This window comes from Cygnus olor, chromosome 10 (genome assembly GCF_009769625.2).
Source record: "Cygnus olor isolate bCygOlo1 chromosome 10, bCygOlo1.pri.v2, whole genome shotgun sequence".
Classification (NCBI taxonomy): domain Eukaryota; kingdom Metazoa; phylum Chordata; class Aves; order Anseriformes; family Anatidae; genus Cygnus; species Cygnus olor.
In genome coordinates this window covers 17,433,190-17,505,278 of record NC_049178.1, presented here as the reverse complement: position 1 = coordinate 17,505,278, position 72,089 = coordinate 17,433,190, and the positions used below count along the sequence as shown (strand labels likewise).

Genomic DNA, 72,089 nt, shown 5'->3' with positions numbered 1-72,089 from the left:
GTGTAATCAGGAGAGCAGACCTGAAAGCCTGAAAAGTCAGAGAATGCAAAGTTCTTCTGGAGGTTTTTCTTTCTTTCTTTTTTTTTTTTTTTTAATTTAACAAGTTCTAAAATAAATTTTCTATTTTTGGTTTCAAGTGTGGCTATGGTCTGAACAGTAACTGTGTAAAATGGCACCTTCCTACTCAAAAGATCTGCTCCCTGTGTGCATTCTGAGAAAAAAAAATCCTGCTTCAGAAAAACTCTGGACCAGATCTCCAGCTGGTTAATCAAGGTATGGGATTTCAACATCACTTCAAGACCTGTATTGTATTTTTCCTGCTTTGTGTTTTGTTAGGCCCAGACAAATAATACATATATAGACACATATGTTTTAATCTTTCTCTAAATTGTAATTTATTTTTTTCTTTATTTACAGGTTCCTGTTGTGAAGCTGTCAGCAACACATCCAGTAGTACAAGACACGATAGGACAAGTTTAACACAGGTCCACATCTCATTCATATGCCTGAAAATAGGCACTTGGGACGTTAAGGCACAGCCAAGTAAGCATACACCAGTAAGCTTACACCAGTAAGCATGGCACTGCTGGTTTATGGAGTAACTCTGGGTGCCTTCCAGTGCCCACCACACTCAGACTCATGCAGCTACAAGGATTCTACCTAAATTCGGATAATAAGACCCCAAGCAGAACATGCTTCTTGGCTGTGCCTTAACGTCCCAAGTGCCTGTTTTCAGTTCAGCCTCATTCATGGGAGAAAGCAGAAATTGCAATGAGTTTCTCTTTACCTTCAGATCTTGGTCCAAATACTAAAACAGAACCACCTAACCCCCTCTGCCCTTCCCTGCAGGAGCTTGCAACACCCTTCTGCCTTCCTTGTGCTGATAATATCATAGATGAAGAGAGATGATTCATCTGGGGTACTGCAGGTCCACAGAGGCCAATATACTTGCTTTAGCCTTAGTGCACAAAGCCACTTTTTTTTAGCTCAGCCCACAATGGTCTTATTTAGATACCAGGGGCCCTGTCTTAGCCTCCACATCCAGCAATACAATAAATGTATAGACTCACACTTACAAGATACCAGGTCCACATGCCTCCTCACTGCAAGCTTGCTAAGGAATGAGCAAGAGACAATGAGCACAGAAGCCCAAAAGACCTGTCCCCGTCGATTCCCAAACTACAGCCATCATTTGACTCTCGCACAGGTTTCACCCCCTCTTGCTCCTTGCTCCTGACTGATCACCTCCAAGTCATCGCTCTACCACCTGTGAAGCACAGTTGAAGGATGTTCAACCAGTGTTTGATATTGTACTCGTGTTCTGATACGTTTGGTGTTTTTCATGCTTTGACTCACTTTTATCCATAGTACTTTCATTCCCCATTAAATTATCCCAACACATTTCATTAAAATATCTCATCATCAGGCATATTATTCTCCACTTCCTACCTTTTACCTTGTGAGGATTGATTAAATCAGCATGATGGTGGCTGAGCAGTGTTTAGGACTCAGTGTGACCACATCTGATTTGTTCATAAAGGATTTTCCTTTCTCCAGATGCCAGAGGGGTGCAACTTGATGTTCAGTTATTAATGCCTTTTCTATTTAGCAAATCAACTACTGAAATTGTTCCAGATTAGTTTGTTTAATCAAAAGCATCAGATAAAATTAACACAACATTGACAGAAAGAAAACTTTAAACTGTGTAACTGTGCCAGTATTAGGTGCTCCAAGGTAATTCTTACAGTTTTGTTGCAACTTGTGGAAAAGTTACAATAATAATACCTTAATAATAATAATACCTTAAATTTATACAGCAGTTCTCCAGAACTATCTGAAGGCATTTTAAGAACTATATATAGTCATTACTTCACCTACCACCAAATTGCGGCTACCTAAGGCATGGAACAAAACACTCACTTTCAGCATTCTGCATCTTTTAAAATGCAGTGGGAAGAGAAAAGGAAATATCCACAGTTGTGTTTGAGCAGCTAAGTACATATAGGGCTGATCTCCAGGAGGATATTCACAGGAGAGCACAGCCACATCCTGGTCAGTCTCCGTATTTTGCTACATGTCCCAGGTGCCTGGGATTGTTGTTTTCTGTGTACAGAAAATACCAGTCAAGTCTCTTAGTGGAGATGTCTCAACCTGCAGCAAAACCACCATAATGCCCAGAGGGCTAAATTGCACCAGTAAACCCTTACAATGAGTACGTCTTTTCCATCATGTCAGTCCACAAATTTATGGCTTCCTGATTTTTGCAATTCCAAATTTTCTGTGTGTTCAGTTGCTTTCAGGATAATTTGCACCAGAATTTGAGCCTTTCACCATGTGCTTGTCACTAACTGCCTCTCTGATAGAAGTGGGAAGATTTCATCTTGTTTCTAAGTCCCCACTTGCAAAAATACCTCTTTTTTCTGCATGCAAACAGCAGAATTTGTTGAGTGAGAAGCCTTATTTCTACATGTGCTCTCTCTCCCGCCCGCCAGAGTCCTACATGGCTACTCAGTTTCTTGGCTACAGCAGCCACTAGCAAGTTAACAACATGTCCCCCTACATACTTGGCGAGGATCCACGACGTATCTGCTGGCCCATTCTCTTGCTCGAGAAATGCTAAATAGCATCACTGGCATTTACATGTCTCTCATCACTTGCAATGCCATCGGCCCAAACACTCCTCTCCTTTCCTTCCCATCAGACACCGAAGCAGCTGTAGCACCCGAGGAGGATTGCTGTGCCCCCAATTCACATGGTAATTCAAGCACCAGGTTTGAATGACCACCCTTGCTGGAAGCCCTTTTCTGGGGACAGAGATCTGTGAAGTAGAAGAGTGGCCTTGGGTGGAAAGAGACCACTGGAGACCCATGGCAAAAAGTTGGGCACGCTAACTAGCTAACAGCACTCCTAAGAGGTAATCTTCCACAAGGAACTGCCTCAGTCTCCAGAAATAAACACATAACACTAACTAAATTCTATTTCTTGGCACAGTGGAAGCATTAATCCTCTGGAGAGATGTGATGTGCTCTGGGACAAGGCAAGAAGCCCGGGATCAGATGACACAGGTATTTCTGCCAGGTACCCTGCTGGAAGGAACCCTGAGCAGGTCCTTGCAAAACCTCTGGCTCCTTTTGTCTCCCCACAACCAGGTCTTGCTGAGTTAACCGTAATCTATTTTGGACAACTGCAACCAATGCAGTTACAGCAAGGATGCGTTTAGCCTTTTATGGTTGGCCTTAACTAGAGAACTACACACTGAAGGCATCGTTCCCCACAATCAAGATATACGTGATTAGATGACTGCAACAATATTACAGCAGTGGGAAAGTGCTTGCTTCAGAGCTCTTGTACCTGTTGGAACAAAGGCCCTATGGCATTTTTATGAATGGTTTGCCAAAACAGAGCCCTAAGCATAGACATGGTGCCTTCTGGAGACGCTATTCCCACCAGTTAGGGAGATAGCTGCGTTTGTAACACACCATTGTCATGCTTTGTATTCTGCAGAGGATATGGGGTGGCACCAGACACCGGTGGCATTCAGTCCCATGGAGATGCTGAAAACATATCAGGGCACCTGACATTAGTGCTCTGTGAGCAGTGAGCTGTGAGTGTCATGGGAGGACCAACTCTTCCTCCTAACAGAGCCAGACCTATATGATTAACTCTTACAGGAAGGCTGCATTGTGCTGGAAGGTAATTTTACACTGGCATTGATTTGAGGTGCAATTTGAAATTCATGACAATCTATGTAAATGTGCTTGTGACACTGAAGAGACACGCAGCGCAGATTATGCGTGACATCTTAAGAGCACACAGATTTTTTCATAAATACTCATACAGCATCTGCCTTTTAGACATCCTGGACGTACTCTGCTCTCAGGTTACATCCATCACGTTTAAAGTAACTCCCATGATTATATCAATACAAAAGAATTTAGTTTGGCCTCTAATTCTATCTGCAGATTTAATAATCTTCTTTGTGTAAATGTAACAGAGGATAAGAAATTTAAGGGTCACAGGTACCGATCATCCATCTTTTAAATTGGGAAATAGAAGAGGAAATGGAAACAGTGAGGAGATGAAAGGAAAGGCTGGAGAAAGACAGGAGGAAGCAGCATCCTTCTTTTCACCACTGTTTTCCCTGTTCTTCCTTATGCATTGATAAGACTGCTTGACCACAAACAAGGCAGCAGTGGCATTCTGCTGTTTCTTCTTGAATTTACATTTATTCCTTAACACCATAAAGCCTTCCAAATGTCAAGAAAACATCCATGAAGAGTTAGGGAAAGACACTGACATCCTAAAGCAGACAGCAAGCTGACACTGTGGATAACCTTAAAGGGGTTAAATCCAAAGCGAGTTACGGAAAGAGGCTCTTTCACAGTGAGATAAATATGACTAATGTACTTTTACTAGAGACGGTTAAAAATAAAACCTTAAAAAGAAGAAAAACATGTATTCATTTTACACGACAGACACTATTATTTCTACGTATTTCAGATTCATTTGCAAGTTAAGAAAATTGTGATTGAAAAAAATGTTAGCAATCACATTTCCAAGCAGAAATCCTCCTGTGTTGAGTCATAAACTGCCCCCTTGCCTCAGCTATATTGCGCTTCAGACTTAAATCTATTCTTGAGCTTTTTTCCTCACCTCATTTAGCAGTGGGTATATCTTTTGGATTAATTAGAACAATCCTCTCATTCAATAATAGTCAATTGTTTTCTGTTCGACCATTATGCATAATTGTTTTCTTTGATCCATACAAATGCCGGCTATTTTTCATGCCTAATTAAGCCGCCGGCTCCCACCCGTGCGGGGCCGGATCCGGTGCCGGTGCCCAGCGCCTCTGCACCGTTCCGCGATTCCGGCAGAGGGCAGCCAAGCAAGAATAATCCCTGCCGCCCGCCGGGGAGCAGGGATGCCGGCTGCAGATATTTGCCACATCAAACAATTGTCCTCAAAAGCATTTTTTATTTATTTATTTATTTATTTCTCTCACCCCTCTTCTTTTCCCCTCCCTCCTCTCTGACAAGCGGATCCTTGGCAGGCCAGCTCAGTGCTTGCTTAACCAGCTCTCTCCACCTGAATAGGAGGCACTGCATTTCCGAGATAACTGGTGAGATGTTTAAGAGACACGGTTGCAGGAGAAGGGGAAAAAAAAAAAAAAGGAAAAAAACCACAGGAAAGGCCACAAACCGAGTGGCAACTAGTGTTTGCACAAGCTTCCAGTCTCGCCGCACAATCTAGTTCTAGTAAGTGACAGAAATAAAATCAGGCTTTTTATCTCCAAATTATAACAGCAAACAAAGGGGAATGCATTTTTGCAGCAGAGGAGCCGTTAGTTAAATCCTCACAGGAGGACTAAGAGCTAAGGCCCAATCCTGAAAGCACTTATCTGTGAGGACTGATGCTTACAGAACTAGCCTTAGGGTTACACACGTGTACGTTCCTATATATATTTATACACTCAAACCTATAAAAATATATGCACGCATACAAAGTGTCTTTATCCTACTCATTAAATAGAAATTTCTTATTCTTTAAAATGTGTGTTTATTTATATTTAAATATTTATATTACAAATATTTTTTAAAAAATCAGACTTCAGCTATCAGACACGAACGTCATATGCTCAACAGCAAAATAACATGAGAGCATCATCTTAAGGAAGAGTGTTCAGGGGAAAACAGGAAGTTAGAGAACAAACTGCAAGGTTCTCTAAACTATTGTGAACGTCAAGCAGAGTTAGGACAGAGTTAGGACAGACAGCAAACCTTCCAGATTTCATCCAGTTTTGGAGGGGGGTTCTGCTAACTTCAAGATTATTCTACAGGCCCATGATACCAGCACTACTTCCACCCCTCTACGCTGACTCAGAGAGGATGGTTGTTTTTTTTTCTTCCTTTTTACAGAAACCTCTAAGTAGCAGACAAAGCTACTGTCTAAAGAATGTTTTTACAGCAGTGGAAATAATCAGTGCAAGGCTAGTTTTTAAAACCTGCTCCTAAAGTGCTTGGAACATTAAACAATTATTTATGAACACTTGAAACATTAGCTGTTCCACTTGAAACCATTGGCAGGGCTTTAATAACAGCCCAAGCAATGCTCTGGAAGCAACACCATCACTAGTCACGAACCCTTTATTTCATTTTTAAAGCTGCTGTTGCTGTGCACCAAAATTAAAAGGTTTATCACTATGATTAAAACAAAACCTCATCACCAGCATGAGCATCTATTCCCTTCAGCGCTCCACTGAGACATTCCCCTCACATTTTGACTATTCGGCACGGCTTTGCTTTTTACTCTGCTTCGTTCTGAAATGAGTTGTTCCTGCAGAAATCTTGATGGGGCACAGCCTGCCCATTCTCCCAAGACTTGGGTGGATTTTCACATCAAGGAGGCCAATTGACACTAGGTTAAATAGATTTCCTAATCACGATTGCAAACTCTTTGATAAAGCAAGTACCCTAAACTTGTTTTATTTATTAAAAAGATTTTTTTTCTTATAAGGGAGGGAAAGGGGAATTCAATGACAGATTGCTCAGTGACAAAAAAGACCACGTTTACTCAAGTTTGTAGGCGTGCCTTTTCTTTCTCCTACAATCCACCTTTCCCAGGGATAACCAGAAGCGTGTTCATTTTTACTAACATGAAGACCTTCCAACCCAAAGCAGAACTCCATTTCACAGGGTGCAGCACGAGCATACAGTCCTGTCCCCGGGACAGTACATTTGAAGGGAATGGAAAAGAGGAGGCTTGCCCACTTACAATGCAGAAAATGTGGTACAGATAGGCTGAGAACTGGGTATGAAGATGGATGCCCATCGGTGGGGAGGGAAACCAGATCCTTCACCAAACCTGCTCTGATACTTCCAAGCAAAATGCAATCCAAAATCCAGTCATTTCATTATCCAGCAGCCTAAACCTGTCCTACACAAAGACCTGAGGAAGGAGACATTTCACAATCCCCTTGTAAATTTAACAAGTTTATAGTTAAACATTTTTTTTTTTTTTTTTTTTTAATCAAGGATATTGGAAAGCTCTTCCCCTACTCCTGGCTTGGCAGGACAGACACCCAAGCTGTGCAGCATTAGCCAGCTACCAAGCAGGGCACGTTTACTATTCTTCCTCTTGCAGTTATGACATTGCACATGATTAGGTTTCCTTTATTTCTTTTTTTTTTTTTTTTCCTCCACTTGGGGGTAGAGGAAGACAGAGAGCAGAAAGATGTTTCCCACCTTGACAGTAGGCAATGGTAGCCTGCAGTTAGGGAGCCAAGCAGTGGTCACTTGGCCACATACACTAAAAACAAGGCTAACAGAAAAGGTCACGTTCAGCTGCGTCTAAGGAAAAGCAGGCAACATGGTGTTAAGAAATAACTGAGGCAGAAAAAGCATAAAGAATCTGAAAGACATGAATGCCTGAGGAAATGCAGATTTTGGGGAATCTGTGAGTAAACAGGCATATGACTGACTGAGCCAAAATATATACAGGATTTCACAATATTGAAATCATGTATCTTTGTGTTCTTAAAAATAAATTAAAACTATACCAAGACTTACACATGGGGAGCTGACGCATACTGGATGCTACTAAACCTGCAGCCAACGGCCTCATCCTGCAGCCCCCACGGAGGCAGACCCAGGAGCCCACGCACAGCCCCTGGGAAGCTGAACCACAGCCTCCAGTGGGAACAGAGGTAAGCCAGCTGTGAGTTTTAAACTTCCACATGAAGAGCCCTAGCAGTGTTTGAGAATCACACAACAGAACGCGCATTATCTGTTGTGGACCCCGTGCCCTCTTTTTAAGATGGCTGTTAACTTGCTAGAGTCGCAGTGGCAAAGGAGTGTAAAAACGATTTGATCACATTCAGTGATATTGCTAAGAGCAACAAGGAAAGACACTTTTGAAAAAGTGGCTTGCAGTCATTTATATACCTCCTTCCACACGTTAACTGTTTTTACTTGCAATAACTATGCATCAGTGCTCTTGCTGCATTACCTTATAACTCCTTTTCTTCTTTATGGTCCTTTGTGGACACATTTTCACCTGCTTAAGTCTCTGCATATCTACTGAGAAAAAAATGTCACACACACACACACACACTTTCCTAAGTTATAAATATATTAGGGACATACAAGTATCACCACAACCCTTGAATGCAGCCTCACTGACTCCTGCTACAGAGAGACGTAGAAGAGCCAGAACCTGGGCAGGTTTCTAGGTCTGGTGCTCTTCTTTCATCCAGGTAATTTGTTACTCAGAGTGTGTTGATCTTATTAAAAGAGCAGTTTTTCCTTTATAACTGCTCGCTGCTATGCGAGTTTTCCCTGGAGAGATGTAAAGCCCACTTTGCTTCTATTGAGAAGGTGAGAGAGAGTAATTTTCTTGTTGCAACTCTGGAGTTGAAACCCTGGACTTACAAGGCTGCCAACAGCTGCGTAAAGCAAACCTGAAACTTTACCAGAATAAATAAGATTGGCAATTTAGATCCGGGGCAACATTCTTGTAAGCCCTGAATCAACAACCAAAAGACAAGCAGCTGTCTGTGGTTCCTCTCCCTTCCCAGTATGGGTTCATTCACACCTTCCCTCTGAACAATTCTGTTATCTCTTGGAGGTGTTGGTCCCAACTCATCTTGCTTTCCTGACATATTTATACAGATCACAGAAGTCACTGCAACACCTCTTAGGCTATGAGTCATCTGCCATTACTCTTGCTGACTTGGAAGAGATTTTGAACCCTACACAATATTCTCAGAAAGATCTCAGCCATCCTCTAAACACCTGCAATCATCACCTTCTCAAGAGACCTCTGCATCCAGAGAGGTATACTCTTTGGAAGTCTGGCCGTAACAGCCACAGCTAGAGATGTTGGCCTCAATGCTTGTGAAAATCCCTGCTCTAGGCACGGAAAAATAAAATCGATAAATCTGAAATAGGTTCAGACTGATAAGGCAGCTTACATCTCATGTAGTATTCTTCTCAGGTGCCTCTAAGCTCCCTGGTACACAGATCTTACACAAGGCACTTTTGAGTCTAAAGATGCTCCTTCAGGATGGCAAGCAGCATGCAGTGACATGCTCCTTTTTCATGGGGTCTCTCTGGGGGTGGTGTCAGTCCTATCTTCTAACACTGGGTAGAAACATTGCTCTGAATTTCATCAGGGATTTGGGGGAAACATGCTGCAACAAGAGGCTGGATTCTTATCTTTCCCTGTATCCTTTCTGATGCAGTTCTTGCAAACAGATGAAGCAGGGAGATCACTACACCTGTGAGAAGCATTGAGGACAGCCGAGATCCATGCAGATGTGTCTGAAAATGTTGGATAAAGCATCCACACAACAGCCAGAACTTCCTTCTGTCCACGTGCATTACATATCCTTAAGGACTGCCCACTGCAGGAGGTTTTCCTGACAGGTTGGACTGAAAATGTTTGACTGGCTGTGCAGCAAATAGTTTTATCAATGATTTCATTTCCAGTCCATAAATACCAAAAGGCTTTGTGATTCAGAATGTTAACACAGAAACAGTCTTAGGTCCAGAGAACTTATAACCTAGAACAGAAGGTATACAGAAAACAAAGGAAATGATGCAGATGCTTAGGGTGAAGGAGTACAGAATAAATTAAAATTAAGCTAACCTATTTTAGGACACAGATTTCTAGCTATGGTTCGACTCTTTCCCAGCTATTGAGTTGTAACTCACTGGTTCATTATGAAGAAGGCAAGACCATCATCTTACTATGTATGCTTGAGAAATCAAAATATCAGCAGCAGATGAAGTAGTTGGATTTCCAGTTATGAAACACACATTTGACTCTTTAGAATGCTGGAGGCTGAATAAAGGTTAAAAACTCAGAAATAATATTGTTCCTGCAACTTTTGCAAAATCTTTGAGAGATGAATTTAGCAATATGTGGCTTTTAATGGTGTTACATTAAACAGCAGGATTTCCATATGGCGTGAATCTGCTGAATTGTATCGAAGACGAGGATTTTGTTCCAAATTTCTATGGCATTCTGTGATTGTGTCATTAGATACCCGCAAGCCTTTGCTACAATGAAGAGTACAGAATGTGCCAAGTAAAACAATCTTGAGCGTGCCTTCCAAGGGAAAATACTGAGACTAAGGTTTAAAATTTCCTAGCCCAATTTTCTTTGAAAGGCAGTGAGTTCTTTTTGTTAGAAAAGGGTTAAATGGAAATGTGTCATTTTCATAATAATAATGTGTTTTATATTGAAATTTGTTCTTCACGTCTTTTCAGTATAAGTGTTGGTGTGTATGAGTGATATGAGGATAAGTTTGTGAGGGCAATTACCCATTATTGTTGAGTAGCTGAGTAGTCCCCTGAGCAAACTCATGCATAATTTGTTTGTTCATAAGATACTGTAGAGCTGAGGCTGCAGTATCTTCTACGCCCCAGCTTATGGGAAAATGGAAGCTTTTTCCCACTGCTCTGCATTTCTTACCCTATTGTTTGAACTCTGATCATCCTTCTTGCCCCTCTATTATGGGCACCTTCGCTGAATAGGAATTGCATATCAAGTGGGTGAAGGTCAGAAATACATCATATAAAAGGGGAAACAGCGAATTCCTTTTACAAGATTCATTATGATAATCATGTCCAAATACATTATTAGCAGCATTAAAGAATCCTTTTCTAATTTATTTTTGTGCCTCTTCCTATCTGCATATCCTTGTTATCTAAGAGAAACAGTGTGGTCTGCAAAGTTGAGGTTACAAACGTGCAGTGGTCTTGGGAAAGACAGGGCTGGCTTGAGATACAACTTCAATGTTAAATAATTTTCCACTTTTTAAAAAAAGTCTAATCTTTCCTTACATGTTTTTCTCCCCTTACAGCTCTCTCTTCTCTTATCTGTAAGAGGACTTGCCCTTTTCCTCAGGTAGCAGCATCCCTATTACCTCTTTCCCTTATACACACACAAGAACAGTGATTTCTTGCTTTACTGATCAGCTCTTCTACAGCTTCACCCTGGAGATGCCCCACAATTTAAATGTTGCTGTCTGCAGCCCTTCTCCTCCAAAGAGCTGCATGTTTAACATTGTGCTAGACGGGTAATGTATTTTGTTCTTAAAAGTACTGTAATGGGAATGTGAGCTGTTCAACGTGATCCACTAGCACTAAGAACTATATGCCTGGATTTTTAAGGGTTTCTCCCCCACATCTCTTATTTTGAAGCCAAAACCGTTTTAAGCTATACCACAAGGAGAGAGGCAGGATGATAAATAAGATAACTATCAGGAGATACAGCTATCCGCATCAAGAAGTCAGTTTGTTACATGAATTAATATTATTGTTACCCAGAAAACGTTTATTTTTTGAATGAGGGGTCACACATTTTTCCTCTGTAGGAAATCAGAAGTTGGAGGTACCACCAGAAATGGTAACAACGACATATCAGTGTACCCATTTGATATGTTTAGCATGCCACATTTTGGAAAAATTTGTTTTCGGATTCAGGCACTTAAAGTGTTTCTATCAATACTGCTGAGAGATTACATACAAGAAATACACCTATAATTCTCTGAGTACAGAACAAGACCATTTCTGTAACGGATTTTAGGTAAGATTTTCACAAGAGGCTAGTTTTACAATACCTAAAGAGGTGTTACCAGCAGTTTTATCCTTCCACAGGAGCAGTAGTAGGCCAACACAGAACATTAGGTAATCCCAGCATTACTTTTTTGTATTTAGACAACGCATTATCACCTGGAATAAATTATATGAATTCTACTTGCATTCTACCTGTATCTAGCACATTTTTATCATGACAAATGTCTTTTTCAAAGAAATGGTACAAACAGGAGGATAAAACATGGATATCCAAATGTCAAAAATAGGCATAAAAGAGGGAAAAACTTTTTTTTTAATGGATGATCACTCTTTTTTAAACGTTTTCAGGGTATTCTCTCTTGCTGGTGAAGCAGACAAGAATTAAAGTATGACCATAGGATAGCTCTAACACAATTTGCAACAAGTTTAAATGCTTCAGTCTGAAGAAATGCTATATCAATACATGCATCCGTTCCTACATCATTGTTCTTGGGGTACGCCAGCATAAAGCATTTGTCACAGCAACCCTTAAACTCCCTCACACCTGAACAGTATGAGCTGAAGCAATGATTCAACAACATACTTCCACATGAAGGCAAGCAAGCAAGTTCCTGAACTAATTAATCAGCCTTTACTTGCAGGTTCTGGAAATATGCTAAATATCTTCGTTCTCCATAGAAATCAATTCTCTAAGAAATTCCAGCACAGCACTCTCAGACCATCTCTTGCCTGATGAAGTTTCAGAATAAATAAATTAGTGTTCCAGGCTGATTTAAATGACAAAACCAGTTATTAATTTTGGTACAATCTTTGGATGAGCCCTCCAAGACTTTATGACACCTTCCTTCACACGTGGAACTCTGCCACCAGTGCTTTTATCTCCTCTTTCACTCTGGCTGACGTTATTAGTATCAGAAATGCTGTTTGGATGGAAAGAGGAAATGGAGATGTAGCTAATTTCTTAAGAGGTGGGACCATTAATCCTGTCAGAGGAATATTTGGATCCTAAGGAAGAAGATATTCTCAGGCTGGTAGCTGTCTGTTATAGATGAGTATGAACACTGTCTCCAAAGACAATGCCACCACTGTAATGCACTCAGGTGCAAGGTGAAGACACCATCTTACAGAAAAGGAGAAACCCACCCTGGGAATAAATGGCACACCTGTGCCGGTTTAAGAGCAATTCTTCAGCCTATGTTGGAGAAGAGACTTTCAAACACCATAAATGGGAAGGGAACTTGTTATGAAGGGAATATCAGTTTTTAGAACGTGATATATTTGAATTGAAGGAAGAGGTGAGAGTGGCAGTGTGATTTCTTAGTCCTTGTGCTAAGAGACACAAGGTGTGTGGTTAAAGCAGTACACAAAGTCAACACAGCAAGTGTACTGGAGCACTCCAGGTTTGGGATAGCTTTGATGTCTGAGGCTCAAGAGGAACTGGGCTGCTCATGAAGGACTGGCTCTCTTCTCTTTGAGAAGAGATCGACTGAGATCACAAGAAAGCAGAGAGGTGGTGGGACAAACAGGCCAAACTGGTAGAAAATGAACATCAAATGGATAATGAGATACTGAGAAGATGGACAATTTTGCCCAGCATCCTCTCTGGTGACCCTAAACACTGTTCTGGGAAGGAATGATGTATTCCTTCAAGAGGGAAGAAGCCTTTACATTTCCATGTGCCTATGCCTCTCTAGGACTTTGTATTACATGCAACAGCCAAAATTTAGTGGCAGTAAGAACAAAACCTGAGATGTGAGACACCCTCCTCATTTTTCTCTGTTCACTCTGTTCTTGTCTTCTCTTTTCACGCTCTCACAGCATTAATTTAAACAAATGTCCAACAGCCTGTAAACATATATGGTGTTAGCAATAGTAGTCCTAGAGTCTGTATAGATTTTTTCCTAGCTAGTTCAAAATATATGACCAGTCTTTTTTTTTTTTTTCAGATGGGAAAAATACAGGGATTTACCCTGATCACTCACCATGCAAATAGCAGAAGAGGGAGGAAATAATCCTGTATTTTCAGAGTCCTTAGCTGGCAATTGGTACTTGCAATACCATGTCATAGCTCTAAATCTTTATTAGTTATTATAATTTTTACTGTATTTTAGTGTGTTAGTGTATTTTTATTACAGCAAATCCCAAAGAGTGAGAGGAAGAATGCTCCAATGTGCCAGAAAGACTTGGTAATGAGAAAAATAAAAATATTTCCATCGTGTAATAAACAGTCATCTCTAAAGACCAGAAATTTCTGTGCTACAGCTATGTGGGATAAACAGCAACATCCTGGTGTCTAAGATACCATACCTGAAAATTTAAAAGTAGTTCTTGATGTCCCATATAGTTCTGTTCCTCAGGAAAGAACTCATAAGAGCAGAGAGAACACCAGGGAATCACTTGGAAAATATGACTTGCAGTTAAGCCCTTGATCAATCAGAGTAGTGAAAGGAGCAGTATCACTCTTCGGAAGTTAATTAGACACTAAGAGTAATACTCTAGAAAGCTTTGAGAGCAGATTGTGTAAAGACAGCTCCCCATATAAATCATTACTGTACCTCAACTCTGAATTTCCATTAATTATTAAAGCTTTCTAGGCAAGCTAAGCAGATACTCTAAGATGCATATTTCAGAAATTTCCACATGTTAAAAATTAAGTACTGTCAAACAAGCTGGGCCAGGCAATGAGAGGCATCCTTTGGAGGCCCTCATCACAATGTACTCCTGTCACTCATCATTTCCAGTGGCTGTGTCAGGCTGTCCTGCTGATGCACCGTGCAGGCCCAGGCCCCGACAAGCTGCCTCTGGGCACGTCACTGCCCTGTCCAACCAAGGTGTTTTGGATTCTTTTCCACAGATTTGGGAGACACAGGTGCACCTAAGTGTGTTCAGAAGCTCTCCCAGGTTCTTCAGTGTACTTGGTGTCAAAGCTCTCGATCATGACACAAACTAAAAGAACTGGGAATATGAAATGAGTGAACACGTTGAGGCTACGGAGAGCAGTTTGTGTGAGGAATCAAGGCCCAGATGGATGACAGGAATGAGGCTCTTCCACTCACTCCTCAAGTTTGCCTATGTTTTTTCTTGGTTTGGTGATCAGACACAGAAAGAAATAGACCTAGACCAAAGACATAATTTGAAAGACCCCTCCTGGCATTCTCTGAAGTCAAGAGAAGTCACATTTCACTGACCCTTGGCTTTGTTTTGGAGTTTAATTAGAAACAGAAGTCAACTAAAACGGTCTCACTTGGGATGACTGCATTAAGCCCCCTCTAAGTCCAACCTCACAATAAAGTATTGGGGGCAGAGGTTCTGTTGCTGTTTTTAATTAGATTAATTGTTTTCAGTATTTTAAGCTAATACTAAGAAAATCACAGCAAGAGAGATTTGCATCAAATGCTAAAGATAGATACTTCTCTTATTTCTGCAGTAAAACAAAAGGAAAAAAAAATCAAAGGATCTTATTTAGACAATGCAAAAGCACAGGAAGATAGTCCACTCCATCTATTTTGTGGGTCCTTTTTTTTTCTTTCTATATTAAATACAGGAGTTGTTAACTTTATTTGTAAATAATACATAGGCTTGTCCTTCTGTTGGAACAGACATGAGAAAAAAGATCAGCAAGGAAGATGTTCAAAATAATAGGAGAGAATTGCAGGCTTTAGATTTGCATGCAAAGCTTTCTATGTGTGAAATGTACCCAAATAAAGTGTCTCAATTTTTGATTATTCAAATCAGGATATTGCAATATTTTTGGACATTCAAGACTTTGAGCTGTTTATTTATTCATTTTCTTTCTTTACTGCTTTTGTCCCCTGAGAAACCTAACATCTGAAATACAGCAACAGTGCAGAATATTTATTGGAGAAAACAAGCACTTAACGGGATTGCAAAATTCCAGGTTCTCAAGAAGAAAAAACAATAGGCATTTAGACAAAAGCTGCTGATAGTGTACTACTTTCCGATGGTACTGATAAAAGATATTTTGCTTTTAAGAAGAAACCTAAGCATGTCAAGTAACCGCATTAGACTTTGTTTTTCCAAACTACAAAGGTCTCCTTGTAGTGCAAAAGTACATGAGAAGGATGGATGATGCTTTGCAACTAAACCAAGGTAAAGATTGAGAAATGGCCACTCTCCAGAAGGGTTGGGGGTGATAAGCTGGTCTGAAAGCCAGCTGGCTTAAAAACCTGGTGTTTCCAAATGTGAAGCAGGAAGAAAGGATAGTCAATGATTGCTAATCAAGGGTGGTGAAGAAGAACTGGGATGGCAAAATAGAGAAGTCTGAGTAGAGAATTTAAGTGGGACTGGTGCAGAAAAGGAGAAGAGTCCATAGTGGTAGAGAGCTGTCTTGTCAGAGAGACACTGCCCAAGGTGAAAACAAGATCAAAAAACACAGGTACGTGAGGTCATGAGTATAGAGACTGGGATGCTAAGAGGCCAGAGAGTCTCCATGCTGGGGCCTCACAGAGAAGTGGTTTTCAATGGATTTTTAACTGTTATTTGACAAATTTTTCAGGACAGCCACATCCTTCCTGCTCCTTGCATTTTCAGCAAAACATGCACAGTGCTTGCAAAATACTACAAAACCCTGTCCCCAGGCTTTTCAAAACAGGAGAAATTGTCTTGCACAAATCCTTGTCTAAACCCAAGATATGGTCTGAACTAAAAATTTAGTAGCTTCAATTATACAGTCACCTAGCATGTTAATGAATGAGGGACTAGAAATAAGGTTGCCTGAGCAACCTCATTTCTGGCATTGCTTAACATCAGAGTACTTTACTAAGCAATGGGAATAATTCTCTTTTAACACCAAGTGGGTTTCTTGGACAGATCTGGAGAGCACACTTCCTTGTTATGCTTTTAGAAGTAAGAAGAATACTTTTTTTTTTTCCAGAAGTATTTACAAGCATACCTATCTCATTTCTACTACTCCGTGAGCAAATTTGGAAAGAATAACCCCAGTGCAGGGTCTGAAGTTGCCATGATGCGAAGCAGCACATCCAAAGTGTTGCCTGAGCTTGCACCAGGATGAGTCATCCCACAGAATAGCCCCAAAGCACATTTCCACTCTGCTCTGGCTCTTCCCTGGCTTGTCTCACCAACAGAACCTCACAGAGCATTGGAGCAGGCCTGGTCTATGGGAGATGAGCTGACACTCCAGGACAGGTTTCAGTCGCTTTTGTCTCACTTGCATACGTTAGGATTGATGGCAGTTTATTTTCTGATGTTCAGGTCTAGGGTTGATTGCAGATATAATTTTCCTCTATTCTCAGCTGCATGCTTTCTATATATAGCACTTTTTTTTTTTTTTCTTCCAGCAACTTTGACTTTTTTCCCCCCAAGTTCAGGACGGAAAGAAATGCAGTCTTCAAAACAAAACAGGAAGTGATCCCGTTTCAAATAAAAATATGAACTTGATATTTTCACCTGTGATACACTTTCCCCACCCTCTTCCAGCCTCCAGCTTGTTATATATTTGAAAGAATTTGGTACTTAAAAATACAGTGAATATGTACAAATAACTTTAATCCCTATGACTGTTTTTGAACTATCAAGCTACATCGAATCAGACAATTCTTCTCTTTCATCTACACTCCAGAGAACTGTGCTTTTTTCCCTGAAATTCTATAGCATTTGAAAAGAAACGGTCCTAGTTTAGAGTGATAGCGCTCCAAACACTTCTTGTGTTTTCCATTAATTTTCAGTTGTATTGGTATTCTGTTCCAATTAGTCTCTGTTAATGCTTCAAAGCTTTATCTTATCTGTAGATAACATCAAAGATGAGAGCTTCCAGTTTTAAATTTGGTTTGTAGTTATTTTAAAGATACAAAGGCATCATTTGTGAATAGCTGATCAAATAGAATAAATACTTTCTTGTTTGGGCTCCAAAAGGGCCAGAAAACTACTTTTTATTTTGAAGTTCAGTTTCATTTAGACTTCAGGCCTGATTTTCAGGGTGCTGAACTCTCAGAGCTCGTGTTGACTTCAGTTACGATTGTATGTATGCAGACAGGAAGCAGATTTCCTCTTCCACAAGACTTTGAGACTCACAGTTTTTCTCATTCACAGTTCAAATCACAGATATTTCAAAGCATCTTACAGAGGCATTAGCAAGAAAGATCCAACTCCCATAATGACCAAGCTATCGCTTCCTATAGGACAAGGAGTTCTTAATCTCTCCTGTTGGAGCTGTTTCACTCCAGCTAGAAATGAACATAATCATTCAGAAGGAGTTTGAACTGAGGTTTCTTGTACTCCAGGGAGATCCTAAGAGTTCAGAAAGTTGCTGTTTTCTCTCTACTGCTACCTTCTCTCTAGCCTAAGTAGTATTTAAACAAACAAACAAATTTAGCAAGAGAACAGAAGAAACTCATTTCACCAGTGGTTAGCTTAGAAATAGCAGGGCGGAGTGCAAGGCACCTAGAATTTCCCTTGACATTTTCCTGAAATAACCCAGCTGTTTAATCTTTCTGATAAGAGTTACGTAGACAAAAAAAAGTCTTCCTCAGCTGTACTCAGCACCTCCGAGATGACGACCACATTTCAACCACTGTTGGGAAGTGGCTTACTTAAAAGCATGAGAGAAAACTGTCTGAAATGTTTTCCCTTCTGTTTGAGAAGCGCAGTGTCTCCTCTGGGATAGTACTGTTTAGGGAGGTGCTGACAAGCTTTGCCAGTCAGCAAAGGAATCTGTAAGTGCTTCATTACAAATACTTGCCACTGGCCTTTTACGTGTGATGGAACACGTACCAAACCACTGTTGTGCCTACCTGGCTTGTAAACAACGTTAAAGGTGGTGTGCACTCACCGTCAGCAATCCCAGTTTGCACCCTGCAATTACTGAGAGTATGAGGGACTTTCCTCCATGTCCCTGCATGCCTGCTTATATACTCAGAGGTGTCATCTTGGCATTCAAGGAGCAGTCCCTCTTGTTTATCAAACCATGAAGAGACAGAGTTTGAAGGTACTCATGGATTCTGCTAAGAAAGCAAACCATGGAGGCATATATACCATCCATGAAAGTGTGATTTGGAAAATATAATGCTTCATATTTCTGACCTACTCCAAGTGTCTATGTAGCAGCAATTTCCACAGGAGCTCTGCAAACATCCACCAACATAACCACAATACATTGGGGCTAGAAGCACTTTAGAGGGCAGGGTGAGAATTCAAAATGATCTTCACAAACTGGGGAAATAATACGGAGAAGATTGGGATGGAGTTCAGGAAGCACAACTGCACAATGTTATGCTTAGGTGTGGATAATCGGTTGCGTAAACACAAGACAAAACAACTGGTTATGTTGCTATGCTGAAGAAACTAATCTGGGGAAGAGGATGTATTATAAACTACACACAAACAGTTTCATGCTGTCATGGAAATGACATATACAGGGACGTACAAAGAGGAACAGAGACTGTAAAACGTGCAAGTAACCTCACTGCTTAATCCCATATTGGCAAAGTCCTAGGAGGAATGCGTGACCACTTTTGGATACCACATTACAAAGAAAGAGAAGCTCCAACAAAGATGACAAGATCCATCATACACTAATGAAAGTGATATACATGCAAGTGTTGGAAAAACAACAACTACAACAACTCAGGGAATATGTGATCACGCTCCTTTATCTGCTGAAAGAGGACTGTTGCAAAGGGATAGGAAGCTCAGCTTTGCACAAGCAGAACAGAAAAGACAAGAAGGGCAGCAATAAACCGTCGCAATGAAGATACGACCCTCATTTTTCACATCTGTTACACAAACTTCCCTTCACTCCCATGGAAGTCCTGTAGATGCGTGTGACCAACAATAGCTACCAGAGGATACATCCCATTCTTGAATACCACATTCCTGTCTCCTTTACACAAGCATACATTCAGACGAGGCAACAGTTAGACCACAAAGCTTATTTTCCATGAAATCTTATACAGGTTTTTCCTAATTTTTACTGTAATGGCCCAAAGGCTTTCAAACATCAGCCTGAAAAGATCTCCTGCAGCAGGTCTCCTTTGGCCTAGAGGGGTCCACCCAAGAGACCTGTACTTCCACCTGCCTTACTAAATGCACAAAAACGGAGCCTTTTAAGAGGGCAAACTGTCCCCTAACACTTTTTTTTTTTTGAAAAAGCTACTGTGTTTAAGCTACTCTCCACTACTCTCCACTCAAATACAGCCACCTACATGCCCACCAGTGCAGAGCCATGCAAAAAGACAGTGTACACATAGGTAACAGAGAACTTGGTCCACAACAGACAAAACAACATGGAAGCACAGGAGGATTTTCTGCTTGAAGCCAGGGTACACAAAGCTTCACATACCTCACATGTTACTATAAAAACATTATGAAACCTGGGCCTTCATTTTGACTCCAAGAGTTTACAGTGGGTAGGAGGGATACTGGCCAAAGAATATTTGCGCATCCATAGCCCCTTCCCCAACTTGGACGAGGTTAGAGGCTGGGTCTTTCCTAGGCCTTCCCTACTCTAGCATCTCACTATCATTTGTTCAACTTGATTTCACACCTGCCCTCCATCCCATTCTGATATTGTCCCCTTCATCACTTTTTAGCTCAGTCCCTCCTTGCCCTCTTGAAGGATGAAACCTGTAAGCTATCTGCTGTCTTCAGACACTTTGCTTTGCTGGGGAGTGAAGTGGTTTTGCTGACATGTAACATCTCTTTTTCTTTCCTGTTAAGTATGGAGTATTTCTAATCTCACTGGTTTGTAACATTTCCTCTGCATTATTACTGACCTCTGTGCTCAACAGCCTTTGCAACACTTTTCAAGATTTTATTCCTTTCCCCAGTCTAAGCATATTCCCAGGCATTCGCCAATCTAGAGTGGCAAGGAGTGGCAAAGTGAAATAAAGCCTCATGTCTCCCCTTACAGGACACAGTCACTGAAAAATTATCTGGAGTGTCCATGAGGCAGAGTGATGGGGAATAAAATCTGACTGTCTTTGTACTGCTCAGAGCCTCTGCAGCATATAGATCATTTGTCAGTGCCAGTTTGAGGTAGTCTCTATAAACAGGCTGTTTTGCATTTGAAGCACTCACAGGACATGATGGTTCGGCTAAAAAACCATGCATTTTACATGTAATCACCAGGATAATTTGGCTGTATATCGTGTTCCCACAACTTAATATTCTACCTACAGATGCATGATCAAGAAGAGATTCCTTAACTTTGACAGGGCACATCACATTATACTCACTTTATTATTGGAAATGATCACCTCAGGGTGCAAAAGGGAGCAAAGGCAGAGTTTCATCGTGGTGTTTTTTTTTTTTCCCCTCCTTACACATTTACTGCAGTGTGGGGTATTCCAAAGCTACAGAGCGCCACTTGCCAGTGGACAAGTGGCTATGTTTTACCTGCGCTATGCAGAATAGAAATAACTGCTTAATCCAATGTTGTGCTGTGGAAATTGTGTCATTCTACTTCCTGGAAAAGAAGCTTTGAGGCACACAGTTCATCTCCTCAAGTAAAAAGTCACTTCAGGTAGTGAAATATAACTCTGTAAATGCTGTACCCATGGATGTAACCAAAAACCCTCTTGGCTACAGCTTCGCGTCCCTCCCTTAGTGCAGCACATGATTCTGGACTCTTGACCTAACATTAAGCACACAAGGAAATCTTAAGTTTTGTTGCTTGCTAGGACCAACAATGACATTTTTCCTCTGCTTTGATGGTTATTACAGTCTATTAAAGTTTCCTGTTCTCCAACTCTACAAAGACTTGAATGCACTCCTAGTTGAGCAGACCAGAAAAATATACTCTCAAATTTCAACAAGCACTTGACACAGTACATTTATCTGGCAGCTGATTGACATCATATCTATTTTGGCATTATGATTTTTTTTTATTTTTTTTATCCTCCATATAAACGCCCTATTTCACAATCTGGAAGGATAAGAAACAAGTGATGGCCCATAGCTATTTAATAGCTATAAAGTAAAACCTATAAAATAGAAGTGAAATGAATTATCAAACCATAAACTAAAGTTCGGCGTTTAAAATGGGCCATGGCTTTAAAAATTCAATTACAGCTTTAATAGAAACAAGTTTACTCAATATTTTAATGACCTTCTTGCATAATGTTTTTTTTTTTTTTTCTCCTCCTTTTCAAAGTCTGGCAATACTGAGGATGCATGGTAAGCCTGCCTTTCCTCTAACTGCTTTAAGATTGATTAGGAAACAGAAGTATTGATGCATTTATCTGAAATAATTAAATGAGGGGAAAAAATAGCACACAAATATGCCTCAGTAGAAAACTAGAGCTGATCAAGATTAAGAAAGGCTATATTTCGTGTTTCTGGATTGAAAACATTAGACCATTAATTGAACATCAGCAATGGAGAACACTCCAAATAGAAAACTCATTTAATATTTTGTTAACTAGCTGGTGAGATCTTTCCCAAGGTTCAGATTCGGTAACTTCTGAGGGTTTGCATCTCACCAACAGGCAGAGGAATCGTACAACGCATCTTGTCTGAGAGTAGCAGACGAACAGGTTATCTCAGAACAGGAACCTATGTTATTCTTGCTGAACCACAGATTTAAAGCCAGGTTTTTATTTGGTTGATTTGCACAAATCAGTATTGTCATGGCTTGGAGGAGATATTTAGTGATGAGCCATCAGCAGCTGCAAGTGGTACTGGTTTCTTGCACTCTTGGAGGCTGTCTGGACTGAGTTCTAGCTCCTGCTGGTTTCAAGAAGAGCTTAAGTTGGGAAAAAAACAAAAACAAAAATCTAAGGAACAGCAACTTCAGGAGCTGTTCTTTCAAGGAAGAGCATCTTTCAGGGCTGTAGTTTTGGATGGGCTTTTCTTGGTTGCTTTATTGTGGGAGACATGAGTGTTGAGTGAATGTATAGAAAGAATTTTCTCTCTAGTTTCCTTTGGAAATAAGCCATTTCTTCATTTTAAGCAGTGCTTCTGAAATGCTGATTAACATCAGATCCAAGCTGCAATACTATAGGTCTAGGCTTACCCATACAGAGCCCAGGTGATTTTATTAGGACTCACCAGGAGCTCACTCTACAGCCTGTCCTGGCAAGTACAGCTGAAGAATCAGCACCACTGATAAATTTAAAACATTACAGGTGCAACAATATGGAAAAAATAGGAAAGTGTTTCTGGGAGAAACAGGGGAATTGAAAATACATGACTCTCAAAGCTGCATCCAAGGGGAATGGAACAAAGATCTTAAAATATTACCCCTAGACGTTTCCCCCCTGCGGTTGCAATTATTCCCAAAGTACCCTGCTTAAAATAGGTTTTCAAACCATGCAAGACTAATCATTGCAATTTGGAGATGTAAGTAGGCACTTACCATGCAATTCACAATTAGCTAAAGATGGTAGAAGAATCTCAGGCATGTTGGCACAGGAGAAGTAGGATTAGAAAAAAAGAAAACATTTTTTCTTGCAAGAATGACATGTGATGGGAGAGTAGAGGAAGATAATTGTCATAACAAAGGGAATATGTTATTATTTATTGGCCACACTTAAACACTGGGATCTTGGATTATAGTATCTGGTGACAAATGCTGCTTGAAATTTTGTAAATATTGCTTAAAAGGTAAGATAACTGAGTAATTCTGAATGTACTCTGCAACTAATACTTTCAAAACTCAGTTTGGGAAAGCAGAGTGGCATTTGCTTTTTTTGTCCTATAGAAGAAGTAGGACAACATTTGAGTACCCTAAAGTTTTTTTCTCTTTGGTCTTGACCCTGCTCTCACCAACATTAGAGCAGCATTGCTGGTAACTATAGCAAGTGAATTTTAACAGCCAACTAGTAGCTTTCAATTATTTAATTTTTGGTGTCCAATAGTCACCTTGACATCAGCTTTGTTGACCATCAAGCCCACCAGCACAAGCACTGTCCCCACTTGAGACCTCTCGTCCCTGTCCAATGCTTGTCTGTGCCCACCTGCCCTCCTGGGTGAGGACGGATTTCTGCCTCCTGAGCTCAGGGCATTCATAGCACTCAGCTCCCCACAGGATTAGATCTTATTCTTTGCCCAAGTGGCAACTGTAAGTAGACACTCAGGGTCTGATTCGTACACCCTTCATTATTTTAACTTGCATTTAGCCAAAACATGGACACATTTATCTGATTTGTCACTACTACTTTCCTGGTTCCCTTTTTACTTTCTTTCTCCCCTTGCAGATCCACTGGTTTATGAACTGCAGTAATAGCCTTTCCAAACCAATTTTTCTTTCACAAAGCTGTTGATTTTCTACCACTCCACTAGTGCTGGGATGCTGATTACCCCCTCCTTCCCTACCCTACCCAGCTCTAGAGGTGCATGCAAACAAAAAGGGAAAGAAAAAAAAAGAAGAAAACCTCAGCAATAAGTTGGCTGATTTTGGCAGCAAGACAAATCTAGCACCACACAGCAGGCAGGAAGAGAGTGCACTGCTCATCCTTTCGGTTTTGTCAGTGTATGGGAATGCTGGACATCAACACACAGCAAGGGATTCGGCCGAAAGCACTCCTCCCCAGCATCTGAACCCTGCTGCTTTCATCCCCGTTCGGAAGATACAGGTAAAAATAGAGAAATGCTTTAGCTAACTGGATTCAGTGAAAATATAAAGCAGTTAGAAGAAGCCCGGACAGCCTAATCTTATTCCTTGCAGGCAATGGAAGTAAACCTCAGTGTATGGGCTGATAGCTACTGTATACATAATACCCTCAGGTACTGTAACTTGCATGTGATTCTTCTCGTTACAGCAAATAAATTGTCGCAAGTGGCAGTAAAGGTTTTTTTTGGATACGCTTGGTTCGAGTTGCCTTTATAAATATTTATCATTATTTACATAATTATACCTCTCCGACAGCAGACTTTACAGCAACTTTGAACCACAATAAACAGGCAGGCTGGACGCCTCCTCTGTAGCCAGACCCTATCTGTTCTGTGTTGTATGTACATCTCTCACCAGCATGCTACGACTGTATCACTCACTCCTTTCATAACGTAATTTATAGTAACCTTACAAAACAATCCATCTACAAACAGCAACCATGTAATATTGATAAAGCATTTAGGTACAGAACATAAATTTAATGAATGAGATATTATACAGTATAAATAATCTGCAGGAAAAGAAGTGTGTCTGTGTAAGTAAACAATCTATTACAGCTGGAACCTAAACAGAGAACACAGTTGTCAGAAACTTTCTTTAAAAGAAATCCTGACATCCCAAAATTCTTTTCTACCCCACAGATGTCAGAAGCAGAGACAGACAAGGTAAAAATCAAACCAGCAGAAAGTTTTGAAAATGACAAGCAGAATATTTCTTGGCTGAAGAAAGGTAAGCTGCATTGCTGAGTTGTTAATTACTGGTTTGTGTTTGGAAAGATACACAAGAAATTTTGCAGCCTTAAATATGGCGAGGAATTTCTACCATATTAATTCCACAGCTTGACACCTATGAAACATACATGTACATTTGCTTTTGGTGCAGAATGGCCTAAATTACCAAAATCTAGAGTACACTGAAAGCTCATTTTTCCAATATGCTTGCATGCCCTTGGAAGCTTTATTTAAGATCACTTACAACACTAAGATGTACAGATCATCCTCTTATTCCTAATGAAAAGTTTTTGTTAGATCAAACCATTACTGCATTGGACTCACGTTTGTTGGGTCTCCTCAAATTATTGGGGGTAAATATCAACCCCAAATCTTTGGATTTGGCAGCGTGCTAACTTAGAATAAGTAGCATCAGTTGTCATCAGTTCATGAAATATAGACTCCCAGCAGTAGAAATGTTATAGAAGATGTTATAGGGGGAATTTCCAATTTTAAAGGCTGAAAATTGACAGGTATTAAGTAGCTTGTTTAGCTTGTTTGCTACAAATAACTGTCAAAGAAAGGTATTTCAAACACTACGTTCTACTTGTTAAACTATTTTAGAAGACAGACATGCGATTGTAAAGGTTTTTATGCATATAGTGATATGCAATAAGAAAAGGGAAGGTCGGAATATTTTTTTTTGCTGGAAAAATTTAGTTGTAAGTTAACACATTACTTATTACGAGACCCTCTATGTATGTTTGTTGGTCATAGCAGAATCACTTCATTGTATTTCACACACATGCACAGAAGAGAAGTATATGAATGCAGAGACTTTCAAGAATACAAATTACATATCTACAGTTAGGTGCAAATTTGGGTTTTAAAATGAAAACAGTTGTATTCTAATCCTAACAAATGTGTATTGGAAAGACTCAACAAGTGACCTCATTTTGAAAACATTAACTAGGAAGGTATTGAGGAAAAGGCCATTTATAGCAACTATTATGTCATCTGTAAAATGCGCATCACTATTTTAAACTCATGTTCTTAATTATATCTTTTAAGCTACGATAGGGGCTGCATTAAAATAGACCTAAATTAATGTCTCTACCTTGCATTTTTCATTGTTTATGCAGCACTTCTGCAGAATGAAAATTGCATGCCTAAGTAGAGCTCACCGGCCAACATGCAGGCCTTGTTTGGCTGGACAACCAAAACCCTCCACTTGCAAGGTGTCAGCTACACCAGTAGAAACTCTGCAAGATTTGCAATTTGAGCATCACAAAGAACGATATAGCCGATTGAGATCTGGGTCTGATCCTACAAAACAGCTTTGTACTTTAGTTTGTAAACAGCAAGCACATAACTGAAATGAAGATTTATTCCATCAGAATATGGTACAGCACAAGAGATTGTGACTTTACAAAAGGGGTATAGAGGGTTTTAACTGGTCCATAGTAAGAAAAGAGTCTCTGAGCAGGGTAGGTATGAGCCCTCAGAGCCCCATATAGTTATTTATCCTCTGGACTAGATCTACTCTGGTAGCCAGTTACATCTCTCACACCTGTATGTTCCTGAGTTCATCTAGCTTGGGTAATGCTCATGCTCCATGTTTTATTACTACTCCCCTTCCTACAGAGACCTACAGTTCTGCATTTCTAGGTCATTAGCAATATATAAATTTTTTTTTTTTTTTCTTGGAGACAGTAATCTCCTTCAGAAAGCAAGCCAAGCGCTGTCTATTTGCACCCCTTCTCTAAAATGCAACAGAGAAATGGGCCTTGAATGCCTTGGACAGCAGCTGAGTCGGGAGGTAGCTGAAGTCTCAGAAGAGAAAGAATTTTTCCTGGAGATAGGAATATGGACATTATTTTATATTATATTGAAATTTGGTTATTTAAAATGCGTTATTGTTTCTTTGCTTTACGCACTTCTGTGGTACATATCAGGTTCTTAGAAAAAGGTAAACCATACTGTCTGGAGCAGAAGCTTAACTTTTATGTTTAAGTGTTTTAAAAATACATTGCATATAGATTTCAGGCATTCCAATAAACAATGAATTGTGGAGAACAGACTTGTACTGTTTCCGTCAAGCACAGTAAGAAGACTATATGTTCTTTTAGCATCCAGTTTTAAAGAAAAGTTATTTTTGTTCATGGTTTTGTATTGATTATTTGTTCCTTCTAAAAGAAACAATCATGAACCACATAGTATCAGAAATAAACATAAAATACAGACTAGGCTGTGGCTTGAGTATCTTTTGTAGACTTCTGTTTCTTCCCAATGCTTTGCAAAGTAGTAGTTCATGGACTAGTAGTGCAGTGGGTCACAGTATGTTACCTGTTGGCTTTCAACATTAGAAGCTGTTCAACCAAGGCAGGGGGAAGGGATTTTAATTTGGCTGCCAGTTATTTATCTTCCAAGTTTTTTGGAAGAGGATTTTCTTTTTCTGTCTTCCAGCCCCTACAAATTGAAATCCATGCCTCATTTTGAAGGAATACTTTCACAAAGCAAAACAGACTCCAAACCAGCCACGTAAAAAGTATTACAGAGAAACATTAAGCTATGCTTGTAGGAACTTCTTTGGGCAAGACGACCCCCAAAAAATCCTACTCATGCTTCTACCTCCGAGAAATTTGCACCCACTGCTGCACTCATTTCTCTCTCCACAAGCGCAGTGGAAGACTCATGGGAGTTAATGATGAGGGGGCATGGGGGGAACAAATAATGCTGCATAAGCCAGAACAGTCTTGGAGAGAAACATCTACATAATCATGGCCCTAGACTATATTTTTAAAATGAACAACGATATTTACCCTCTCCTTTCATTTCTTGCTTATAAAAGCCTTTTAGTTGGAGGGCCTGAGGTCCTTCACAACATCTAGGAGAATGCGGAACTACAGTGAAATAATAATAAAACTGCACGCATGGAATCAGACTGACAGATACGTGGTTTGGTTTTGCTAGGCTATCCAAAACTCCTAAAACATACCTGTAACCTCCTAAGTCACCTATCACTCAAGTCTGGATCTGAACAACACCATGAGACACACCCTGGTTTGACGGCCTGAATGAAGACAGAGAAGGGGTCACAGTCCTATCCCGAGAGCTAGCAGAGCAAAGAATTTATACCAGCAGTCTTTTCTGATAGTATCAATCTTTTCTGAGCCTGTTCCTCAGTGCTGTTATTTTTGAAGATCACACAAGAGAAAGCCTGTTTGGAGAGCATGCATCAGATCATCGGACGCAAAACAATGAGAAAAAGGCAGTTATTGGCCTTCTTTTGATTTGTCTGACCTTAGCACTGGTGAGAACCAACTCAAGGAAAGCCGAGACGTATGAGTAAAGCCAAACAACTTATTTTCTGCAGCAGCTGAGGCAGTTATCTCTGCTTGCTTCTTCATATGGGGAAGAGCTCTTCACTGGAGAAAGGAAGCAGGTTTAGATGGAGGTACAGATCTCCCCATGCAAATGTCTACGCAACTTCAGGTCAGAGTGAAACACGGGCTGATTTGCAAAGAAGCACTGGCAAAGTTATCTGCATTTCTACGCTGAAAAACTAAAGCAGGAATCCTCAGTGCATGCATTATTACTGCTTATACTTGTTTTGCCCTGCCATACAGAAATTATGTAAATGACAAAGCGTAAAAAATAATTATGCATATATGTAAAGAACATTCAGTGCAACGTGAAGGAAATGTTAAGAAATGTCCTCTGCATGGACATGAGCCCCCATCTGCATCACACACCCAGAAGATGGGCAACAAGCAAACCATCACACCCCAGGCAAGAAACATCTCTGAAGGCTCCTAATCCAGCAGAGCTCTTAGAGGAAGTCCTATGAAATCTGGAAGCCACACAAGACACGCCCTTAGAAACGCAGTGCCCAAGGATGAGTAACACTCCCAGGGGCTGACCAAGGGATCCTCCCAGCTCATGCAACTCACTCACAGCCAGGGATGTCTCCTCCACGTGGACCAGGGCTCTTTCTACCACCGTGGTGATAGTGCCAGAAAAGCAGTCATCTGGTGGGAAGGGAGGTCAAAGCAGAGCTAAATTCACACCAGCTTCAGCATGTGGCTTTTGGAGTTCCTTACAAACATTTAATCTCTCAGCATTGCTTGATGATTACAGCCATATGGATACATGGATACAGGCATGAGCTTATCTGACTGATGTTAGGCGGTAAAAGGTAGCACTGATTCTGCACAGGGGCCAGCAGTGGTTTCTTCACTATTTTTTGCATCCATTGCTAAGGACTGAACGCAAGGTAAAAAGTGCGAGGGCCTAATACTGCCCTCCTACGGTTACATCCAAAACTGTCCCTGGCAGCCCAGGAACGCAGATCCAAGTTGCACAGAAATGAAATTTCATTTCAGGATATTCTCACACAAAGCCCTCCTGTTTTATGCTGCCCAGCTGTATACACAAATGCCCTCCATATATAACTTCCAGTGAAAAGTTAATGAAATGGCTTCCTTGCTCTCCTGCCAAAAATATAACTGAAATGCTAATTTCAAGACTTTCTCCAAAATAGCCCCTTTCTGCACTAAAATTCTCATAAATCAGAAACATTTTGTCAAAAATAAGCCTGTTTTCATTGTCTTGCAAAGAGTAAGGAGTCTAACCCTGATTTCTTTAATCGGCTGCTCTAGCCAGCAGATTTTCGCTGTAGGCTAAAATTCAGCCCTGTATTGAGGGTCAGTGCAAGGTCAGCACTTAAACCATAAACTAAGGCTTAAGTGGTAAATAGAGCCTCTGTTCAGATTATATTTCACCCCTCCAAGGAGCACAGTTCATATGAAAAGGGAGATTTACTCATATCATAGGCCTGGCTGTAGTGACATTATTCACATTATTCAAATGATCCCTTACTCCAGAAGTAATCCCATTGGGTGAGATTGTGCCACACTTCTGAGCAGTACATCCCAGAAATCTGATGTGGGAGTAGGCAACTCCTAACTATACTCCCCCCCCCCATAACACCCCACAGCCTTGCCCTGGGATATATTCCTGGAGGAACAGCAAAAACCTCATCTTTTGCAGCACTCAAACACCTTTTCCCCAGCATACCCTTCTCCCTGGATACCTAGGGGTTTTAAGAGCCTTTTCGAAAAAGTAATGAAGCAGGAAAGATACCCTGCCATGAGACTGGTTTTGCACAGGGGGAATTACCCCAGAGAGATTTGGAGGCTCATTTCTTTCAAAACCTTCCAGCTTTCCCCTGATTTGCAGGGGCTGGAGTAGCCAGCATGAGGTTTGTGCTTTGGGTTCAGAGATTATTCTCAAAGTGTTCCAATCCAACTTGCATCACTGCATTTAGGTAGCTAAATGTCATTTCTATAATTTATTTCTAAACTCAGAAGTCAATGAATGTAATTCTACATCCACACTTGGACATTTGTTTCCTGCATTTTGCTGACTTGGGTCCAGAAGCTTTTTCTCTTTTCTTCAAGCCTGAATTAAGACATCGGATTGAAAAGCTTTATAGAACACCAATAGCAAAAAAAAAAGAAAATACCTCTCAGTTTCATGCAGCAGAAAACACCAAATTCTTATAAGATGAATGCTGTAATCCAAGCAAACTGTTTCCAGATAAGAACCACACACACAAAAAAATACACTTTTAAAAACTGATGACAAGGATCCCAGGGGGCTCAAATTCCTGGAAGATGCCTTGTCAGCTTCAGGGCTATGACCAAATGAATTAATTGAGACAACCCTTCCTTTAAGTTGTAAAACAGCAGATTTAAAGACTCTCTTCCAACGGAGAGGGAGTATATGAAACCTGCAATGGTCCCAGCTCACCACTCCTAATTATAGTTTTATAAACTGAGTGGTCCTTGATCTTTGAACTGGAGAGTCCTCAGAGATGTAAGGCTTCAAGTACTGCCACATAGGTGGTATGAATGTACAGTAAGGAGTGGCATTGCTTTAGATGATAAGGTTATCTTAAAGTCACTCTCCTAAGCTGGACACTGGTTGTAAAAATGTAGATGCAAGGTTTATCTAGTTTTTTTTTTTTTTTATTATTATTTAGGTTTGTCTAAGTTCTTGTGAATTTCCACAGATGAATGAAAAAGATTTTTTTGTTTGTTTAACTGCCAATGTTTGGAAAGATCTGAAGATGTGGTGTGGGTTTCTGTTTTGGTTTTTATTCTATCATTCACCGCACAGAAGTCTTCCAGAAGATTCCTATTCTTCATTGTACTGGGGCAAATTTTTCAAGATTTTCCCATTGGTTGCATGAGTGCAGCCAAAAAAAAACCCAACTCCACATAACAACGCAGGTAGTCAGTTGTTAATTTACTTTTTAGTAGTACGTGTATTACAGCAGAACCCCTATTTCTAAGGGCCTCTTATAGCCTATATTCAGTAGGAAGTGCTAAGTAGAAAAGTGATCAGTAATTCCACTAAAGTAACAGAGTCATGTTGGCTTGCAAAAGATTTAATTGGACCAAGCATGTCTGAAACAGATACTTGTGATCATCTTAGGGTATAAATTAGGTAGGAGGAATAAAACAACATTCACAAGATGTCCTATTTTTACTGCTTCAATTCAAAGAGGGAAAGGTCAAATGCAAAACTCGTCTTCTCATTCTAAGGCGATACAAACCAGAAAGCTGCCAGTAGGAAACAGAGTAAGTAACTTGGTTGGTAAAGAAAATTCATTACAAGTAAAAGTGATATGTAATTCAGAATCTCTATCATTCTTGATGCTCTTGACTATACCTGCTCCCTATTAGGGGTGTTGTTGGCATTGGGCTCCAGTACATGCACCACTGTCACAAAGAGGTTTCTCTCTCTTCAGTGACAGAAGTGGAGCCCAATGTCAGTTTCTTCAATCAGCTTTAGCCTGCACTTCTGAAAGCAGAAAAAAAATAGTAGCAGTTGTATTCCTTCTAATGTGGTAATGAAGATGTCATTGGGGTTATTCTCCGTTTCTTCTGGAGGGAGACAGAGACCTTGGAATCTAAATGTTTATTAGTTTATGAAGTTTTTAATTCTTTAAGAATTACAAAAGAGGTTTTTTTTTTTTTTTCCTACTGAGCTCAAAGGCAGGTAGTAATGGATCTAAACAGCTGAGTGCCAATTTCCACGTGTTTTATAAACCTGCAAGATTATAAACTGGTACGTAGAGCCAGACTGACTGTCACATAGAGGTATAGCAAAATCCTCACTACTAGTGTGTGTTCAATCAGCTATTTAAACTCTGGTGTTATATCTATTGTTTATGAAAGATGTTACATTACAAATTTAGACAAAGACCAAAAGTGGAATTACTTAAAATATTCATTATGTTCGCTGAGGTTCAAAGGAATTATTTTTCCATTTTTAAAAAATTTAGAACTAAATCCAAATGGAAAGATACTTAGACACTAAGATTGACTGCTCTAAGTGTCCAATAATAAAATATTGGACATAATAAAATCCTTATCAGAACAGCTTAGTGGTAAGGAATTCTTCTGGGACACTTCTTGTCTGTGCTGAGAGCACACAACAGTATGAGAGGACTTGAATTCACATCTTCCAGAAGAAAACTCTAGTCACCTGCTATCATACTCTCCTTAATACCACAGCTTAGAGACTTTTACATATGTACTTTAAGTACATATGTTTGGACTACTTAAAGCTCATTGCTCCAGAGAGAGCAGGAAGAACACTACAGCCCAGCAGAAAAGACACCTGCTGGAATGGCAACAGATTGGCTCTAGTCCCTGTGCGGGTGAGCATCCAGTTATCCAGTAAGATGTGGAAAGCTATTAATAGGTTGTCTCGGTACATTGCTGAGAGCAGGTAGAGAGGAGTTTGAACCCAGGCTGTGCCCAGTCAACAATCTGCTCTGATCTCACCCATGTAGAGGACAAGGGACTAGAGCATCTCCTCCTGCTCTATCAGGAACAAGGGCTGGTAGAGGTGCCCAGTGGAAGTGGAGCATTCAGGTTGTCCTTCTCCCCAGCACCTCCCAGTAGTTTTCCTACTCGGACTCATCTTGTTCCCACACCTCTCCCCTCAGCTTATTGCTGCTCCCTGTTACTTCATCCTCTGTGTTGAACCTGAGAGCCTGGTGCCTGCCGGGCAGAAAAGCATATGCAAAAATTAGGTGCTGAAACCCTCGGTGTCAGCCAGGTTTCTTTATGACTCTTACTACAACTGAAATTCATCTCTGAAGAGAATTGCACAAGGCTTCTTTACCACCTAAGAGATACTTAAGTGGCACAGAGATCTTCGCTATCCCCCTAAACTAGATTAATTTTTATTTTATAGGAGTGAAACAGTCTCTTAGGGTCTCCTGATTATATATAGTCTCATTCTAATTTCAGTCTTTAATCTGAATAAACATGTTAGAAAAACAGACACAATTAACTTAATCATAAATTCAGATGGATTGTTTATTATCTGTCTACTTAATGTGCTTATGATTGCAGCAGTTAAACATGATAATGTTTTCTCTCACACATAAATGAATATACACAGTGTAGAAATATGTGCAGGAAGAAAAACTTCTGCCTGAATATGTCAGTAGGCTTCAGAGATAAAGTAGATGCAGTGCTCACTGTTATGCTCTGCGGAAAAACACAAACATTGCCTTGATAGTGTTGAGACATCTGAGAACTGATTACTGACAAATTATGTTTCTTCATGTCTTTGCTGAAATATGCCTAAATACAGTTTCAAAAGAGAAAATGGTATTGCAGCATCAAAGATGCAGGTAGCAACGCCATTCTGCTATACTACAGCACCTCTATTTAAAAAGAGGACATGTAGATTTGGGTAAATAAAGTTACTTCAGTTCTTCAGAGTAAAATACAGGTTAAATCTCTATCTGCCCACTGAAGCAAGCATCAAACATCAGATTTACAGAGGAGAGTTCTCTGTTATGCAATCTTCATAAACATAGTCGTCAAAAAAGGTCAAACCCTTTTAACACCATTGTCTGTTTTGGTTACAAGTCCATGGCAACTAATGTGTGGCAAAATACGATCACATCCGCAAATACTTAATGTCAAAATTATAGTTAGAATACGATTCTTCTTCCTGTTCCCACAGGATACTGAAAGTAAATAATTTCAAGCATGTGTTCAGTTAAATCAGTGATTATTATTCAAATAGACTTTTCTCTGTCAGGGTAATTTTTTTTAATGGCCTCATAGTATAACACAGTGAAGTTACACTTGGCTTTGAAATATTCACGTTTCAGCTAAATTTAAAACACTACATTTTTCCCGCCCAACAAGAAACATTTATTTTTGTTGTCTCACTCTTGATTTTCAGATAAAGCTGCACTAACCCCACATTCTTACTATATACCACTAGGCCAAATTCAGCCTGGTATTTCCTACCTCTAGCCTTCCTAGGGTTTCTGACCTGTGTGGTGACAGTCAGAAAAAAGAAGTTCACTTCCAGGTTAACTCTCACCATGCTTTGTGCTGGCTGTTTGCATGATTCTCGCTAAATACATGGAGCTTAGAAATAAGTTGAGAGGAGTCTTTGAAAAATAGAGCCCATCCTCAGACACCGGCAACTTTCATAGGACTGCTTCTTCTAACATTTTTATCAGGTGCTCCTCTTTCAGCTTTCCACCCTGGGAGCTACACTCATGTTGAACTCATTGAATACCAAGGTAGCCAAAAATCACACTAATTGTAACTTCTCTTTAGATGGTTAACAGGAGCCCAGTACACCAGGAAATCCATACTACTACATGTATAACAACTCTGAATTTGACTCAAAGTTTAAATTTAATGCCTTATAAGGCTGTCATATAGACATATCTATGCTGACTGCAGGTCCTAAACTTACATCATGGTTGATAAATCAGTCAGTACTCCTGACTGAAGAGAGGCCACTTTGATAATGCATCGACAACGGAGAAGAAAGGGGAGGATAAAAGAATTGAAATTTGGAAGTAAATGTAAGCCCCTTCAATTTCCCTTCATTTCTTCTCAAGGACTGCTGTCACATTAGTACTACAAAAATATATAAAATTTTATAAATTTTCCCCCCACTGATTAAATGAAACAGTCATATTACTAGAATCTTAAATCTTTGAAATTCACGCGTATACTCTGGGGATAATACAATAGAAGACATGCTAATAGACAGAAGAAAAAGTCAAAAGAACCACAGGGAAAAAAAACTATGGCACCTGGTGGTCATTCTGGTTAGACCAAGTTGTGACTGAATGTATCGACTTCAAATATTTTAGATGTTTAATATTTTAAAATACTACTGCAAAACAAGACAAAAGTCAAATGTGAATTCCATTTCAGTTTCCAGCTAAGTAATGATTTTTTTTTGTTTATTTATCATTTAAAAGGAAAATGACCTATGAGCTTCAGATAGTCACTTTGGGGGGAAAAGAAGTTTAAATATCTTATCTCCAAGAGAACAGCCAGGGCTGTAATGACTTGGGGTTTTACTTATTGTCATTTCTGGCTGGAAGCATCATCCCAAGGTGTCTACCAGAGACAGGGACATTGCACAGGACCCCAGAGGCTGTCTCTGCAGACACCCTGCTGAACCCACTCAGATTTGGGTCAGGTTTAGGCTGTACCAAGAACAGACACACCAACAAAGCATGCACAAGCAAGTAAGAGGCAAAGGAAGCAGAGAGGCAGATGCTGTGAATAATAGTCTTATTACAAAGATAAGCATAATTAAAAAACCTGATGTTATATAAATACACTGAGCCTGCTTTACCTAAGGTTCTCTGAAAGCTCCTTCTGCAGACGGACACCCTGAATTCAGGATGATTTTCCTCGACTCACTCTTTGTGTCTAACTTTATGATCAGACATGTCCCAGCAGAGATGGCAATCATTATGCAAAGAAAATCACTATGCAAAGAAACAGCAGTGGAAGCTTCCCCAGCTCTCACTTGGAGGGAATCACCAACAGCTGTAGAAGGATAGCACAGTCTCCAAGCTCTAAAAAAAATTTCATGAAAAATAAATAAAATAAAACTAAGCAGCGGTTTTTACAGTATGACACAGCAGTATTACTTGCATTAGGCCAATTTACCACTTATGATAGCAGTAATAGCACTAAAAGCCAATAAAAGCGGTCTGTTCGTTCAGAGATTGGCTTTTATGGCTTATTCTAAATATTATCAAGTGAATCAAAAGCTGTCATTATAGTGTCTAAAAAGCCTTCGTACCTTGTAAGCAAACAGTGTGACTTTGACAAATAATCATTAATATGCCTGTGTGAGACCAGGGCTAAAAGAGAACGAAAAAGGAAAACCCAATATTTCACTTTACATAAGTCATTAAGATCATTTCAGTTAAATTTCATACAAAATAAAACAGTTTTATATGTAAAACACCATTGTTTTCCCAAGTGTTTTTTTTTAGTATGTGAATATACTTTCACAAAACAAAAACTTGTCAGATAACTGAGCAATGAGTGGCTGAACTATAGTGATAGTCTCAACAACCTTGGGAAAACAAATAATGCAAATAACGAAAGGTAGCACCTTTTGGGTCAGCCAAGCAGGTGGCATCACCCTCTCACCCTGCCTGCCAGAGGCCCTGACAAGCGCAGCATCCTTCTCCCTCTTCTTGCTTTGTAAGACATATATTCCTGTACCCCCTGGAAATGTGTAATTTATGCCCTGTCTGATATGTGGCCGGTTGCTCTTCCAAGAAGCTCAGAGGAGTAAAACCACAGCTCTGGCAGCTCTCAGCTGCTCTCCACCCACCTGGGTGTCAACAGGAACTGGGCTCTGCAAAACATAGGCAGGGCAGACATAGGATGTAGAGGATTTCCTTGTCCATAGTGACCAGAGCAAATCCTTCTCAGAGGAGGATTTGCACGGCTCAAGTCAATACCAAATGTCATTTCTAGTCTTCGAACCTCTCAAACAGTATCCCCAATGTGCAGTCACCAGCAACAGTGAGGAAGATTTGGGCTTACCACAGGCTGCCTAAAACATTTGTCACTGCCAGTATTCAGTGATTCAAATGCAACTTTCTGAGGTGGTTGAGTTTGAGAAAGGATGAAAGTAAAGAGACAGGAGAACAACCTTATTACCGCCCTTGTATTGCCACACCACAACACCTGACATTGCTTCATTACATACTAAGATGGGCAAGGTGGAAATAGAGGAGGAGATTCAGGACATCGCATGGGATGGGACATCATCTGGTACTGGGATGACAGCAGGAAAGCTGAGCACACTGCCACATAAACGGGGTACGTACTGGAAAGGTTTAGAGCGGACCGTACAGCAGACCTGACTGTAACCATGCCCTTTCACACAAGTTTTTTTGGTGTAACATCAGTAAGAGGATTTGAAAGCCCCAGTTCCTCTCAGCACCCTACTGGGACTGCATACTGCAGTGCTTCCTCAGCCCCCAGGAAAGTCACGGTGACTTCTTAGCCACGCTTGCAGACATCCAGGCTCTGAACTCAAGACCAGGGCTTGCAACTGGGACAAACTAAATGCCTTGGGTGAGACACAGCCACCTGTCAGGTCTCACACACTGAGTACAGGCCCTGGGCAGTTGGCTAAGTGTCCATCGTCTTGCAGCTCAAGTGCTGCACCACGGTTTTCTCGCCTATTGCAGTTCTTGGGGCCTCACTGGAATGGCAAGGTAGCATGCTTGCCATTGATGGCGTTATGTGATATGCTGTGCAGCTGCACCAAGCACACAGGCTAGCAGAAACATGTGGTGCTGCACTGCCAGGGGAATTATTCCACCTAATGCAGCCCTTTAAGGGCCACGTGTGCTTTGCAGACAATTTATGTGAGCAGAAAACCAACAGACCTCCCCTTCCAAGCTTCCAATTTCTTTGGCTCTTTTTTTTTCCTCCCTGCAGATTAGAGATCTCTCCAGAAACACTACAGGTAGAAACTGCTGCACAGGATTTTGCCTGAGGTATACTAGAGGACAGTAGGAAACCATACGGATCCTCCGCATGCTTGCATTTATCCAAGGAAAAGTGAGCACAACTCTGTAAGTCTATAACAAGTAGGGCTTCTTCCCTTAAAAGAAAACTAATTATGGATTTATTTCAATGAAAAGAGCAGGTAAAAGCTGTTTGTTCAGATATTCACAAGAATTAGATTTTGGTCTCTTTAGACCTTCTCTTTCAGGCAGAGTGTCTAGCAGCTATTGAGCTCCCTTCCAGACCCATTACACAAACTGAGCATCTGCTTTTCAGTGCCCAGGCATAATCTGGTTCAACAGAGGATCAATTATTGACGCTTGAAGAGCAGAAGCTGTACATTGAAGTGAATAATACCAATGTTACTCTTCTGCTGCCACCAATAGCATTTTGCAGTACTGATTTCAGTCTCGAGCATTCCTATAAAATGGTAAGAAAAGATTTTACACACACAGAGGTTTGAGTGCTTTGGTCTGTTTGCTTTTCAAGTCATGGGTCTGCAATGCGTGTATTCATCACGCACAGTTCTTCTATATTATTTTTCCCCAGGGTTTAATCCCCCCATATTTTAGCTCCACCTTCATCTCTCTGTCACACACAAGTCCTTTATTACTGCTGAGAAAAATCAGAGCAGAGGACTCTATGGGTTACTGTGCAACCTGAAACAATCTGTGCAACACTGACACAAACCAAGGCAAACATTGGATATGAGTCTTTCAACCAGGATTTCAAGAGAAAAGTCACCAAAATTACTCATATGCTCGAAGTTATGCTTGTGCTTCGGCATTTTGCTCAATCTGCTTCTTATAGAAGAGGAAGATGAAGAATGCCTTGGCCTAGATTAGAGGCCACATCTTGGGTGTGTTGTTGCCCTGTTTCTAATTGCTAGCATAGCCAAGAAACTGTATCCTTTCTTCCACTTTAGAGACCACCTGCAGAAATACATTTTTCCCCTCAAACTCTGCACAAGAGCCCAAAACTTGGCTTTAATACAACACATATTTTCCATTTTTCTCCCTCTAATGAGACACATTGATATTTTTACCTGCATGTACTGTGTTTTGTTAATGGGAAATTTTTCAAACACTACGTGGTAATGGACTGTGGGATATGGGATTATATATTTATTATTCTCAAGAGCACTGTACACCGTACCAGTAAGTTACAAGCAGGCTGGCAGAACAGGGTTTGAATTTTGGCAGAAGACCTCTCCTGAGCTTACTGCGATTTGCTGGTTAGGCTGTGTTTGGCTCTGCTTTTAAAACCCTGTGATGATTAAGTTACGGTTGCTTTGGTCAACTGAGCTACAAACAGGCTGCACTGAGCACTTTGTTCTGGACTGGTCATGTCAAAACTAGGGTGAGGTAGTGGCCAAGGGCTGGAAAAGGAGGAGGACTGCAAGAAGCTGACTGTTCTGGGTTGTTGTGTGATACAAAAAGTGATGTTGATGCTAAATCCAGAGATAACAAAATTTGTCATAAGATTCAATTGACAGGAAAAAAAATCTGCTCCTTTAGGTTGTATTTATACACAGTAGTGTCTAAGTCTGCATTTACACAAGCATTCGACAGTCAAAATACACCTTCTCCCTGCCATAACAGGTCAGCCTAGGTTTTTCTATGTGCTGCCTTTTACAGAAGTGAAAGGCTTTTTTTTTTTTTGCACAACTGAAAGACTCATTTTAAGATAAAAAGCCTGCTTTTCCCCCCCAAGGGAAAGTTGGAGAAAAACTTTCATGGATTTGCCCTTTGTAATATTCTGGTTTGTCTGGAGCAAGGGGAGGAAATAAAAACCTAATGGAAAGAGACATTTTTTTCTTGGATCAGAAACTGAATACTTGGAAGAATGTGCTCTCAGACTACGCTCATAAATGCTTAGTAGAAGAAAATTGTTAGGTCAAATGATTCACAAGGTCCAGCTTCACTAGAGCACTTGATATTTACCTTTTCTAATGAGACTAACGTGAAAAAAACATTTACTTTTCATCTGAGATACTTAAATCCTATTCAGTCATTAACCATTTAAATAGCCTACTCACTTCCTGAAGGTGATTAATAGAAGTTGGGGTGAATCAGTTATTTAGAAATGTGAAAACTCTGGGCTAGATTTGTACATTAGGTTCAACACTTAGTCTACACCAAACCAAGTGAAAGCTCAGCCCAAAGCCTTTTTAAACTCAGAACAGATCATATCCCAGCTTTGCAGGCTCATTTCATCTCCTCCCCCCCGCCATGTCACCAATTACCTCAAGGCATTCTATAGGCTGAGAAGTAAAAACTTTTGTACCAATGCTAAAGTAGGTTTGCTATATGCATATAATACTTACATATTATAAATATCCAGCATTCCAGGTAGCTGAACATCACCAACTGATCACCCTTGTTTGTGGTTGCCAGTGCACAGTACTTAAAGATGTGCTTTGCATGTTTTTAAGAAAAAAACTGTAGCACCCAAAATTTAGTAACTATAGGTGATGTAAAGATCAGAAAACCCAAAACTTCTACTGACCTTAATGACAGAACTGTCGAGCCCTTAATAAAAAAACAGTATTGAATTATTAGAATATGGCTTTCCCTGATTCAGTCTTATTGAGTATCTGCTTTATTACTTATCCAACTCTCCTCCAGAAAAACAAGTAGCAGCACCTTCTTTTTGGCCTGTGATAACCTAGTTTGTGCAATGCCAGCCCATTCAAAATCCTCCATTTAATTTTATGAACTTTGCACTGGGGCCCCGGGATTGTTGTTTTATTTAAAAAAAAAAAGTTTCACTCCAGAAAATAAAGCCCTCTTAAACCAGCAGATGTTAATAGCCTTGTACAGAAATTTTAAGAGGTCTCCAGGACCTGCCACACTGATCTTCTCCTATCAGCACCCAGCCCATGGGAACACAGCTGCATGAGAATCAAAAAAATTAGAACCAGATCTTTTGAGAACCTCCAAATGCCTTTAACTTCCAGAAAAGGTGCAGTAGTTGTCAGCCATGTACAACACTGTAGTTATTGATGTGTAACTGGCCTTGCAAGGTAAGTAAACGTACCCTACTAAAGTTACCTAACTAGTTCTGAAGTACTTATGAGGTACATTATGGACAATATACATAGCCTGTATCTGTCCTATGGTGAAGGCTACCTAAACTACAGCTGGACATGAGGTGTATTTTCTTGGTCTAAACAGCACAAGCTATGCCATATCCCATGACCATTGGTAATATTAGTGTGATCTTTTTATCTTCTAATACATATTAATTTGTAATATACAAAACTATTCAAATAAATAATTGTGCAGACTGAATAAAAAAGCAATTTAAACTTTTTTTCCTTAACTGGAGACACTTTTTACAAATAGTTCTTTTAAGTAGTCTTAATAGTATCTCTTTAATATTGCCATTAAAATTCACCAGAGTTCAAGAGCAGAGCAAATTTACATCTGTTAAAATAATGGAATTGACACTGGTATTACATCATTGCTATTTTAAATAATCATTCTTCATAATTTTAACCTACTTGCTTTAAGTTGCAAATACAGGGCTTGTTCCTACTTTGATGAAAGTCAATGGCAAAACTGCCTTTGGCTTTCAGGGAGCAGCACGTATCTTTAAATGTGGGGGTCTCTGGTTATACGTGGTGGGGTTTGACTGTGTTCACTTATACAGGGAAGAACAATTCACTCTGAAGGAAAAATTACTGAGGACAGTTCTATGAACTCTATCAAGCCCTGGTCAAATGGGATAATTGTACTGGACTAGCTCGCACCCCCCAAAATCATGAAACTATACTCTGAATTTCAAGGGAGGTACAGTTCTGTTTAGTTTCACAGGAAAAAAAGGTTATACATAGGTGTACTATTTTGTGGGGTTTGTTCCTTAATATTTTGGGATAGCTTGTTTTTAAGAGAAGCATAATGGGAACCCTCACAAATTCACCTTCTCTTGGGAGAACATTAGCAGTTTCACTGAAATTAGGTAAATATTTTTCTTTGAAGGTTTCAAATTGAACCTAAGGAATTAAAAAGATACACCATACACAGATGGAAAGCCACCTAGAAAATGAATCCACATTGCCCTCTCCCTGATTACAGGGGAAAGTGATGCAAGGCCTTTTTAAAGAAACGGAAGATGAAGATTATAACCAATTTGAAGAATATTTAAAACTGGAGAAAATATGGATTTTGCTGTCTATCTAACACCCTAAAGAAAGCTTACCCATGTGATCATCAGGAAAAAAAGGGTCAGTAACCACACCGCAGCTCATCATCTGCAAAATCACCATGACTCCATTGTCTACATAGACTTCCATAGTTTTCAGGGACAGGAACTTTTCAACTGTATCTGCACTAAGCACCTAGTTTGACAGATTTTGGCCATGGCAGAAATCACCAGTCACTACAGTTAACTTTCGACTATCATGCTACTAAGATGTGTCTTCACGGTTTACTGGACAATAACCATCAGCTGAGTCTTAACCATAAGATTTCACTGCAGTATAGGGCCTGTTAGTTGTTATCTGGGAGCCAGAGAACTTTATTAGCACTATCATAAAAACTAAAACAAGGTCAATCCCTTGTTTTATTTATAATAGGCAGTGCCAGGGATAATAAAACATCTATCAAATATCTATCAAACCTCAGCAAATTAAGAGTTGAAATAACAATTGCCTTGGCATTTTTAATAGTTACACATTAAAAAAAGACATTACAACAAAATGCAACCCTTTGCTCTGAAAGCATAAACAAGCAACACCACCAAGGACAGGGAAAAAAGATCAAGTTATTCCAGAAAAATCAAGTTTTGGAGACCCTGCTGTGCTGACTGCCTTATTCCACTTGGAATTATTTACCCAGTTACGTTTCTTTCCACTTCCACAGCAGGACACATTTGTGAGCAGAAAAAATTTAGTTTGGATGGAAGGCAAATGTCTTCCGAGAAAGGATGATTAGGCAATACTCTGCCTCAGGAAGAGTTTCAGGCACTGTCACTTAGTGGTGTCTAGGAAGAAATGAGAAAACACCTAAGGGGTTAGCCTGCAGAGACTTTCACGCCATGCAGGCTGGGACTAGCTGAGCTAGGAGGTCTCTTCCAGGCCCACCGTCTGTGATTCTTTTTGGCATCATTTTTTGCCTTATAGTATCATGTCTTCCCCCCAGCTGTGGCAGTAACACAACATGATGCATGCTGCAACCCAGCCTTAAGGATAGCCTAGAATCACACAGGAAGCCAGTGCTGCAACCATTAAATAAGTTACAAATATGGCTTTTGTAAGCAATTTACTTTTTTGTAGCTTCCCAGCCACAGCACTGAATGCTAATAAGGGGAGAGGTGTATACCTGATGTGGAGAACAGGTTGTTGGCAGAACACTCATCACGGAGGAAAGCAGGAATATACAGATATGTCATTCTAACCCTATCTACTCAAGTGTATATATAATATGGAGACTTTTTATATTATAGTCTAGGTTCTTCATTCCAAAACTATTATTTCCTTCCACTAAAACCTGTTAATGTGAAGATTTTACCTAGCTGCATAAATCTTCATGGAAAGAAATATGTTTCTGTCATCTATTTTTGACTTTCCATGCTGTGACAGTGAAGGTTGGCCTGGTGTTGCTAAATATGCACACTGCTCAGGTAGCAGAATAGCTACTGCAGATTGCCTGGCACCTGCTCGAGGATGAGGTGAACAGAAAGTATTTTTGTTCTATTGAGAACATCTTGGCCAAACGATATTTGTAACAGACAAAAAAAACAAGGAAACTAAACTGAGTGGGAATGGAATCTTAATATTTTGGGATCGTGAAAGGGTGAAATCAGAGTTCTGAACCTGAACAGGTTTAGATGCAGTGGAAAAAAATGGCAGGTGTTAGGGAAAAATATCTTCCTTGGAAGTAGGATTTTCAAAACCTGGTACTTAGATTTTGTTAGTTCTAATCTGTTTTTAATGAAAAAACTTCTGAAAAGGAGATAAAAAGCATGGAGCATGAATGCCAACAGAAACATATTGTAAGTATGATACATTATCAACAGTTCTACCGCTACTGGGTTAAGAAAAAAATAATGCACTTAAAAGCACCCCCTTTTGCTTTTTAATATATCTTTAGAAACATCTGTGTTTTATTTATTTATTGTTTTTAAGTATAGCAGCTAAGAGAGAAATTAATTACGATTTCATTTTTAAGGACCTGGATTTCCTCTTGCATGTATCAGTCTAACTCAGGAGTAAGCCCATTGAAGCAAATGAAATGAGGTTGGTGTGAACGAATTTAAAAGCGATCTGAAGCAGGCCCTCAGATATTTATGGACGGAGTGAGTCATTCTTGTTCTGGTTGGTTGATTACATCAGTGGAGATCTAGTATCCATCACGCAAGGCCTGACTCTCCTTTCTCTTATATCACCATGCTTCAGAACCATTGTGTGGAGCGCAATGATATTTTACTCCTAAAACCAACAAGTTGAAAGAACTGAGCCCCCAGCCCACTAAATTTGAAGTGCGTTGACTGCAAAAAGCCACCCCCAATTAAATCAACGGATCATATGGTCTCCATAGTCTGTTTACCAACTAAAGCTTCCATGCAAATTGTTTTAAGACATTTTACTCATTTAAAATTTTAAGTAACTGCTGTCATAAAACACACATTCTTGCCTGGCACCACACTCAAGAAGTAACTCTTCTTCCAGCTGTTTCCAGTGACAAAACTACACAGATATTAAGGAGAAACTGAATCGATACCATGAACTTGACTAGTCCAATTCCCTCCACAACAAAAACAGTTCTGTAAAAAACCCTTGAGCAGTCCAAGCCCCTGAGCATTTTCTGATTATTTGTGTGTCAATTTTTCCTTTTAGGCACACACCAGGTTTGGTGGTGCTGGAACCTGTGGCCTTCCCATATTGTGTCTCAGAATAGGCAATACCAGCTATTCAAGAAACAACCCTGGGAAACCTTTTTGTGGGTTGCTGTTAATACCTGAGCTAGATTATAGACGAAAAAAAGGGTGGAAAACCTTCAGCCATCATCGGGCTCCCTGAGAAGGTTTTCCCTCTTGGCAATGACTTTATGGCTAATCAGAGGCAGAAAACCAAAGTGGCAGGCTATGAACTCCCCAGACACCAGGTTTTTAACCAGGAAATCCCTTCCCCAGCCTCACCCCATCTCCGTTTCTCTACGGTTTCCCTGGGCCTCTACCCCCATCAGAAGCAAGGCAGCCTGCCTTCCCAGTATGTCCACGTACTTCTCACTTCTGGGAAATGAGGACTAAAACCACCTTCAGAGTGGAAAAACCTGAGAGCAGATACTTCTTGGATCCAGCTCAGCCAGTCCAGAAACTGTCTTAGAAGCAGGACAATATTTTATACCAGCTTATTCATAGGGAAGCTATATGACCATAGAGCATCCTAGTTCACTGCTATCCTGTTCCTGGCCACGCAGTAGTCCAGCAAGGACACTGAGCTAAAGAAACCTGACTTAAGACACTTCTAGTACAGACATTTTACTTCCTACCATTACACCTTCTCAAGATATTTAAGCACCAAGCACTGTAGGTATCATGGTTTCATATTCATGTTACACTTAGCTAATACTATCTAGAATTTCTCTTCATTAAATGGTGTATTTTATCTTGTCCAACAAGTAAGACTTCTGCACCATAATGTATCCTACAGGCAATTCTTTTCATATCTAAATCCCAAGGATGTTTGGGGAAAAAAAGGAGATTATATTTATTCAGAAATTAAATGAGATTAATAATTTTAAAAGTAATTTACAAATAGCAATCAGCCTCTGCAATGAAGGTCAAAAGAAAAAGGACACATTAGCAATTGAATATCTTCCGTCCCTTTAAAGTTTTAATACCTCATACCTGTTAATAATAGGAAATATTCTTCTTCAAGAGTAGCATTTTCAAAAATTGGTAGGATCCTTTTGCTAATTCTAATCTTCTTTTAATAAAATAATTTGCTAAAAAGGATTATAAAAAAGCATGAAAATGGAATGCCAATAGAAATGTACTGCCTATACAATAAATAGTTAATGTATTTTCTAAATGAATGATTTAGAATAGCTATTAAAGTAAAGAGAATGAGCTTATGTTTCTAGTAATGACTTCCCTGCCTCAGAATGAAATCTGTAAATCCCCGATTGCAATTTCACGTCCCAAAAGAACAAGCAGTCCTGGGACCAATGCTTATTGCCTTTATCATTAATACTAGCATACCACATATGTGATTTTTATATCACTGGTTTGAATATTTAGATTTATACTTATGTGTGCTTTTTATTTTAAATCTCATACAGTTATTCTGTCACAAAAATAAAGCTCTCTTTCAACGAGGCTTTTTTGCATGTACATGCATACATGTATACACAGACATTCAGTATAAGTACAATTTTATTCATAAGAGTGCATAATGATTCAGGCTGTGATTGTTAATAAAAATGCATTTCTAACCATCAAATTTGAGTCTATTATTCTAAGTTAATTGCATTTGCCCTAAAGAGACTTGCGACTGGCTGTCAGCCTATTTGTGTCAGTTCCATTTTATTCATCAGTCAATCTTGTCTCCTTTTTTTTCACATCCCATATATTGATCAAATAGATTTGTTAGCATGCCTCTGCAGCCTTAAAAAAAAGTTTGTTATTTGTCAGGTTTATTTGATTACTATATTAGTTTGTGTGTTATCTTAATTGTTATTTCAATAGAAAATAAATGGCCTTTGATAGCCCCACAAGATTCCCATTAAATATAATCCATATAACAAGTTAGTGGATGGAGTGAATGTGGTAAGAAAATAAACACATTAAACCTATTTTAGAAGGTGGTATTAATCTGCAGCTGTACTGTACTTGATCCAAAAGACAGGAATAGAAATAACTACAGTGTGAAACAATTTTGATAAACATCAGTGCCGTATCATTGCATATTATGCTATGTATAAAATACTTTAGGAAAAAGAAGTGTGATATAAAATAAACTGAGGTCATATCTGGAAGAGTGGGTTTAGTGGTTAAGTGTGAATTGGAACAATATTATATATGGCTTTAAACACTAGAAATTAGGCTAGAGAGGCTGTAAGCAAATGCAGGTGGAAATGCGTTACATGGGACAAATTGTTGATCAGGACAGGAAAAACAGCTTTACAGGAAAGTATTTACTGGAGAAAAAAATAAGCATTAAGCAAGATACATTGTGTAACGAAACAAGAGTTTAGCCAGATTTAAAAGATAAAAATCAAAAGAGCATCTTGTGCACAGCAGTCAATCAGTATTGGTAGTGACTTTACAAACACTTTTACTTCGACCTTCTCAAAGCAGAAGATGATGCAACCATTTTTCCCCCCTGTATGATAGTCTCAGAAACCTGCCTCTGATACTTTCTCTATCAGCAAAAACTACATAACCTCTGGCTCCCTGCTTAACTTTGAATCTGATCTCCCCAGGTGGTACCTGAGATTACATACTTTCCAAAATAAACACCACATTAAAGTCAGCAAGAACACGTGCTTACCATTTCATTTTAAAAATGATTCAAGAGTCCATGTGTATTAAGATAGTTGTTCAAGACACAGAAGTGCTGCTCATAAAAGGCATTAGGAAACAATCTTCTGTTTTACTTAAAGGCTCAAGGAACACTGATGAAGCCCCAGCTTTTCAAAATTGAAATGTGAGATTAACAGAACTTTCCAATCTTCTTATGAAAATTGGAAGAAGTTATTTCATCTCTTGGTCAGGATTAGTCTTTTTGTTATCTAACTTTAGTCACTTATAAGTTTAGTTTCTGGTATGGGCTAATTCATTATTATTATTTTGGTAGCCAACTGCTAGGTGGTTTCACGATGGGGAAGAGGGACAAGATATTTCTTCATAAGAGCAACTTATTCCCAGCTTAATTTTTTTCTGTCAAGAGGCAAGGCATTGCTAGGAAGACAGGCTTGTCTCTTCCTTTGATTATTGTAGGAGTTTAGGCCAGGCTACAGCTACTATGATGAACACCACCCTGAGAGGGACGTATCCCATTATAGCAGAAGCATTTTAAACGCCTGTATCTAGCTGCAGACGCTTGAAAAGCCCAACTCCTAGGTTATTATTTTTCATCTGGAACCTCTTTAACTGTATTTCATACAAACAACCACACTAAGGCTTCAGATGACCTAAAATAATGCTCGAATTTGCAACTGTCATAGAGCAGTTAGCAATACCCCTGCGATTCAGAAGCACACAGCATGATGATAGCTTCAAGCCAAACTGTTATGACCAGCTAGTATAGAATATAAACAGGAACAGATGAGAAGAATACAGCCTCAACATTTGAGACAACAAAGAAAGAGTGAAATGATTGCTACATAAAAGACATTTCAAAGACCTCCCTGAAAAGCAGGCATAAAAATCCCCAATAAAAAGGCTCAGCAAGAAAACTGTCACACCCCCTAATCCTCAGCAGACTTTAACAAGATGTTTGCATGAGCCAGAGATTGTCTCCTTCCCCAGAAGACAAAAGGCACAGAAAACAATACTGTCTAGCACAGGATTAGGAGGCAAGAGATAGATAAAAAGGATTCCTTAACCTTACAATTAGAAGCCCCAACTCTCCAGCCAAAGGGATAATCAGAAACAGACGGCAAACCTGTGTCACAATAATTGCCACATCTTTTTTTACTCTTTGAAAACTGATATATTTTCTGATTTTTTTTTTTTAAATTTACTACCACCCCAAGAAGGGTTTTGATGGCCACTTAACTACAAGACAACTGCTGCTACCAAACCACAATTCAGCACACATGGCAATAACCTTTTATTTCCCGTTCTTTATATTTCCATCACCTCCAACCAGGCAAAAATTAGATTACCAATGCTCATACCAGCTTTCCAGTAAATGTACAGCTAAAAGCAAAATTACATGTAATACACTTGTCTTCTATCAAATGATTGGCGTACTGTGCCCTAAACCAGACACATGCACAGAGGTTCTTCATGCAAACCTGGCATAAGCACTTGCTCTGGTTAAAAAGGAAACAACTTAGTTGTTATAACGAGCATCTCTAGCTTTATTTGGTATTATTAATGCCTTTAAACAGAAGGCAGGGTACTGGCAAGAGTAGAAAACAGACTTGGAGGAGGAGAAATCCTGCAGGCTGGAAAGAAACTAGAGTCTGCAAAATTTGACCCTCCTGCTGTAGTTAACTAGTGACCATAAACTGTAATAGCCATGGAAGTTAACTGCATAAAAGTTTAAGACTTTTTCTGAAGCTGAAAAAGGCAACCACAAGACATTGACAACTGCATTTACAGGGCAAATATTAACTTAGTCATGACTTCAGTGCCAAAACAATCGTATATGATTAGGAAGTATACGCGTCCCCACTTTCTAGAGGATAATTTGAGGCACACAGGATTTGAATGGTTTGTCCAAGCACTTGTGAGGGACAGTCAGAATTTAAGCAGTCACCAGCTCCAGTGGGCAGATTGATATTGCTAGCCTTTCCCAGTTTTTGGGTGCCATCAGGAAAGGAAAGGCCAAGCAATTTATGTTTTTTCTTCAGGTGCAGCACACTTGCAAACTATTTGTCTGTGCTCTTGTGATTCCATCTGTCTGTTTGGCACCTTAAATTTCCTGCCTTAAGTTCAGTGGCCTTGTTCCACGCAAGCTAGACACTACCTTAGAGCTGCCTCATATTCTGGGGGAGATGAAAAAATCCCCCTTTAAGTAAACTACTTAAAACCACTTAGAAAGAGGTTGTCAGAGATGCCACCTTAACCATTTCTGGACCTTGGTGCAGGCAAAAGCAAGTAACTAATATATCCCCGAGACACAAAGACAGGCAGAGCAATACAGGATGTCAATCAGTGTAGGGTAGGAGCAGAGGGTAGCATGGTTTGTATGGTGGCAAAAGCAAATTAATCTCTTCAGCAACACCAGGGACTTCAGGTCTTGCTTGTGGTGTGGTGTTAGTGACCCACAAGCACTCTTGTTCCCATGCCATCAGGATCTTTGCTGCTGTCCTGCTGAAAGACCAGCTATGCTTGAATCAGGAACCTGGAAACAGGGCTGTGGCACCCTGTCTATTGCCTCAAATTATTTCCAGATCAAGTTTTCCTCATTTTACACATAGGCTTCTGGTTGTCACTATTACAAGCATGACCTGAGATTTACAAGTTGGGCTAGTGTTTTTTTTTTTTTTTTTTCCCCAGTTCACACATACAGACCCAGATTTACTAAATAATGGTCTGGTCTGAATTTTTTTTTTTTATGAGTGACACCTGTGCAGCACAAATTCCCATACCCTATGGCACAGCAATGCCACCCAAGTACACAGTCCCCCACTCAGGTTGTTACTTATGTTTTCCCCTCCAAGCAGAGGAGAAAGTGTCGCAGACACTTAAATTTTCTGCTTTGCCATCATTATTCATTTTATCAGAAACCCAGATACTATGATGATGAAAGACAGTGCAAAACCCTAACACAGCTAGAAATCTAGGAAAATTCAGTCATGATGAAACAGAAAAATAAGAGAGGCGATCTAAATTTGAACCCCCAGTATATCACACAGCCTTGGCTCAGAAAACAAAACGGTATGTATTAGAGCTGTTTGATAACTTATTCTGCTTGATTCAAAAACCTGAAGTCCAGCATCTTCATATTTACCATTGGTAGGAACAGGGTTGTGATGAAGCACACAATAATGAGGTCTACGTTCAGGTTCATTAGCAGTGTTTTCCTTGGTTGTAATTATTTTAATGAAGACTTTGCTTAATTAAGATTTTCATGACTTGGCATAGGAAGCAGATACAACACCTGATAACAGTATGCCCTGAAGTTAAACATCTCTATCAGCTTTAACGGGCATTAGACTGGTCCCTAACAGAGTAAGGCAGAGCCTTTTCACCAAACAGGTGAAGACAACACGGACATGAGCCAGCAAAAAGACACAGCCAAAAGCATAAGCTTTACTCACTCAAATTCAGGGATGAACACCGCACCAGTGAGTCAGGATCCTCAGAGAGTTGCTGCTCCTCTGGTTAAGATGAGTTGTGTTGGCCATACAAATGTTGGTGTGTCCCCTGGGGAAAAAAAATAAACCTCAGTGAGGGGTCACAGGACGCTGGATCTTTAGGGGGAAGAGGTACCTCTCAGCTTCTATTAAGAACTGTTTTTCCTTACTTGTGAAGTCAATTAGGGAAAAAGTCTCCAGCCCCACTAGCTTCACTTCTCACTTTTCTCTGATGACAATACAGCATTGAGAAGTTTAGGAAACACTGCTGCCTATGTGGGACAGCAAACCCACCTCACCAGCTGAGGAGCTTCTCCTGCTTAGTGAAGCCTTCCTTTCCTGCTCTTGTTTTCCAGAACTGGACAAGCCCATCCTACAGCCTCTTGGAGATTCAGGTAAGACCCCCTGCCTCCTCAGCTCCTTCTGCCCATGATATATGGTACCACATAAAAGTAACTACTGAAGTGGCCCTTTTCTTGTAAGAAAATGAGCTCGGTTATTCTAACTCCACGGGGAACATGAATGAAGTATTTTTTGCCTCAATATTAGCACATTGCATTTCAGATTTAAGCTCATTTTTAGAGCAAGAATATTATTTCTATTAATGTGAGGTAAAGAAATATTTCAAGATTTACCACAAAACAGCAGAACAATCATAGGAGTGCCATGCAGTTGGCTAAGCCTACATGCTTTGGAGTACAATGATGTTTTTTTAAACAAACAAACAAACTCAGCCTCATGACCATTTTCTTCTGAAAATTGAGTGAGAACCTCAAAGGGCCAGCCTATAAGCCACAAAACTTTATTGTTTCAATTTGCTGGCTCTCAGTGGATTACTCAGGGATCAGGCAAACCCCCAAGTGATACCCAGCCTGCTTACAAAGGCTGCTGAACCTGCATCTTACCAGCAGAACACCCATAACGTTTTTGGGCCTTCATCTTACCTTTATTTACCTGTTGAAGAAGGAGGACTAGCCATGGCCCCCTTCCTCCTTCCCTAGCTGATGATGATTTCCTGATTGAGAGCTGTCTAACCCCTCAGTGCCACCTGAAAACCTTTAGAGCAAGGGGGAGATCAGCCAATTTATCCCCTTCCTCCTCAGCCACAGCTGAATCCATGAGGCCTACCTGCTCTCTTTACTTCTGCTGATGACCTTTAATTGGAGAGTCCCAGCCAGAGCTAACCTGAGGGGCTTCTCAGATTTTGGAAGGGGCCCTCAACAGTTAATTGAGCACCTCAACTGTTAATTGAGGTGCTGCTGATTAGAGGATGAGCACACTGCGCTGGGCAGCACCTACAAGCTGGGCTCTACCAGTCACAGTGACCTGGCTGTGTTAGAGACCACAACACCCAAAAACATTCAGAAAGCACCATGCCCCCATGAGGACCATTCTCGATGTGGTGTCCAAGACTCTGCTGATGCAAGCAAAAGGCCTACACCCAACAGCTCTATGTTTCTTTACATTGCGTACACACACGCAATGCAAACTTTCTCTGGTAGTTAGAGGACACTGCTGGGGCTTTGATGGGCAAGGTCAAGACAACGTTAGTCTGGCCTGATAAAATATGAGGAGGCAAATCATTCCGTGCAACTCAGAAGTCATTCAGATGGTACTTTTGGCTTTTCCCCCCTGCTTTTGTTCTGTCAGTCTGAAGAGAACAGCTCGTGTGATGTAATTTAGAATGAAGCTTTTTTAAAGCTTTCACTCAGGAAAAGCTTCAGGAGCTCTGGGGGTATAGCTTAGCTCTGAGAAATAGAAAGAAAGCAAGTTTGCATTGACAGCTTGATCCCAGAGAGAGGTGGCTGCCTGCTTGTCTAACAGGTCCTCTGGGTCTGGATGAGGCAGAGACAGAGGAGCAGTCATATTAAGTGAACGTGCGCTGCCAATGTTAAAGGAACAATTACCATTATTCTGCATAGTTCACTGTTTGCTACTGCTATTTCCTTCAATAAAACCTCTTTTCACTTGCCAATTGGAGCTTGTCATGTAACAATATTTCTTATGCACAATACACATACTAAAATGCCCCTGTGTTTTTAATACATTTATAGTTGTTAACAATGGTGGTATAGTGACAGAAAAAAATGTACTTGCTTTGAATACAGAATAGACTGAAAAAAAAAGAACAAACTAGAGGCCCTGCTCTGAAGGATTAATGGGTGTTAGATTTTGCCTAATCTCAGCGTTAGAGCGGTGACATCTCTTCCATCTCATTTACACCTAGTTTTTCCTCTCAGGGCCTGAGCTGTGACCTCCTTGCTTAGAAGGGGTTGTCCACCTGTGAGACTTTTGATGTGAGGAAGTGCTGAGGAGGGAGACGAGCTCCTCCAGCGGGTGCTCTCACCTGCCCTGTGTCGGGCAGCTGAGGGATGCTGCCCCTGGGGCTTTGGTGAGCTCAGTGCTCTGCAGGTTGCCCAACCAACCCTTTGGTTCTTGTGCATGGCCCAGTGGTCACTGCTCACATCGGGCATGAGCTCCCAACTCCTTGGGAGTACAGTTTCTTATAAAACCAGACAAACAGCTGGTGTTAGGGAGAGTTTGGCATTTCACTGAGATTTCAGGAACTCTGCAGCTCTCCTTTGAAAGCCTGTACAATGAAGACATTGTGCTAGCACTGCACTCACCAATATTATAAAACCAGGCAGAAATGACCACACCGGAGGTGCCATGGTGAGAAGAAATTAAGTGCTTGCTTGTGACCAGGCTGAACCTAATATTTCATGCACCCAAATGATCAAGCAGCTGTTCGGAAACCTTTGGAGCACAGTCATGAAGGAAACTTTCTTCTGCCATAAGATTCATGGTTTCCAAGAACACTATTTTGTTCCAAACAAGTTAATATACACAGGGAGAGACATCTTGAGTTTCACTGGTCTCTCCTACACTATGCAGGAATAGCGGCAGGCTGCAGTTTTAAAACATCCTTCCACTGCACAATGAGAGGAGTGTATTTAATGCTGGGAGCAGAGCAGTTACCGTGTTTGCCTTTGCCAGAGCAGACAAGAGTGCACCACCCTGAAAGTACTTGCTGTACAATTAAAAATGAGTGGATGTTATCTGTGCGCTCCCAGAACACATATTCTGCATCTTTAGTGTTTCCCAGGAAAAAAAATAAAATAAAATAAAATAAAAAGTTTGGGGAAAAAATGTATAGCATGGTATTTCTTCTGCTTCAGATATTGCTTTGTCTACAACTCTTTCTGAAGAAAAGATCAATGAAACAGAGAAGGCAATTGTTTTGGAAGTTGTTTTGGAACCTGATCTGCTGAGTTCCCTGGAAGCCTTTCCATTGACATCTGCTGATACTGGATCAGGCCCTCGTGGAACTGGATAAATGGCTTTCCAGCACAGCCCAGCAAGGGCTGCTCAGCAGCACCCAGGGAGGGGCTCAGATGGCAGTAAGATTAATAATAACATGTGCTCTGGTGGACAAGTCCAGCTCCCAGTCATGCTACAGTACTGCATGCAGCTGAGAGAAAAAAATGGGAGTTTTTGCTAGGAAAGTCTCTAGAAGACATTACTCTCACAGATTGCCACTCATCATTGTATTTAAAGCAAAAAAAAAAAAAATAAATTTTATAACTTATTAGAAGACATGTATTTTTATAGTTATATACTATCACATGTCAATTTACCATGAGTAGAGCTTTAAAGGTCCTTCTATGTTAAATGCTGCATCTTCAGTGATTTGCAGCTCTTTTTGACAGTGCTTAAACTCTCTGGGTATATTTTAAGAAAACATGCTGCTTTGACGGCATTTACCCCCACCAGCGTGCTGACAGCCTCAGAGCTCCTCTGGCATTAATGCTATGTGAGGATATCTGTGTGACCATAGCTGTGTATAACACCTGCTTTGGGAATAAACTCCGGTCACATAACTTCAGTGTCACTTAGGAAGTGACACAGGTGCCAAAGACCATGCGACATTAAAGAAAGACACTGCACTGTCTTTTCAAGTTCACAAACTCTGCCTGGAGTTGCCTCGAAGATTTCCACTTCTCATTAGAAAGAGCTTACCAAAAAATAAAACCAAAAAATTAAAGTTCCTTCCAAATTTAATTGCAGAGAGTTTTAGGTGGAAAAAAAATCCTTTGTAATAAGGGGAAAAAAAAGGATAATATGGAATGGAGACTTTATTTCTCTTTACAAAAGTTTTACAGTGATATGCCACACCACCCACAAGAAACGAAAGGCCAATCTGGGGCTTAAATTCAGCTTTAGAGAAGTTGCTGCTCCCTCAGCACATGGAGGTGTATGTGCAACGCCACAGGGTCCGGCTGCTCACTGGCAGAGCCTCAATTACTATAAAGGAATTATTACATACAGTCCCAACAAACAGGACATGAATAGAGACATGAAGCAAAATTTGGTAGGAAGGAAAACAGTGCCTGAAGCAGAATTGGAAGATCCTGTCTAGAAAGAAACCCTGGGGGCTCTGGCACAGCTCTCCCGGAGGATGGTGGCTGTACCCTGCACCCTGCCCCGCACAACCTGCTGAGGTTACGTTTCTGCTGCAGTTCATACCAAAGCTGTGAAGTTCTTGTAAAAATCCAGCGATATATCCGGGGCATATCAGCTGAGGGCTCTGGAGGACCTGGCACCAAGCTCTAACGCAGAGCACCAGAGAGCGCAGGGCTCTGGGCAGGCACCTGCAAACCATCCTGTGAACGCAGCACAAAAGCACCTGAGTACTGCTATTATGCTCGTTGGGAGCATGAATTATGTCTGGTGTCTAATGCAGATGATGATGTCTGATGCAACAGGCAATTTTGAATTTGCACATAAAAACCTTTTCGTAGTTTTTGGTCCCCTTTTTTTTTTTTTGCAAAGTCCGTTACAACAATTCACACCGATCCTTTCAATTCTTTTTTAAGCATCTTTAAATCCACCCCAGTCCCCTCCCCCCCAAGCTGTACATTCTCACTTTTTAATAGTTAAAAGTAATTTTAAAAGCAAAAAAGAGCATAAACAATATACACTGACTCTTGACACTCCATTGCTTTTTTAAACTAGAATAATAAAATTTGCAAATGAACAAAAGAGTGGGAGGAAGATATCTGATTTACAATGTTTTTGAGATAAAGAACACTGTAAAAAAGATCAATGTGAATAATAAAGCATTGTTAACTGAGTCATGACATTTCTATTCTCAGTGAAGATTTGAACAGTAGAGCTCTGCAAATGAGCACCTTGTGCCATTTTCAAAGTGGGAGGAAGACATATAATTATAATTTTTAAAGTGAAGAGAATTTTTTTAAAAATCTCTGTTAAAAAGTTTATTGAAAAACATATCGACATATCAATATGACATAAATTACTTTAATTTTATAAACTAGGAGGGGGGAAAACCTCTTTTTGAAGACTGGTTGCAGAAAGCATTCCTTGAAAAGAATTTTCTTTATTAAAAACTCTTTTGCTAAATGAAACAGCACTGAATGTCAGCACTACCGTATATTTATTCTGTAACTCTTCCAACAGCTGAGATCCATAAAAGAAACATATTTTCAAAACAGTTTTAACCTCCATTGTCTTGATCACTCGTATTAACATTTTTCATGTCACCTATTGAAATCCCTTAAAGGAACCTTTTATTCAGTCAAAATTAATGAAGCCATTTTCTTAAACAGCCTCCAAAAAGTAAAAAGGACGTAATGTTGTGCATTTTACTTGACATAAACGTTTTCTTCCATTTCACTTATTTGTGTGACGAGAGCAAACTTCATGTTTATATTATCAATTCTGCAGAAAAAAGTGGTTTTGAGAGAGAAGAAAACTAACTCTGCTCTTGCTGTGTGCGCAATTTAAATTCAGAGCAAAAATACAGCATTGATCAGATTACTCCAATTGAATCATTTAGTGCTTTGGCATTCCTGAAGTTAGGGCCCAGCTGTGAAATCATAGTTGGGGCCAAACTTTGCTGTTAGGTGAGTGCACATGGCTCCCATTTTCTTCAAAGGGAATGACACACATGGCCAATATTTAACTTTCACCTCTTCCATTTTTCAGCTAGCAAAGCCAGAACCAATGCAGGCAATTTAATAGAATTAAGAATATACTCAAGATTTTCCAGGACTTACTAGTGATTTGGACTATATAATTCAATACACCTCAAAGCGCAGATGCTCAGCATATTCTGAAAATCAGGCCATCTCGTATGTCTCATTCTAAGCAAGTAAAATCATAAATCACTTTGAGTATTTTGGCCATCTAACAGCAAACAGGGTGCAGGATACCTCTTCAAAATCATAAGCTCCAGTTTATGGGCTGGCTGGGATGCCTGAGGGACTTTCACTTCCCAGCCCACTTTGGGCACTGGGTTTGCATTCATTTCTCCTCTGCCATTGCCAAGGGGGCTTGAACACAGCAGAGATGCCCACCTGCAGCAGCTGTCTCCTCAAGACAATGCAGTGTACAGTCCTGTGAATCTCCTGGACTGCTGGCACGGCCCCCAGGACTTTGAGGTGCAAGTGTCACAGGGGGAAAAAAGTATGCATCCCAAAGCAACATCTAGCTGCCCCAAGGTATATGTAGCTCTTCATTTCAGCTCAAGGTCAAATGGAAAACTTTCCTTCCATCCTTCCTGACTCTCCCCTTAGCTTTCCCTCGATTCCATCTGTTCTTCGCCCATCTCCTTCATTCCATGCTCGCCTCCCTCCTCTTCCTGTGTCCATCTGTTCCCTCCTTCCTCAAAACGCGAGTCGGGGAAGGGAAGTGAATTCAGTCATTCACTGAACAGATTTCAAGACGAACCCCCTCCCTCTCCTGTTCTAACTTCATTCATCATGGTAAAAATTATAATGATAGAAATGTTGAAGGTGAAAATTTATTAGGCATTGTGTTGCTTTCCTATATCAAAAGCAGTTAAAGCTGCATATAAACATTGGCTTCATTCATTTTTTTTAATATACGGTATAATTAGCAAGAAATATTAGTCGAAGTGCTCGGTATGCACTCCATCAACACATGCCCGTCAGAGTTTAGGATCTGGGCCAAATTTTTTGCTAGTCCTGTGATAGATTTATAATAAGCCTATAGAAGGCTTCACAGTCAGCTGGGTCACTAATTCATGAAGTTAAAACGTATGCAATGAGGTCAAAAATTCACTATTGATAAAATACCCCCTCCAGGGATTGCACCATTACCTTTGGTACTGCAACAGAAAAAAAAATGAAAAAGTAAACCCAAAGCTTCTATGAATTACCAGTCCATCATCATAAATCAGAAGAGAAGCACTTGCACACAAGTTCGTGATGTCACATGAAGCCCAGTATATATTTATAGTCTTGTGTACCATTTCCTGTTTACCTATTGCAAAATAAACAGTCTCAAAATCCCTTGTATCCTTTTGGTTGACCTCAGCAAAATGTAATTGGCATAGAACTATGAAAGCACCCATGATACGTTCATTACTTTAGAGCAGCTTGCTTTGCATCGGCCGTGACACCACCCTCCCTCTGGTCTCTCCTACGTGGACAACAGCAGTTCCTGTGCAGTGTGCCCCATTTGCCTGGGCTTGCTGTAGGGACAAGCACCCCATTCCACTTTGCCTATCTGATCCCAGGAGGGAGAAGGAAGTGGGATTTAATGCTCCAAGCCCTATGCCGGGAGCAGGTGGGGTGGCAAGTGTAGCTCAGCACCCACAGGAGGGCCTTGGGCATCTTGTCCAAGAGGGCTAAGCCGTGGAGGCTGGGGCTTGGAGGTGCATTTTCCTCTCCCTTCCTTTGCTGACCATTTGGGAACTTTATTTAAGGTTTCTGGGGTGCTTGGGCATGGATGGATGCCTCACAGTTCATTGCAAAACTTCCAGCCCCAAAACTTTCTGTACCTACTCCAAATGGGAACTTCTGCTCCTGACAGTGATCCTCTGTCCTGTCTCCTCAACTAAACTCTCTCTCTTATCAATTTGTTTTTCTTTTGGGTTATTTTATCAAAGCAAGGCATAGATATCAAAAAAAGTGTACGTTCCACTGTAACCTCCCCTCCCAAGGATGCATACTTGCCTCTATTTCTCCCCAAAGCAACAACTTTTAAAATAAATTACTTACATTCAATGGCTGGTAGTGATTTGTGTGCTAAACCATGTTTATTTACAGTGTGCCTCTGTAATATTGTGTTGTTTTTCCACCAAGACAGCTGTACCAGCTCCCTGACTCTCCCAGTGCTCCCCAGGGTGACGCTGAGCAGTGAGAACGCCCAGGTAAGCTGCTGTCCCTGCACACATATTGCACCGTGCAGAGGTACAACCTGGCATACATTCCCATTGCTGTAAATTATTATTTATTATTATTTAAAGAACAAATTGTGTCCCTAGACTGGTTACCAAGTGTTTTTTTGTTGTTGTTGTTGTTTTGTTTTTTTAAATTTATTTTTTTCCCCTCCCATCTCTTTTTTTTCTTTTAAAGATGTCCATGCCAAACCTGGGGCTTGGGTTTTATTTGCTCTGAGTCTTTTCAAACCAAGTGAGTTCAGTTCAAGCCTTTAAACTTACAAGTTATCATCCATCAGGTCTGATGTAGCTCTGCCGGCTCCATCTCAGGACTGAAACGGACATGGCACTCAGCTCTTCAAGTGATGAGCACGTGAGATATTAAATAGACAGGCCGTGACAGCAGTACGTGGGATAAGGAATGGCAGGGAGATCAGCCCGGCGTTCCTTCGGTGCTTTCTTTGCACTGATATATGACGATGCCTTACGGTGAAATTAAGAAGTTACACGTCCTAAACTGCCAGAGTTTCCCACAGAATTTACCATTAAACCTCGGACTCTTTGCCACAGGAGTGCAGGCAAGGGGCCACAGCCAGAGCAGCTTGGGAACAAATGTCAGTGGCGAGTAGAGCCACAGACACACACGTCCTTTGCTCCAAGATGTGTACGAGTCCTACACAGGGTGATAGATAGTTCCCTCCCTTTCCTCTCTCTCAGAGGCAACTGCCGCCCTGCAGCATTACCTGGCTGCAATCCAATTCAAGACACTGTTGTCTTGAATTCACCTGGCTTAAAAAAAAAAAAGTCAATACTCACATGAAATTTCCATCTCTGTCTTTACATGGGAAACATAGGAAAGCGATCCCAGTCCTCTGCAACAACGGTCAAGGCAAGTCCCAACTTCCCCAGCTAAAAAAAGAAAGTTGCTACTCCAGGACACACTTTAAAAATGGTAACTTAAGGGTGTTTACCTCTACCTACCTCTAACAGTCTTGCTAACGCTGAATAGACTGAGCCTTTTTCATCACAATTACCTATTTTTCCCCTCCTAATTAAGTTCAAAGGATGATTTCTGCATGTTAAAAACGGGCATTCGTGGGAATGTGAAACTGTGGACACAGGCTTTTAGAAGACAGTAACAAAGTCTGACCTCCTGCCCATCTCTAATTGGAATTTAATTCTTTTACATTCTCATTTAAAAGTAATCATAAATAATCAGTTGTACATAATATATTTTTAAAGCCTATTTGGCTCCACTTATTTGTTCCAATCCCGCAACCTATTACTGTTCCATGCAGCAACAAACTATAAAAGAAAAAAAAATGCTAACCACTTTTTTTTTATGCTGGTCTAGCATAATCTTTATTTCTTTAGACACTTTGTGCAAACATTAAATTGATAAAAGACATAATGTAGATGGACCCACAGCTGAACTGAAGGTAATTGCATAAAAATGAAATGGAGACCTATAATTGTACACTGCTTTAGCCTCTCTCGCACTGTTTTCTGGAAGCAAGGATCTCGCTTGTCATAGCAAGTTGCTTGTTACGGTGATTGCGTGAAGACTTGATCTAGCTGTACAAGACAAGTATAACATTACTTAAAGGGAGCTTTTCAAACTAAGAGTCTGACACTAAAATGTACTGTATTTTCAAAGATGTAGTATGCTTTAACAAACAGAAGAGTCCTTGAATGACAGCTTTGTTACCCTTTTGTTTGCTGGTGCTGTATTGAAAAAATTCAGGTTATGTCTATGCCTTTCTATTTCTGGTTTTGATTTCTCTTCAACAGCACTTCAAGAATAAAAATTGACTCGAAGCATGAATAGTAGAAGTCGGTGGATACAGTAAATGTTAGTCTGGCATTTACTGATTACTTCCGTCTAATTTTTTTCATTCTCATTTGTTGAATGCTTAAATGCTTTCTGTGGACCATTGTATTGCGGCAAAAATGGGAAACCGAACAGATATATGCAATTTAAAATATATCCAGATTAGACTTTAGGGCCAATTTTGAAAGGGGGAAATGACAGAAATGTCATTCTTGCATAGACCTTTCAATCTGACCCATGAGTATTCGTCTGCTCAGCCCATGTACGACTCTCAGCCTGGACAAGCAAGATCCATTGTAAGATTGGCACCTGAATACCAGGTGGGGCACGTGCCTTTTGGACCCATAAATCAATTATTATCCAATAAAAACCAATGCACAAGCAGGACACTGCTTCCTCCAGATCCCTGCTACTTCAATTAGTACAGCCTTTCCTGGAGATGGCATGTTATTGAATGAAAGTTCAGGGAAAACTGTGATATGCCATTGATTTATAAATGCTGGAAAATATGGTTACTGTATCTATAAGTAAATACATCCAAACGCAAGAATTTTCACATTTTTGGGTTTAAGAGTCTAGACAAGAAGTCAGAGAGGAAAAATAAAAGCTATATTTACTTATTCCAAGGGAAAAGCCATTGCCAAATTTTTATAGCCAAGCAAATCACAGATGTGCTTTGTCCAGGGACACTGTTTTTTTACACACAAATGTGTGACCTACAGCCTTTGCACTGCTGCCTCACGCAGAGAAGCACTGCCTCTCCTGCCCTTCCCAAGTCTCACCTGGGGCGTTCCATCCTCATAATGCTCACAAAACCTGACAGCTATAGGTTTCCAAGACTCCTTTTCTGTGCACCCTCGTCTTACTTCCCCTTTCTATCTATCCCACCAGTCACCCTTCCCTAAGGCCACCCCATAAACTCTCCAGGAAAGGGAAACTATTTCCTTCACGTCAGCCTTGTCATTACTAGAAGTTAACAATCCAGCCAAAACACCTGCCAACAAACATTTTTATGACAATGACTTTAAATGAAAATAATAGCTTAGTACTTCCTCTCTCCCTCTCAATGGTATTACTCCACTAACCTTTACCCAGTTTTTTCACTTCTAGAAATTTCACCGCATGATATGATCTAAAATAGCATGAAATCTGCCTATGGGTAATAGTTTAAACAAATTGTTTCACATCATTCTGTAAGTGGAATCATAAGAAAATTATGATTGGAAGGGACCTCTAGAAGGTCATCTCATCTGGCTTCCTCCTCAAACCAGGGCTAACTCTGCAATAAGAGCAGGTTGCTGGGGACTTGTCTGCTTGAGCATACTTCCCAGCCTCACCAGAGCCCGTTCCAGTGCTTTCCAGATCCCATGATGAAGAATTTGCTTCTTCAAGCATCCTAATTGCCTTTTGCTGCAACTTGTGACTGTGTCCTCTGGTCCTTTTGCCTCTGGGCACTACCGAGTGGAGCTGGGGTTTGGTTTCTCCATAACCTTGGGTATGAAGAAGAAAACAGTATCTAGCACTGACCTCTGCCTTCTCTTCTCCAGGACAACCAAGTCCAACCTCCTGCAGCTTCTTCTCTTTCATCAGGTACTCCAGACCCCTCACCACCTCGGTTGCCTCCACTAGACTCTATAGATACCAGTTATACTCAAACTGCTTCCTCCCACTGAGCAGAATTTTCACTTATTTTGCAATCCAGTCATCACATCCAAATATCCTCCTTTGGCTACAAGTGGACACAACTGCAATTTCACACTCTATCAATCTTTTATTGGCTTTTCTTTATATACAGCAGGTGTCAAAGGTATCTGAAAAACAAGACAGATGCAGGATCTCTCTTCTAGCTCCTTGCAGGAGAACACAGACCAGTTGCTTTAGAGCACTTACTGCTCCCGTCAGAAAGCAATGTTTGCAAAACTGAGGTGTTTGTAAAGATTGATTTTCTGTATATAACTTAAGAGCAAGCATATCGCAAGATTTAAGTAAGATAAAAGTGAGGCTGTGCTTGATGAGAGGTGCAGGAGTTAATCAGCTGTAGATAAGAACTGATGAGGTTTTATCATCCCAGCAGTAGAAAGAATGACTGTGTTTCTTGGCCTCTTGATCACTTTGGAGAATAAGTGAACTGTTTATCTACTCATGTTTATCTGTTCCTGAGAAGTTCTTCAAGAATAAATTGAGCTCAGAACTCTTCTTAACCTTCCCCTAGTTGGGGCTTAAAGCAAGCTCTCCCTCTCATTTTTGAGCTGCCTCTCTGGCACACTGACAGCATGTGGAGTATCCCATCTTCTAGTTGACTTCCAGGCCAACAACACAAGTGGGGATGAAATTATGAATAACGAATCTGGATGTTAAAGAGAGACCATCTGGCTTTCTTTGCAACAAGACTACGAACCATGGCAAGATGGCACATCTGCATCTAGGTACCACCTACACACCAATGTTGGCTGTATTTAGGGAAACAAGAGCTGCTGTTGAAAATAATTGTTTTGCTTTTTTGCATGTCACACATTGCAATTGGGAGATCACAATCCAAATAGATTTCAACTGAGCCGATAGTTCTGTTCTCCTTCCTCCCCTGAACCCACACCATGGAACTGAGTAATTACCCTAGCCTATAATCCTCCTGTGTTTAAGAGAAAACCTTAGAGTGCAAGTGTAAAATACTTTGTTCCATGAATAAACTTATCCAAAGAGACTGAAATCAACAGGTAAGTAGGGTTAGGCCTTGGAAGTAAACACCTGTAGGCTTGGAAATTCTGCATATGTTATTCCTTCAGATCTTTGCCTTAGTATCACAAACAAGTCTTTTTTCTCTTAATCCCCACCAGATAACCAGCTTATAAATGAAAAGCATACAGACGAAAAGCCTGTGAAAAATATTGTTATGAGTACTGTCACAGAATTCAGCATCACAGATGCTTCATCAAAGGAAACCAAAAATGAGAAGAAATTGTCAAATGCAAGCAGATCATCCATTGCTTCCCTGGAGAAATGCAGAGAGTTCACCTACATCGAAGATGATGCATCAGTACATCAGAGAGATAGTGATGGTATGTTTGATAACACGATTGCATTTAAGCTCATTTCCAAATAACGTCCATTTCAAGAGCACTATGTGTATCTAACTTGAAATAAATGCTTACATGCTGAATGGGAGGTTCAAGAACATAGCCAAAAGCAGTACTAATTTGCCCCATGGACACTTCTTATGATACATGAGAATCTGTAGATGATGATCTTAAATTGTCAGTGATATTAAATTCATAGAAGAGCTTAGAGCCTATGGAGCTGTTGTGTAATGGAGCATTTGTACCTTTGTAACCAGTGTTTGCATGGAGCTACTAGTGACAATGTCAGATAAAACACTGTCAGACATGGGCCTACTTCTTCCCAACAGCAGGGGCTGTTGCTTTTGCAGCAGCTGCAGGGGTTGCTGAACAGATGGGTATTTCGTGGTCTGGGACATGTCTTATAAAGACTTTTGCATATGCAGTTGTATGGACCATTACGTCCAACCCTGCTATTCTGCTGGTCCATCACCAAACCTCTCCTCTATTGCCTACACTGCAAAACTCACACGGGTCAAAATGAGGCGATCTCTTCAACCTCTACCATGATTCTGTAGAAAACCGCTTCTGATGACTGAGCAAGGTGGATGCATGTGGACAGGACTCTGGGTTAGCTCGGTATGATCTGCATTTTGAAAAAGCATATTTGAAAACAAAGCACTATGAAAGGTACCTACAAACCAAAATTACAGCAGAGCCCCAGTAGCTCAAATGCATTTTTTTTTTCCAAATGAACACTACATATTGCTAAAACAATTGCTCTGGGAATATTAATCATTGTTACGCTTTTCAGAAAGGGAGCTGAGCCTTTTTATTGCAAAGAGCACAGTAAAGGAGCAGAATATTGCATATTTTTATTAGAGTTCCACAGACAATAGCATAACCAAGAGAAATGGAGAAAACTGGTTGTGCCCATTACAGACCATGGGCCATGACTCCTGGTAATGTAAATGCTGTACCAACCCTGATTTTAGTGAAATTATGCTGAGTACCAGCACCCGAGGAGCTATTCCTGGTTATTCACACGGGTGTGGGAAAAAGTGCTTCTGTGATCACTTTTCTGTTTCTTACGTGTGCCTTTTGCAATAATGGATGAGTATCTTATGTAAAGTAGAGTTGGGTTCTATCATGCATTTCATATTAATGATCCCCAAATTAAGAACTTCTAAATACAGATCATCACAATAAACTGCAATGCTCTCAAGGAACCATTACCGTCTCTGTTGTAACGCTGATCCCATAATAAAAGGGATGTCTCCGTTACATCTATTAGAATGCATTTAATTTCAATGAAAGCCATGAAGTATTTACTCCATTTAAGGGACTCATCCCCTAGTCCAGATACTCACTATTTCTGAGTTTACTGACTATTGGATCAAGCCCCTCAATCACACACAGGTGAGTACCATGTGATGCAAATAACAGATTTCATACTCCTTAGAAAGCTGAAGTGAAGGAAATTAACAAAAAAAAACCAAGCTGCGCTCAATTAATAATGTTAAGGGCTGGATGGAAGCCAAGAGAACCAAAGGAAGCCAGATTTGTGATTGTCACTGCATACTCTGCTCACTCTACTCTGACAAGTTACTGCTTATTTCACACACACAAGGCTAAATCTTGCTCGCTGATGCATAGAGAACCTCCGAAAGCAGAGCAATAGCTTGAAGAAAGCGGAGACCTGCTGAGAGAGGAGCAGATTCCAAAGCTCATAGGTCTCACCAGGGGTGACCCCGGTGGCACGAGCGAGCTTTGGACCAGGTTCGTACAGGGCTTCATCTGCCTGAACAGAGAGCGAACTGGACAGTCACCAGACAAGAACAGGAAATTTAGAGATGAGGCAGGCTAGTGAAATTATTAGAAGTTTTTCTTTTGTGGTAATTAATCTACTAATGTAGAGAACGAGAGCTGAGGTCATGTTCTCACCGAGATAAATGCAATAATGCCTTTTCGCAAACAGCAGGGAAAACAGAGGAGAAAACAGGAGATTGCATCTCCTTTTATGCAGTTTGTGGCTAATTTATTTCAAATATATAAATGAATGCATAGGAATGGATGTTTAATTGCTAATATCTATATTATATACATTACCCCACTTAAAACAGGACAAAAAAAAGCCTCACACATGCAGATTTTTTGAAATGTGTTACATCCATTATCACAGTTCATGGTGTGTGCTCTGATGGGAATTTAAAAGCATCTTTACTGCACATCACAGACTCTGTGCTGAAACATTACTTTATTATTAAAATCTTGTGCTTTTTGTGTGCTCCCTTTCCTGGATGAGGTCCTAAGAATTGTATCTATTCTCTTAAGATTACATAAGCACCATTATGGCTAACGCATTTAGAAAAAAATGTTACTAGAAAACAGATCTTTGGAGAGAAAAAATGGAAAGGTATAGGAAGAAAATTTCATAAACACAAGATACTTAAGAAGAATAGTCTTAATTACACCATGGACTACTGGATAAAATGATTACATTTTCTACACTGTAAATTTCATACAATTAAATGCAGCAGTGTCACCTTATAAAATGTTTCAATTTTATAATTATTTCAGTTCATTACTTAGAAAAAAATATAAGCATGAATTTACTAAGTATCACCAAAATCTAGTCATTCTTATTCACAGAACTGACTTCGAAGTTAGTTGTGCTTGTCTGAACTCAAATAGATCTTGACATATTTAAATAAGTATTAAATTGATAACATTGGTGATAATATGCTACTTAGAAAGAAGTTCAATCACACGTTATTCATTCTTGCTACCTGCTATAGCTGCTTTATATATACATGTATATAAATATAAAGACATTGGAATGATTTCTTAGTTTTGTTTTTTATCAAGAAAGCTTTCTTCAAAAAGAAGAAAAAAAAAAGCGTAATTCTGGAAACTTCCTGGCAGTGAACTTTATGTTACGTGAGAGAGAAAATGCCACAACAGAACCATGCAGTTGAATGAGTTCACAGTTAGTCATCCTAGGGCAAGGAATGCAGTTATAACCATATGCTTTCCTGAAAGAACCAATGAAAAGACATTCATATTGTTGAAGGCATTTTTCTTTTCCAAAAAACAAGGAGGGAAAAAAATTTTGAAAGGTTTGGGTCTTTGCGCTCCAACGAGATTCACAACAGTCAGAATCTCACACCTGCTCAGAGCCCTGCTGCACTCCGAGGCACATTCCCCAGATGCTGTCTTTTGAACTGTGGGTAGTAATTAATTGATTTTCGAGGGGAATGAATAGAATAGAATAGAAAGTTTTTGCCACAGGCAGCCAGAGTTTGGGGAATACTCGCTGGCTCCACACACACGTCCTAGCTGATATTATTTTCCAAACTTTTGTCTCATAGCCCAGGCAGTTCAAGAACACTTGTTCCTCTGCACTTCACCTCCGCAGAACATTTCACCCAAACTATTTTACTATTTTCATGTCACTTTTATTTTTTTCCCCAGGACAAACAACATAGGAACATACTTCCATAGAATCAAATCAAAGGGTTTATCTCATTTCTGCGTAGTCACAGTAGCCTAAATGTGGGTAATCAAGCAGGCCCTTTTTCTTATGTCTTGCTGCTTTCCTTTTTCTTAGATGAATGCGCAACACTATCCTGGCCTGCTTGTTCTGCCAATTTTGGACTTCTTATAATGCTGCCTGATACCTGTGAACATTGGCTGACAGATACCTGTTGTCCATCCAATAGATACTACCAGACTTCCAATGAAGACCACACCAACAACGACTGCAACTGTGACGTGACATTGATTGCAGCCTTTTTGAGTCCTGCCATGAGACTGGTGAATGCCTGAACTTGCCATGGAAATTTCTGAAGTTTGCTATCGGCTAATAGGAAAATATTAGACAAAAGTCCTGAAAACTGCCTGAAAGGGAAATGGCAGAGTACAAAGGAGATTTTTTTTTTTTTTTTAATAATAACAAAAATAACCAGAGTGTTTGCCACCAGGACTATGTGCATCATGCTGCGCCCACCCTGGAGGTCTGTATATCTGTACCATACTGGTTGTATGATAATAAAGGGCAAAAAGGGTCTCCTCCTTTGCCATAGACAACAAGAGAATTCCTAAGTGCCAAGCGTGCTCAATGCTTTATCCACTTTCAATGCGATGCTTTTATAAACCTAATTGCTTTAAACATGGATTTTCCCCATTCACAAACAGGACAATTAGGACATTCTTTTAGGACTGATATATATTAGTTCATCTTCCTAATGGATTCATACATAAACATGTATTACACCTTGTTGGTTATTATAATAATGTATGATACAGCATCATTTATAATTAAAAATTTATTTATTCAATCTCTTAAAACACACTTATATGCTCAGTTTAGGTAGAAAAGAAAATTAAATGAATTAGAAACCATGCTAGCTGTAATTACAGCAAATGTCTCTAAAATCTCCAGTGAATTTTGTAGAGGAAGCATTTTAACAGGGTAGTGCAATTCGACAGTGTATTAATGTGCATGCCTATGGTTATATAATAACAGGTTATGCCTATTGTTCATTAGTTATAGGAAAGGGCTCCTTAGTGTAATTAGCCTAAATGGGAATTGACTGCACACTTTCAGAGGAGAATTACCCCATGGATAGCCAGTAACTCCTTTGCCTGATTTTCATCTGTAAGAATTCTGCAAGCAGCAGAATATTGCCATCTATTCTAGTGGAAACAGGCATCTCACCTGCGCACAAAAGATTACAAAATGACAGTATCTATCCTGGTTGTGCTTTCAAACTCTCTCTATCTCTTTTCTGATGGCAGGTCTGATTAATAAAAAGGAAATACATATTGCACATTACACATATGACAACAAAAGCATGTAAATTCAGCCGCCTCAGGGTGCAGAACGATCGCATTAAGCACAGAGGAAAATACAGAGTTGCTTGCTCGCATTAGATATTTATAGACTAACACCAAAGACCATGTTTGCTTTGTATAGTCACTAAAAGTTCTCCCTAAAACCCACTGATCTCAGTGCAGAATTGCCTGGGGAATCCCAAACAAGAATCCTGGACAAGATGCCAGGACACTCAGCTTTGCTGAAATCATTGAAGCCACTTGTTTAATAATCTGAGTCTCAAATCTCTAGTCCTGACACACAAATATTTAATGAATGGAAACAAAGACTCATGTGAATTTCCTTCCTCCCACCCCCTTCTGGAAATTCATGCTTTCAGAAAATTGGAAGTAAGAAGGAGGTAGAAACGCTAACGATCTTTGTCAGGTATCTTACAAGGCTTAGTGACCTCTTAGCAGATTAACACTTTTTTATAATAAATAAAAAATGAGGTGGCTTTGAGGACAACGAACCTTAGAAGCACAGCAAACAGCCCAGCATACCTTGTTTCTGTACTCCTTCCAGGATATGGTGGGGAGTAAGATAGCTTTGCTTCTTCTAATTGCCACATCCCTTTGTGAGTTGTAGTCACCTGAAGGGACAAAGTCATTAGTCCTTAATTGTCATACCTGTGCCAGCCTGCCAGATGTGGTGGGACCCAAACACAGAAAGCGCTCACCACCGCCATCTGCGAGGCTCTGTCTTTGCACACCTGGGCTGAGCAATGCTGGCTTTAATGCTTCGGTTTGTATTCTCCCACGGGTTTTTGATCTTAAACCTGTCCATACTATGACTAAACTGTCAGGGCAACATACTGGGAGTTGGCCACAGTCTTGGATCAGTCCACTTCCTGCTGCCACAGGTTGTCTTTGACAAGTTGGCAAGCAGACACGTGCGACTAAAGACACTGACCAAAACCATTTAAGAGTCAGAAAAGGAGAATCTTGTCCCACGTTCCATTTCTGAGAGGAGTACCAATACACACATTAGTGATGCACACAATACTTGCTGTTGATGCTGCCATCCGAAAAGTGGGATTTCATACGTGCAAGGGCTGGAAGGAGCCCGAGAGGCAACCAGTTCTCTTCAACTGTTTTCCTAGTAATCATTATCAAAAAAACTTTATGTTGTAATCCATCGGTTGGCAAACTGAGGTCATGTCTATTATAGGGCATGGGTAAGGTCAAAGACAGATTTACAATGGACATGACCATAGCCATGGCTAGACAGGATGTCCCAACAATATGAATTGAATTACACTGTGAAAAATATTAAAAACTGCTGATGTCATGAATAGTGGTGTTTTAAACAGTGCAGCAATATCTTCTTGACTAAAGTATACAAAGACACATTGCTCAGTTTCCTGTTTTAGGAAGTAGATTTTCAGTGGCCTTCTGTATAAGCAACGAAATCTTGAAGAATGTGTTAATATTTTTTCCGTATCTAATGGTTTTCATACCTTATTTCATGTATCATAGGAGAACCAGCTGCTCATGATGACTTTGTTTTCTGGCATAAAACTGCTAATTGTACTGTTACACTTTCATGACACAGGGACCACTCAATACACTGACTGAAAGTCAGTTTTGTTTTTGTTTTTTTCATTAAGCATTCCAGAAACTGGATTTCCTGTTTGGAGAGCCACCCTATTCCTATATTAAACTGACTTCCTCAGCCAGAGAAATACCCATTTATCAGATAAGAACATGGGTAGACATTCCAGTTAAACAGAAATATCAATATCTTGGAACAATTCAAAGCTCTCTCTGTATTTTTTATTTACTGTGGAGAAAGGCCTGAGCATGCGAGTAGGAGGCGTTCGGGTGGATGGCTGTTCTGAACATGTTGGACTCAGCTGTGCTCCCGGAGAGATGTCAGCTCTGCAGTGTGTGAAACCGGCTCCTCAGAACAACAAATAAACGTTACCATTTTGCAAATGGGAACATCGCTCTGACACGACGCCTCTCCTCAGCACCATAAATGAGCTGACAGATTGGTTGGGGGAAGAGAGAGACGGAGATAATAAGAAGAGCTATATTGCTACCTTCTACAGGAAGGGACCATAGGATGCTCTCTAAGGATCTCCTCGTGGAAACAACTCACCGATCTCACCCTTTAAAGGAAAATGTCTTTATCTCCTTTTGGTGTGCTCACAGGACATAATACTGATTTGGATGCAAATTCTTTGCAGCAGAAATTGTCATTTGCTAAATGTTGTACTGCACCCACCACGTAGAGGACCCAATCAAAAGGCTTCAGGGTGCTTCTCAAAGGTTAAAGAGAAGTTATCTCAAAGGAAATGAAATTCTCCAACTGAACATGAGCCCTTCCATTTGTAGTTCTGGTGCCTTACTCTCCACGCACACTAGGAGTCCCTTTAGATATGGGGTAAACAAAGATTAGCCTGTGTAGTTCTCCGAATACGGGAATGGAGCAGATTATGTTATCTCTTTTGACTTTCCTCTACTTCCTAGAGCATTTTGATCATTGATATTCTCTTCAGCAATCACAACCAGAATAACCAATCTCTTCCAAATGTCAAGACAACAATGACTCTTGCCTTAACTTCAGCGCTGCTTAGGGATTCAGGCTGCATGCTACAGAAGAGCTCTAGAAAACATTGTTTCTCAGGAAGAAAGCAAAAAATGGGAGCAAGTAAGATGCCTGCAATCATATTTCGGCTATTGTTACCCTTGTATATATTGAAAACTTTCAATACTGTTTGACTAAGAATGTGTGTAACTATTAAATTTATCTTTTAATTACATGAAATGGGTGGTTCCAATCTGCCTTTGCATTTCTGTAATTTTCACCTCTGTCAAGCTGTATTTTAACTCTCTTAAATGCAAGGTAAGTTTCCCATTATGCAAGAAAATCAGGTTACCACACAGCCTGGGACCACCAGGCACCGCTCTACTATAACTCACAGTAACTGAGTATTAATCATGATTAATTTCCTATCATTCCTGTAGTTAAAAAAAAAAATGAAAAAAAGGAAGGGCAGGTTATTGAAAAACTGTACTTTCTCTTTGCATACCTCATATAATTGCAGAGCAAACGATTATACGGAATTCAATATTCTGCCGGTAACAATCTAGATTTCCTTAGCATTGCACACGAACAGGAATCGTCACCATCTGATGTGTGTTCTGTGGCCTGTGTGAAATGAGTTGGTGGGTGCAAGCCAACTCATAATGGATGTGTGCCCATCTCACAAAAAACACCATTATAATTGGTACCCTTAGGAAAAATGCCAAGGCCTGAACATAAACGCAGTACTTTCTGTCCCAAGTGCTAGCTCTTCCATGGTCAGAGCTGAGGCACAACAGAAAGAGCAACGCTGAACTGCACCTCCCGCCTCTG

At 40.2% G+C, this 72,089-nt stretch overlaps 1 protein-coding gene and 1 long non-coding RNA gene across 2 annotated transcripts; one reads left to right on the top strand and one right to left on the bottom strand.

The window, feature by feature from the left end:
• The first annotated feature begins 24,809 nt into the window (after positions 1-24,809).
• On the top strand, positions 24,810-68,348 carry MDFIC2 (MyoD family inhibitor domain containing 2). Its single transcript, XM_040568496.1, is given in 9 exon segments — positions 24,810-24,897; positions 51,114-51,152; positions 58,890-58,957; positions 63,607-63,853; positions 67,461-67,472; positions 67,475-67,505; positions 67,507-67,622; positions 67,625-67,672; positions 67,675-68,348. Coding segments are annotated over 9 exon segments (705 nt in total). The 3' UTR covers positions 67,731-68,348.
• Positions 40,286-51,863, bottom strand: LOC121075359. Its single transcript, XR_005822923.1, has 3 exons — positions 51,702-51,863; positions 50,722-50,827; positions 40,286-40,308 (listed from the first exon to the last, which is right to left on the bottom strand). It is a non-coding gene; the product is annotated as an uncharacterized LOC121075359 (long non-coding RNA).
• Positions 68,349-72,089: the final 3,741 nt, after the last annotated feature.